The 72,089-nt window shown below is 46.0% G+C and overlaps 1 protein-coding gene, 2 long non-coding RNA genes and 1 pseudogene across 5 annotated transcripts; 1 reads left to right on the top strand and 3 right to left on the bottom strand.

Annotated features, from left to right (window-relative positions):
* Positions 1 to 664: 664 nt before the first annotated feature.
* LOC123100323 (uncharacterized) lies at positions 665 to 20,591 on the bottom strand. Its single transcript, XR_006448387.1, has 4 exons — positions 20,550 to 20,591; positions 15,283 to 15,372; positions 14,934 to 14,998; positions 665 to 708 (listed from the first exon to the last, which is right to left on the bottom strand). It is a non-coding gene; the product is annotated as an uncharacterized lncRNA (long non-coding RNA).
* Positions 20,592 to 28,552: 7,961 nt separating this feature from the next.
* LOC123098627 (dirigent protein 1-like) lies at positions 28,553 to 31,505 on the top strand. 2 transcript variants are annotated; one of them, XM_044520662.1, is made up of 2 exons: positions 28,553 to 29,198; positions 29,565 to 31,505. In XM_044520662.1, exons 1-2 carry the CDS (start codon positions 28,630 to 28,632, stop codon positions 29,599 to 29,601), a joined length of 606 nt encoding a protein of 201 aa, XP_044376597.1. In that variant the 5' UTR covers positions 28,553 to 28,629; the 3' UTR covers positions 29,602 to 31,505. The 2 variants fall into 2 exon arrangements, with proteins under 2 accessions (XP_044376597.1, XP_044376598.1); XM_044520663.1 differs by lacking the exon at positions 29,565 to 31,505 and having other exon boundaries at positions 28,554 to 29,351.
* On the bottom strand, positions 31,000 to 33,348 carry LOC123098628 (flavonoid O-methyltransferase-like protein Os11g0303600; annotated as a pseudogene).
* A 10,479-nt stretch (positions 33,349 to 43,827) lies between these two features.
* On the bottom strand, positions 43,828 to 51,250 carry LOC123098629 (uncharacterized). Of its 2 annotated transcripts, none has more exons than XR_006447924.1 (7): positions 50,787 to 51,250; positions 49,724 to 49,914; positions 48,958 to 49,033; positions 47,749 to 47,837; positions 46,776 to 47,087; positions 44,553 to 44,735; positions 43,828 to 43,995 (listed from the first exon to the last, which is right to left on the bottom strand). It is a non-coding gene; the product is annotated as an uncharacterized lncRNA (long non-coding RNA). The 2 variants fall into 2 exon arrangements; XR_006447923.1 differs by having other exon boundaries at positions 43,830 to 43,995; positions 49,724 to 49,881; positions 50,787 to 51,247.
* Between the last annotated feature and the right edge of the window lie 20,839 nt (positions 51,251 to 72,089).

Here is a 72,089-nt window from a genome sequence, read left to right on the forward strand (position 1 = left end):
GTTTTTGGCTCCGTTTGATATTCCTTTTCTACGAAACTCTGAAATAGGCAAAAACAGCAATTCTGGGCTGGGCCTCCAGTTAATAGGTTAGTCCCAAAAATAATATAAAAGTGGATAATAAAGCCCAATAATGTCCAAAACAGTAGATAATATAGCATGGAGCAATCAAAAATTATAGATACGTTGGAGACGTATTAGGGTATTGTTCACTCTCTAAGCACCCTAAACAAATGGCACAGGTATACAAAATTAAAATAAGCTAATTGACTGCTTGTGAGTTCTGATGCTACCTCCACTAACAAATGCGATACAAAATTATGCTTTCCTACATCTAATTAAAGATATGGCAAACATAAGTACATCTCTAGTCCTCCACACTCCCTTGGTTCTGGGTGAAAACCCAACCATGTATGATCTCCCAGTAGCAAGAGCAGAACTCCAGTTGTGAAAAAGATCGCTGCCCAGTCCTCCCCTAGGCAATAGTAGCTAGAGGATCAAGTTTGACACAATCGAAGAAGAAACATGGAGGAGGAGCGAGCTGTGGTGAGCTAGTTGTACCTGCTTGAGCCGGCCCCTCCTCTTGGAGAGGAGGATGATCTGGTCATTAAGCAGATCTCGACGATCAGCGGACTTCCTGCTGCTGACCAGGTGTCACTACTTATCTGCGCTAAGGAGTGACTTGATCGCCGCATCGAGGCTGCTGCCCTCCTGCATCATCACAAACCAAATCTCTCTTTTATATCAGTAAGACTAATAGACATAAGGTCCTGTTTCAAAGGGTTACAGGTTTACGACATGTTGATATTCAAGATACAGAGATTCATAGTTATGCGACACTTTTGAAGTTGACAGACCATCAAGGATCACAACACAAGTACTGGCATTTCACAGAACAGAGAAGGCCACACACTACAGTACTACACATGAATAGCCAGCCAGGCACACAGTGATAGTAATGGTATTTGGTGGAGTAATCCTTGGGAGTAATCACCAGAGCTCAGGCAAATACTTGAGATGGTAAGGTGGATCTAAAGATTACACAAATCCTAAAACAAGACGGTGCCTTGATTTTAGCTCTCGACCATCAACTACTACACCACTTGACCAGGTCGCTTGTTTTACATGGGAGAGAATGTGTGGAGCTTAGGAGTCGAAAATCCTTCATCAACCAGATACTACATCGCCAAATCCCCAACAAGTAAGGAATAATTTTACACTAAGTGTTGAGGATATAGACCTGGGAGTCACCCGCCAGGAGGGCCGGGTTACACTAAGGGTCATTGCCAGAAGCCCGGAGCTAAGTTTCAAGATAATGGGCCAGAGATGGGCTGAGACCCGGCGATGGCTTAAAGCTCATAGTACAATCTTTATTGTTATAATAGAACTTGTAGTGTAAGGCAGGTATTGTTTAGAGTCCGAGCCGGACACTCTTATGAGCCGGCCGGGACTCTAAGGGCTGCTGGGCGTCAGCCTCCCTATATAAAGGGACGACCCGGCAGCGGTTTAGGGGCGACAACGATCTCTCCGAGAGCCGGGCATAGCTGTTTAGCTCCCTGGCGATCGTAACCCTAATCAATAACACCTCGAACTGGACGTAGGCTTTTACCTTCACCGTAAGGGGCCGAACCAGTATAAACCCTCGTGTTCCTTGTCCCGCATAACCCCTTCAAGCTTCCTAGTTGCGATGGCTCCACGACTAAGTCCTAGCCCAAGGACATCTGCCGTGACAATTCCACGACAGTTGGCGCCCACCGTGGGGCTGGCGCACGGTGGATTTGAGTTCTTGAAGGGCAGCTTCGAAGGGCTCAAGGGATACGCTGTGGGCCGGATGACCAAGAGTCGTCGCGGCAAGCTCTACATCGACGATGCGGACTGGGGCCCCGACGCCGGCTCAGTAGAGTACGGGTACCGGGTCCCCTTTGGCGGAATTCATGTCTTCATTGGCAAGGTTGGTGAGCCGGGCCCCGAGCCGGATCTCTGCGCCGATCTCGTCGAAACGGCTCAGCACGCATGACCCGCCCGGGCCCGGCCTGCCTTAAAGCACGCTTTTGTGGGATGCATCCATGGAAGGCCCTCCGATCCATCTGGGTCTGGGGATGAGGCGGCCGCCGGCTCTGACGACGAGTCGGCCGCTGATGAGTCAAACTCGTTGTACCAACTTCAGGATGGCAGGCTCATGAGTTATTCCGATGGCAACAGTATTCCGGACCTTTTTGAGCCGCCAAGTCAGGTCGGAGTTTTTATGGCTGGTGCGCAGCCTGTTCAGAACCCCGCTACCGGATCAGAAAACCCGGAGCCTTCCCTGGCTCAGGTGCTGATGGATCTCACAGATAAGATGACGGCCCTATTAACTGCCACGGTTGACCCGGCAGATCAAGCCCAGCATGACGCGGAGGTGGGGCAGTTAAAATTGGATCTGATGAAAGCTAAAGAGGATCTTGCAGCAGAAGGGATCAGGCTGGCGACGGAGCGGGCGGCTCTCGACGCCCGGACTCAGTTGATTCAGGCGCAGTCCTTCCAACTCACGATGGATCAGAACGCGGTCAACGAGGTCATGAGAAGGAGGCATCAGAAGGCCCAGTCTCGACTCCCGCCGGTTTACGATCCGCGCAATCTCTTCAACACGCCGGGTGCGGGATCCAGTAACCCACCAGGGGTCATTGCGCCCGGGTCGGGACCCCTCATTCAGCCACTAGTAATGGGGCCTCCCCAGGTGCCCCCTGCCCCGCCTCAGTATGTGCCAATACCCCCGGGTCATTACGATAACCCGCTGGAGAACATGGTAGCTGCGGCAGCACGACTGGCGGCTCTTCCCGTTGACGGCAATTCTCCGGCAGCCGTCGAAACCCGCCGGGTCAGGGAACTCCTGCAGACGGCTCTAGCACAGCAAGAGGCGTACTCCTACAGCCGGGACAGGATCCACTCAACTCCTCGCCCAGGCCAGAGCCCGAGTTACAGCCGGCACATGGTCTCAGCAACCGGCTCAAGTAATGTCCGACGCCATGACCCACCGCCTGGCCATGGCCCGGCTCATGTTGGAGCCTTCTACGCAGCAGACCAAGCACGGCAAGAGGCGGAGCAGGTGCCGCAATTGACGGCTTATCAGACCCCCCCCCGGCTTATCCGACGGCGTCCGTTGATGTGGGTATTTCTACCAGGACCGGGGGGTGTCCCTTGTTTGGTGCCGGCCATCCGTAATGAACGTCTACCTAAGGATTTCAAGGGCCCTAGGAAGGTGCCTAACTATACAGCTGACTTACAGCCTGCGGCCTGGATTGAGAGTTATGAGATGGCTATGGAACTGCTAGAGGTCAGCGAGGCGGCCATGGCCAAATATTTCACCATGATGTTAGATGGAACTGCCCGCACGTGGTTAAAAGGGCTGCCACCGAACTCCATTGGGTCTTGGGCTGAGCTGAAGGCCCGGTTCATTCAAAACTTCAAGGATACCTGTAGGCAGTCTATGTCAATTGTGGATTTGACTAACTGTAAGCAGCAGGAGGGTGAATCCACGACCCATTGGGTTCGCCGGGTCAAGGAGATCATACATTCATCAGATAAGATGGACGCCGGCTCTGCAGTCTTGATGTTAGAACAGAACTGTCGTTTTGTGCCCCTAAAGATGAAACTTGGGCGGCTTAAACGCGACTGCACGGATATGGGTACACTAATGGCGGCTCTTGTCAAGTACGCCGATTCTGATGGTACCAAGGATCCCCCTTCAGACGATGAAAGGACAGGGAAGGGAAAGAAGAACGGCAATGGCAAGGGTCCTCAGTTTAACCCGGGGAATCAAGGAGGAGGCAAGCGCAAGGCCGATGGCAGCCTGGAGTTCGTAGCCAACGCCCAAGGCAACAACCAGCGACGCAAGGGGAGGCCCCCTCCCCGAGGCGGCGGGTCAGGACCTTCTCTGGAGCAGCTGTTGAATGAACCTTGTCCGAGACACGGCTCTAGAGAGAAGCCAGCGACTCACCTGTGGAAGGATTGTGCTATCATGAAGGCATTTAAAAACTACAATGGCCCGGGCGGCGGCTCAGGCGCTGGCGGCTTTCATGGCCCGGGCGGCGGGTCAAATTCCGGTCCTCAGAACGGTCAAGGGGGCTTTAATCAACAGTCTGGTCAGGGTCATCAACAGCAACAGGGGGGCTATCAGACCAACCCAAAGCAGCTTAGCGGTGGACAGTATCACGTGTTCACCACTAGTTTGTGCAAACGAGACGAAAAGCTTCACAAGAGGGCTGTTAATGCTGTCGCGCCCGCAGTTCCACGCTACTTACGGTGGTCGGAGCAGCCCATAGTGTGGAGTAGGGAGGATCACCCTCCCCGGGTGGATAACCCGGGCCACCTGGCCTTAGTGGTGGCTCCTCAAGTGGGAGGCTATAAGTTCACAAAGGTACTCATGGATGGAGGCAGCAGCATCAACATCCTCTATTATGAGACTTTCCGTCGTATGGGGCTAGTTGATAAGAACCTCAGCCAGTCAAATACTATCTTCCATGGTGTGGTACCCGGTAAATCGGCTTATCCAGTCGGCAAGATCGAACTGGAAGTGGCCTTCGGTGATGAGAACAACTACAGGGTGGAAAAGTTGACCTTTGAGGTGGTCAAAATAAGAAGTCCATACCATGCTATATTCGGACGGCCGGCTTACGCCAAGTTCATGGCACGGCCGTGTTATGTGTACTTACAACTCAAGATGCCGGGTCACAACGGGACCATTACGGTTCACGGCAGCCGGAAAGTGGCTCTGGAGTGTGAGGAAGGTGACGCGGCTTATGCAGAGTCTGTTTGTGCCACAGAAGAGTTGAAATTTTATAAAGACAATGTTGACCCAACAGATATGACCTCTCTGAAAAAGCCAACCACGGAGAATGAACCAGCAATGAAGTTTAAATCAGCTGATGAGACTAAACTTGTTGATTTTGTTCCAGGTGACTCGTCTCAGCAGTTCAGCATCAGTGCAAATCTGGACCCGAAATAGGAAGGCGCGCTCATCGAGTTCATCCGTGAGAATAGGGACATCTTTGCATGGAAACCTTCTGACATGCCAGGTGTACCTAGAGAACTCGCTGAGCACACTCTCAATGTTGATCCAAAATTTAAGCCGGTCAGACAGTTCCTTCGACGGTTTAATGAAGAGAGGCGGAAGGCTATTGGTGAAGAAGTGGCCCGGCTTTTGGCGGCCGGGTTCATTGTTGAGGTTCTTCACCCAGAGTGGTTGGCTAACCCGGTGCTTGTACTTAAAAAGAACGGCACCTGGCGGATGTGTGTGGATTACACGGATTTGAACAAGGCGTGTCCGGCTGATCCTTTTGCTCTCCCCCGTATCGATCAGATCATTGATGCTACGGCAGGTTGTGCACGCTTAAGTTTCTTGGATGCTTATTCCGGGTATCATCAGATTAAGATGGCAGTTAAGGACCAGGAGAAGACGGCGTTCATCACTCCCTTTGGAGCCTTCTGCTATGTATCTATGCCCTTTGGACTCAAGTGTGCACAGGCGACTTACCAGCGTTGTGTGCAGAATTGTCTTCATAAACAGATCGGGCGCAATGTTCACGCTTATGTGGACGACATTGTGGTTAAATCCATCAAGGAGGAAACCCTGATAGATGACTTAAGGGAAACCTTCGACAATCTCCGGGTCTATAAGATGATGCTTAACCCGGCCAAATGTGTTTTTGGTGTTCCTGCAGGCAAACTATTGGGTTTCTTGGTTTCTGACAGAGGCATTGAGGCTAACCCGGAGAAGATCAAGGCCATCACTTCCTTGGCTAGGCCGGCGTGCGTAAATGACGTTCAACGTTTGGCGGGTCGCATCGCTGCTTTAAGCCGGTTTATAAGTCGTTTGGGTGAGAAGGCTATGCCCTTATATCAGTTGATGAAGAAAACTGACAACTTCATCTGGAATGATGCAGCTAATACCGCTTTTGAGGATTTGAAAAAGCAACTGGCAGAGCCCCCTGTCCTTGCTGCTCCGGTTGATAAGGAGCCCTTGCTACTGTATGTGGCAGCAAACGCACGAGCCGTCAGCGTGGCTATTGTGGTGGAGCGCAAGGAGGCGGGTAAGGAGCATCCGGTTCAGCGGCCGGTTTATTATATCAGTGAGGTGCTCATTGAGTCCAAGCAGAGGTATCCACATTGGCAGAAGCTTGTGTATGGGGTGTTTATGGCGAGCCGGAAGCTTAAGCATTATTTTCAGGGTCATCCCATCACTGTGGTCAGTTCCGCCCCTCTTGGTGATATTATCCAAAACAGAGAGGCTACAGGGAGAATTGCTAAGTGGGCTATAGAACTTGGACCTCATGATCTTAAATATGTGCCACGCACTGCTGTCAAGTCTCAGGCCTTGGTGGATTTCATCAATGATTGGACAGAGTCACAAGTACCCGAGCAAAAGCCGGATAACACTTATTGGACTATTCACTTTGATGGGTCCAGGCAGCTGGAGGGCTCGGGGGCTGGTGTTGTCTTGGCTTCCCCTAAAGGTGACAAGTTCCATTATGTGCTACGGTTGATGTTTCCTTGCACTAACAATGCGGCTGAATACGAGGCTTTGCTCCACGGTCTTCGGGTGGCTAAGGAGATGAGCTTAAGCCGGGTGAGGTGTTTTGGTGACTCAGACTTGGTGGCTCAACAAGTATCAGGCACCTGGGATTCTAAGGATCCTCTAATGGCGGCTTATCGCCGCGAGGTTGATGCCATTGCCGGGCACTTTCAGGGATATCAAGTGGAGCACATTGACCGCAGGAAGAATGAGGCGGCTGATGCTTTAAGCCGGCTCGGCTCTCAGCGAAAGCCGGTGCCGCCTAACACTTTCCTGGATGTCCTATATAACCCTTCGGTTAAGTTGCCTACAGAGGAGGACTTGGCTATCCCTGACCCGGAGGCACGACTGGTGGCGGCTCTGCATATCATACCAGACTGGACAATGCCATATCTGGCTTATATAACCCGGGGAGAGTTGCCTGAGGATGAAATTCTGGCCAGGCAAATAACCCGGCGGGCTAAGTCAATGATTGTTATCGATGGCGAGTTGCATCATCGCAGTATTTCAGGGGCATTCCAGCGTTGTATCTCCCCTGAGGAAGGTCAAGAGATCTTGCGCGAGATCCATGAAGGGGATTGTGGCCATCATGCCGGTTCAAAATCTCTTGTGGCCAAGGCTTTCCGTCATGGTTTTTATTGGCTGACGGCTCACGCTGATGCAGAGGACTTGGTCAGTAAATGTGATGGCTGCCAAAGGTTCTCCCGACGGGCTCATGTGCCGGCTCAGGAATTGAGGATGATCCCGATCACTTGGCCCTTTGCGGTCTGGGGGCTTGATATGGTCGGGCCTTTTAAACGGTCCAAGGATAAGAAGACCCACCTCTTGGTGGCAGTGGACAAATTCACGAAGTGGGTGGAAGCTGAGCCAGTTAGCAAGTGTGATGCAGCCACGGCGGTTCAATTTATGAAAAAGGTGATCTTCCGCTTCGGCTTTCCACACAGCATCATAACAGACAATGGCACTAATCTGTCCAAAGGCGCTATGGAGGAGTTTTGTCAAAGAGAGCATATCCGGCTTGATGTCTCTTCAGTGGCACACCCCCAATCCAATGGTCAAGCTGAGAGAGCTAACCAGGAGATTCTGAAGGGCATTAAACCCCGGCTCTTGGTCCCTTTGCAACGGACGCCGGGTTGTTGGGTGGAGGAATTGCCCTCCGTTTTATGGAGCATCAACACTACTCCTAACAGGTCTACAGGCTTCACGCCTTTCTTCATGGTTTATGGAGCAGAAGCAGTTCTCCCCAGCGACATCCGTCATGATTCACCTCGTGTGGCGGCTTATGTTGAGACGGATAATGAACAGGCGCGCCAAGATGCTCTGGACTTGTTGGACGAACAGCGTGATGTGGCAGCCGCCCGTTCAGCGATTTACCAACAAGACCTGCGCCGTTATCATAGCCGCCGGGTCAAGTCACGGGTCTTTCAGGAAGGCGACCTGGTGCTCCGGCTCATCCAGGATCAAACGATGCGCACAAGTTATCCCCACCTTGGGAAGGGCCTTTTGTGGTCAGTAAGAACTTGCACAACGGGTCATATTACCTCATTGATATCCGGGAGCATAAGGACTCGCGTAAATCTGAGGAGGAGACCCGTCGGCCATGGAACATAGCTCAGCTTCGGCCTTACTACACTTGAGCTACCGGCTCTTGTGATGTACATATTTATCTCAGCCATGTATATATTATGATAAAGCAATAAAGCAGGACCTCTATCCTTTGCTCTCTCCCAAGTATGTGTGTTGTTTTTTACATGCTGACTTACAGAAGATCCGGCTTATGATCATCTTCAAATCTAGCTGTAAGCAATAAAGTCACTTGGGGGCTTCCTGTTCACACATGGGTCGTATTCGAACCAAAGAGAACATAGCTGTCGATACCCATTTGATTGGCAAAGTGCCGAGCTCATTGGGAGGTGGCCTTTGGTCATATTTGAATCATAGTGTAACCCCTCTGAGAACCGACGTGGATCGTATTCGAATCAGCGTCGTTAAACAATTTTCAGAATCACTTGGGGGCTTCCTGTTCAAACATGGGTCGTATTCGAACCCAAGAGAACATAGCTGTCGATACCCTCTTGATTGGCATCGCCGAACCCACTGGGGGCTATATGATCGTATCCGAATCTTAGCTTAACCCCTTTGGACCGAGGTTCTGGTCGTATTCGAACCGGAAGCCCTTAAATTTTTACATTTTACCACAAGTTTACTCTGATCATGTCAAAGTATGTACTGCCGGGTTTCACTTGCCGGCTTAATTTTGGTTTATCTTGTTAGTTGAGCATCATGGATGTCATCAAGACAAGTAAATTCGAGTTCAGATAATAACCGTGCTACCCGGGTTATTTAACCCGGAAGTATGCTTACAAGCTGTTGAGTGTGTTATCACGACTATGTTCAGAATATAGTGAAGGACCAGTCTTTTTGGTTTGAATTTCCGGGTTATCCATCTCAGACACCTGATTCTCAGGGCGGTAAGCCGCCTTGTGACTTGCGGTTTGCCTTCTTATGCAGATAATTAAAGGTACTTTTTTAAAAGGTTGAGAAGCACGACGGATAATTATAACCCGGAGGAGCATCAAAAAAAGAATGACTTCAAAGGATTTCAGCATTCATTGCGTGCACGATGGCACGGCAGAGATAAATTGTTGCACCTATTCTATTACAAAAATCTTTCAAAGTTCCAAGGGTGGAGCGTTGTTTGGTGAGCCGCTAGCCGGTTTATGACGCCTGCTGAGTCGAAGTCCCCGGCTCATCTTCTGCTCCGGCTGATCCCAAGGCTTCGAAGGTCGACGACTTCCAGTTGATGCCACTGAGAGCTTCGAACTGAGCTTCTTCGTCAATTAACCCGGCCGGGTTAATCTCCGAGGCGAAGGTGTGCTGGCGAGCCGGAGGAATCAGATTGATAGCTTCATAGCGAGGGGTTGGAATCCTCTGATTCTCCGCGTTGTATCCCGGCTGATACTTGGTTAAATCGGTGTCGTTCCCGATGATGGTGGCCACCGGGCGCACAGCCTTCACACAAGCCGCGAAGTCCTTCTGGTCGAACGCTGAGCCGTCTTCTTTCAGGCTGGGGTAACCCAGGGCGATGTCTGCCGGGTCTAGCTCCGGCAAGAAGGCTTTGGCCCGGCTCAGTGCGGCGATTGCTCCGGATCTCGCGGATGCTCGTCGTAGCTCCTGGATCCGCTGCGGCAGAGCTGCGAGCCGGCGCAGGACTTCGGCCAGATGAGTCGGCACTTCATTCGACAGGGCCACCACAGCTAAAGCCCGCTGTGACCCGGTGTAGAGCTGTTCCACCAGGGTGTACACGGCCTTTAACTTGGTGACCACGCTCTGGTTCAAGTTGGCGCTTCTGGAACCTGTTTAACAACATCAGATGACCCGGTGATAAGGATGAGTTAAGAGATGTAAACATTCCAACGTGAATGAAAGCCGGTGAGGCGACTTACCGAAGATGGCAGCTACCATTTGGGACACTTGGCGCTTTAGACCGGAGAGCTCAGCGGTCTTCTCAGTAAGGGCCTTCTCCGCCTGTTCTGCCCGGGTCACCAGTGCAGCTTTCTCCTCAGCCCAGGCCTTCCGCTCAGCGTCGAATTCAGTCTTCAACTTCTCCTGAGCGGCGATGCTGGAGACAAACTTGGCATTTGCCTTCCGGGTCTCCATCTCTTGTGCCTTCAGCCGGCTCTTGAGATCCGCCAGGTCCGACTCTAATTTCTTGCCAACAGCCTGCATATATTTCCGGGTTATTAACAGTCATTCTATAAAGTCCCAAGCGCTTTCCAAGCAAAGACACTTGGCACTTGGGGGCTAATGCATATTGAACGTATCTATTTATGTACGGCCGGCTCAGTTCAGTAAGCCGGAATTTAAAGTCTACGACATGTTCAAGTATAAGTCCTAGACTTGGGGGCTAGAATGACAAGGATCACTATGCAGAAATAAGAAAACAGCAGAAGGTTACCTCAGATTTCTGTTGGATCTGGCTGACCATGGCGATCTCGGCGTCTCGGCTCTTGTGAACCTGGCTGATATAGCCTGAGACAAGCTCTCCAATGCTTAAATCGGTGTAGCTGGAGAGATCCAGATTCACCCGATGGGGTTGCAGCAACTCCCCCTTCGCAGAGCATTTGGCCAGTGCGGTCGGCCTCCCCGGCTCAACATACTCCGTCCGGGTAATTACCACGTCCGGGTCGTTAGCTGGTGGGGCTGAGCCGGACGCCTCCGGGTTAGCTGATGCTTCGGTTGTTCTCTTGGTGCTCGGGGCAGGGGCTTCAGGCGCCGTGTCCATGGGAATGGTGGCTTCGGGGGCGGAGGCGGCTGGCGGCTCTTGAGCCGTCGTCTCCGGCTCAGGCAAGTCTGGCACTCCGGCTGACCTTGTCTTCTTTGCTCTTTTGGTGAGCTTTGCCTGGGCACTGAAAAGGCAGAAGTGTTAGGCATACAAAGGGTAAGTACAGACAGATAATGTAAGAAGATTGTTATTACCCGGGGGCAGTCTTGAAGGCCGGCAGACTTGACTGCATGGAGTCACCCGAAGAGGGGGAGGTCTCCTGGTAATTGGAGTCAGAAGAGTTGAGTGGCTGACGGATGACACCCGCCAACGGATGAAAAGGGTACAGGTGAGAAAAAACCTCTGTGCGGCGTTTCCTCATTGCGTCGGGTAACCCGGTGGAGAGGTCGGTGTCCTTGCGGGCCCGGGTGTGGCGCCGGCTCTCGTGAACCTGCTGCTTCAAAAGAAATTGAGGGTCTCGGTGAGCTAATGGATGGGAAAAGCTTACTTTCCGGGTTACCCTTCGGACTTTCAGCTGTGGTAAAGGCTCCGAGCCGGAGGAAAGTGATGTTACCTCTTCGACCACCGGGTTACTGGCGCCGGTGTCATCCTGTCAATAAGCAAGTGTTGATAAGGCGGACAGCATCAGACAACATTTATAGCAAGAATTTAAAAGGTTTAAGGGTTACCTCTGACTCGGAGCTATCGCTTAACTGCATTAGTTCCGAAGCAGTGGGTCTGCTGCCCTTCTTGCGAGGGGCGGCTTTCTTGGCGGCCTTTTTCGCCTTCCTGGCCTTCTTGGCCGCCTCATGGTCATACTTGACCCGCCAGAATTTATCATCAGCCTGAGAAATACAGTAATGGATTCCTAAAATGGTTCAAAGCAAGGTGACATACCAAAGAAGTTGAAAGGTTAAAGTCAGCGGCTTACCGCTGGGGCTGGATTGGTCTTGCAGAACGGGGCTAGCCCGGTTCTTCCACAGTCTGCCAGGCTCTCGTTTAACAGAGCCTTGGTCTCTTCTTCAGCAACGTCTTCTGGAAGATCATTGCGACTGTGCCTCTGTGGGTCATCCTTTCGCCCGGTGTACTCACACATTAAGCCGGGGCGGCGGCTCAACGGGATCACCCGCCATGAGATCCAGACCCGGACTAGATCAATTCCGTTCAGACCGTTGCCTAGCAGGGCCTTGATCTTGTTGATCGTTGGAAGCAGGGGCTGGCGTTCCGCGGCAGTCAGTTTGTCGGAGAGAGGATGAGTCGGCTCCAGGCGTGTTGGGCGAAAACCGGGCAGCGGATTCTCGTCAGCCGGGGATGTATCTTGACAGTAGAACCAAGTCAGGTTCCAGTCCTTAGGGTGGCTCGGCGGTTCTGCGTAAGGGAACAGACAGTCCCTACGTCGCTGGATGGAGATGCCGCCTAACTCTAGACTTGGCCCGTTGGCACACTCATTCTGGCGGTTTAAATAAAACAGCTCTCTGAAGAGCAGCAGACTCGGCTCTTCTCCAAGATATACTTCACAAAAGACTTGGAAGTTGCAGATGTTGGATATGGAATTGGGTCCTATATCCTGAGGTCGAAGGTCAAAGAAGTTGAGCACATCCCGGAAGAATTTTGAGCCGGGCGGTGCGAAGCCCCGGCTCATATGGTCCGCAAAGATCACTACTTCCCCGTCCCTCGGCTGTGGTCTTTCTTCTGACGGATCAGGGGCACGGTAGGACATCACTTCCTTCCTGGGCAGATATCCGGACTTAACAAAGTTGGCCAGGGTTTCATCAGTGACGTTGGATCTCATCCAGTTGCAAGTGATGGGAGCCTTGGGAGGCATGGTGACGGTTGGTGGTTCTATGATAAAGAGAAAGGTGTCCGGGTTAATTATAAGCCGGAGTTTATCATTCAAGCTACAATGACGGCTTATGAAGGGGACTAATAATATATATTGATACGATGGGTTATCTAAGCCGTCGGGGCTTTCAGGATAAGTTGATCATCTACGGTTTACTACAGTTAAGCCGGAAGAGTTGACAGAGCATGTTTCTCTTTAAACCGGAAAGTTTTTCGGCGCGTGTATTCTTTAAGTCGGAAGTGTAAGCCGCCAAGGTTCAAGGGCTGCAGTTTTTACTAAGTGTGGTAAAACAGATTTCACATATTGCAGTAACTTTTTTGGATCAAAATGGTCGGGTGAAATGAAAATTTTCTAGACCTAAAAACAGAGGCAGGAGAAGTTCGTGAGGTGGAGCATAGTTCTTATGCAGTAAAAAGAAGGTTCTTTGCAGAAGAAACGGATTTCAAACATCTACCGCACTGACTCTAGGTGAGGTTACAAATCAACTAAGTGTGGTGACTATAAGAAGTACGGAGGTTTGCGGCAATGGGGAAGAACGCGAAGAACACAAGATGAACCCTACAAGTAGATCTATCTGGCAGAGCGAAGAAGACTTACCGGAGTTGGAAGGAGCGGAGGTCGCCGCCGTGAGTCTGGTCTGAATCAGGGTGATGCAGCGGCCGGGTTGATGAAGACCAGGGGCGCGACGGCGGCGGCAGTGACGGAGCTCGAGCAGAGGAGCGATGGCACGAGGAGGAAGAGGGAGAGTGTGAGAAGAAAGTGCTGGGCCGGCCTATTTATAAGGCCGAGTCATAAGTGGGCGCGGGATTCAAGGAGGCCACGGCGTGGTTATCTCCCCCTCACGGCGCCTCGATTCTCGGAAGGACAGTAAAAGCAAAGATCCGTTGCGGATCTGGCGGAGTAAAAAACGGACTTAATGGAGGATGACGTCACGGCGGATTATCCGGAGTCCAGAGGATGACGTCACTCCGGGTTATGACCTTCACATGAATGGTAAGCCGGAGATTTTTTCTGTCTGCAGAGCTGAAGATTGACACGAGCCGGCTCAAGTCAATCTGGGGCCTAATGTTGAGGATATAGACCTGGGAGTCACCCGCCAGGAGGGCCGGGTTACACTAAGGGTCATTGCCAGAAGCCCGGAGCTAAATTTCAGATAATGGGCCAGAGATGGGCTGAGACCCGGCGATGGCTTAAAGCTCGTAGTACAATCTTTATTGTTATAATAGAACTTGTAGTGTAAGGCAGGTATTGTTTAGAGTCCGAGCCGGACACTCTTATGAGCCGGCCGGGACTCTAAGGGCTGCTGGGCGTCAGCCTCCCTATATAAAGGGACGACCCGGCAGCGGTTTAGGGGCGACAACGATCTCTCCGAGAGCCGGGCATAGCTGTTTAGCTCCCTGGCGATCGTAACCCTAATCAATAACACCTCGAACTGGACGTAGGCTTTTACCTTCACCGTAAGGGGCCGAACCAGTATAAACCCTCGTGTTCCTTGTCCCGCATAACCCCTTCAAGCTTCCTAGTTGCGATGGCTCCACGACTAAGTCCTAGCCCAAGGACATCTGCCGTGACAATTCCACGACACTAAGGGTACCAAGAATCTGAATAAAATGATTACCAGTTCACTTGTGTGCTGATCTAATATATGATGTTGTTCTGTTGTGAAGTTCAGAAAATAGGGATATATAGCAGAAACAGGGGGGTCAGATTAAGTTAAATCTGTTGGGTCAATGACCTTTTAATGATATTCTGCTTAGATTACATGCTTGACTGCTTGAGTAGATAACAAAGAAACTCCATAATTTAATAGTCATCGCAAGCAGGAGATATACCAGATTAGTGTCAGGTTCTAATTACATATAAAACTATTTGATTAGGCATACTAATAAAATCATTTGTTTCCACTTCACATGAAAGGACTTCTCATTATAAAAGACAGGACATATATCCACTATTGTTTATCTCGGGATCAAATTACAAATATGAAATCTCTATAACTATATCAACACCTTGTGGCTCTAAAGCCAAGATTGTTTTTTTTTCTCCTCACACATGTATTCTTGCTAGCAAATCTAAATCCACGTGTCCCTTATCGTACTGCAACGTATAGTTCATTGCAATTGTAGATGGAGAATCTCCTACAACTCAGTTATGAAAGGAGAAATCAAATGTTTTCAGAAGTTGTACTACCATCTATGAACACATTCGAGAACAAACAATTATCAAGATTGCATCAAACATAAGTAAAAAAATAGGAGGGGGGAGGCAAAATAAGCTACCTGAACACCCAAGAAATCTGCATCCACTGCCTGCTGAAAGGCGAGTCAGCAATAAACACCATGATCTGTATTTGCAAAACAAATAAGAAAGCATACAAACAAATTAGTGTCAATCGGGTGATATGCGGCAGATACATATATGCAAGTACACATCAAGTATAGCTGATGTTGAGTAGATGAGGTGCTCACAACCCAACTAAAAACTGCAATAACCAAGCCATACAGAAATTACAATTTACATGACACATGACATCTCCTTGCACTCATATAATGATTCAAATCCGGTTGGTTGGCTAATAGCGAACAAAATGGAAGGACAAAAGAAGTAGACTTCACTATAGTTAGGTACCTTGTTATCGACAATGTGAATATTGGGAATCTCAATTCCAGACTTATGCACATTCATCCTGGTTGCAGTACATTAAACTGACCTTGCAACCTGCATTAGTAACAACAGAAGGCAAGATTGAACACTGTCAATGCAATCTGGATAAGCAAAGCCAGCTAGCACAAAGAATTGTAAATTTCTCCAAAGGTAATTCTTCATAATTAATGGCTTAGTACAAGATCTGGACAGACATTGTACTTATAGGAAGGAAGGGATAGTTGTAAGATAATATCATTTACGCCAACCAGACCCAAAAATCATGGGAAATAACCACAGTATGGAGCTAATAACATTTATCTACTGTAAATTACCATATCCATTGAAAAAGATTATTTGCATATGATCTCTAATCTAGACATAAATACTGAAGGTCACATGGCATGATCTTATAAACTGAACTAACTCCAAAATCATGTCACCGAATAAATCTGGCACTAAGATCCAGAAAGCCCATTCCTTGGAGCCTAGCTAGACCTAAAGCAACAAAACACCAACACTCCACCAACAGAGGAGCTGCAATCACGCGCCCGCCAAGGATCTAGACAAATAAGAAGACGCATAAATATATGTGTCACGCCCAATATGCGATACTATCCTAAAGAGACTCGAAGGTCCCACCAAGGATAGAACCGCATATTGAAACGCTTTTGCAAGGTGGATATCATTACATCGACATTACATAATATTTGGGGATACATACAAGGCATACAAATGCCGCAAGAATACATCATACATGAGATCAACATCCGACTACGGATGAAACACAAACAGAAACTCCAACGACATCCACCCTGCTAGCCCAGGCTGCCGACCTGGAACCTATCCCCTGATCGAAGAAGAAGCAGAAGAAGAACTCCAAAACAAGTAAACATCGCTCTCGCGTCATGATCATCGTACAACCTGTACCTGCAACTGGTGGTGTAGTAATCTGTGAGTCACGAGGACTCAGCAATCCCATTACCATGGGTATCAAGACTAGCAAAGCTTAATGGGTAAGGAAGGGGGTAAAGTGGTGAGGTTGCAGCAGCGACTAAGCCAGATATGGTGGCTAACTTACGCAAATAAGAGCGAGAAGAGAAACAAAGGAACGGTCGTGAACTAGCAATGATCAAGAAGTGATCCTGAACTCCTACTTACGTCAAACATAACCCAGAAACCGTGTTCACTTCCCGGACTCCGCCGAGAAGAGACCATCACGGCTACACACGCGGTTGATGCGTTTTAATTAAGGTCAAGTGTCGAGTTCTCTACAACCGGATATTAACAAATTCCCATCTGCCACATAACCGCGGGCACGGCTCTCGAAAGTTTATACCCTGCAGGGGTGTCCCAACTTAGCCCATTATAAGCTCTCACGGTCAACGAAGGATATTCCTTCTCCCGGGAAGACCCGATTAGTCTCGGAATCCCGGTTACAAGACATTTCGACAATGGTAAAACAAAACCAGCAAAGCCGCCCGATGCGCCGACATCCCGATAGGAGCTGCACATATCTCGTTCTCAGGGCAACACCGGATGAGCAATCCGTACAACTAAAACCAGACCTCAAGTTTCCCCGAGGTGGCGCTGCAAGGGGCTCTAGTTCGGACCAACACTTAGACAAGCATTGGCCTGTGGGGGGCTAAATAAAGATGACCCTCGAGAGAGCGACTCCCAAGGGAAAAGTAGGTGGTGGTGAGGCAAAAGGTAAAACCAAGGTTGGGCCTTGCTAGAAGAGTTTTATTCAAAGCGAACTGTCAAGGGGGTCCCATAAATCACCCAACCGTGTAAGGAACGCAAAATCCGGGAACATAACACCGGTATGACGGAAACTAGGGCGGTAAGAGTGGAACAAAACACCAGGAATAAGGCCGAGCCTTCCACCCTTTACCAAGTATATAGATGCATTAATAATATAAGACATATTGTGATATCCCAACATAAACATAATCCAACATGGAGCAATCTTCATCTTCACCTGCAACTAGCAACGCTATAAGAGGGGCTGAGCAAAGCGGTAACATAGCCAAACAACGGTTTGCTAGGAAGGGTGACAAGGTTAGAGGTTCATGGCAATTTGGGAGGCTTGAGGAGCAAGTGATAGGTAGCGCAGCATAGCGATAGAACGAAGCAACTAGCATAACAATGATAGTAATGAGATCCAAGGTGACGGTCATCTTGCCTGAAATCCCGCTAGGAAGAAGAACGAGTCCATGAAGAAGATGAAGCCACGAAGACGAACGAATCCTCACGATCGCAACGACACGGGAACTATCGAGAAGAAGCACACAACATGGTAAACACACCACACATGAACAAGGCATGATGCTCGACCAAGAATGATGCATGACAAGGCTATATGAAGCTACTCATGACAAGAGATGATGCATACAAGAACAAAACATCAAAGCAAGTTTAAATGAGGCCGGAAACAACATATAACAATTCCGGTAAGCCCTCATATGCAAATTTCGAAATTGGTCCATAACTGAATAAACCTTATGTTCAAGTTGTTAAACAGCAAGTTAAAGAGCACCATGATGATCTACACGAAATTCTAGTCAAGTTACATATAAAGTTTATTAGATTCGGAGCTACGGACTAGAAGATATGAGCAAAACAAGTTAAACATGGCATTGATGCAAAATGCATTGAAACATCAAACAAACACACTCAAGGCATGGATTCAACATGATAATATGAAGCTACATGCAAAACTAAGCAAGTTTCATATAGAGCATGATCACAACGGAGCAACGGTGCAACACATACACTCCAAACAATATATAGCAACATACTGTTCATAACAGCAACTAGGCATCTTGCAAGCACCAAAACAACATGCTACAGCACCCCAACATGAAAACAAAAGGCTTGGACATGATGTACAGGTAAAGCACAACAAAACATGAACACTAAGCTATCTCCAGAAATCACTAGAACATGCTCAAAAGGACATGGCAAGATTGCAATAATAACAGGTTCACAGACTATGCAGAAATTACTGGACATGGTAGAAATAACATCAGGTTGCAAAGTTCAGAGCACGAAATCAACATGCTACAGGAACTTAACATGGCAAAACAAGGCATGGTATGAATCTACTCAAAGCATATAACAAAAGTCCCTTACTGACCATAAGTCAAAAAGGACCAGAAGATATGATGGCAACCATGTGAACATAGCAAGTTTCGTTAACAGGTTTCAGACTTAAACAGAAAACAGAGCATGGCAGATATAATAATATGAAGGCATGTTGGTGAGCCTGATGCACTCACCACAAAGCAATGCATGATAAAACAAGCATATCTACAGCAAGATGAAATGTTTATGAAGCTATCCATGACAAGAACAAAAGCATAGCATGTATGGATCAACTACAACAAGCTTGGCAAAATTGAATAACACGTAAACAATCTGCCAGGAACATTTTATAGCAACAGTAGAGCAAGATTAAGACATGCTATGGCACTCCATAATTGCAAACAAGGGCAGGAATGGATCAATTACAACAATATCTACAAAACATTCTTACTGAACATCTCCAAAATATGCATGGATCTCTCTGTAGCATCAAGTTTACATGGTAACAAAATAACAGCAGACAAAGACTTAGAGAAATTACTAAGTCTCTGAAATCAGAAACATTACGCGGCCTAGTTTGCATGCTTGTGCTAGTCACCACAGAGATCACAAAAATACATGGCATACACCACTGGAAATATGGCATGGCATACAACAAAACACATGTAGAGCTCATGCCCATATGCACAGATTAAATGATACAAAAATAACAAATCACCAAGTTCTGATAAGTAACAGCAGATAATAGCAACTAGCACTCTTGCAACGATGATTTGGGCATCAAGATGGACTCTAATGAACATGGTGCAATGGAATAAAATGAAGAGCATCACGAGACGAACATTTCAATATATTGCACGCGCAAAACGGAGCTATATGCGTGAAGTTATGATAGGTCAAACATGCTCACATAATGCAAGAAACTGGGGACTTGGGGAAAATAACGACCTCGAGGGGGGGCGAAGTCAACCCGGGGTGTTGACCCGACCGGGATCCGGCGCGGCTTGCCCTCGAGCTCGGGCCCGATGCTCGCCGGAGGGAGGAGAGCTCGGGGAGGCGCGGTGGTCGGCGGGAAGAGAGGGCGGCGCCGGAGGGAGGCAACGCCGTGGTGCGCGGCGGCAGCGGCGAGGTACGGCGGTGAGGCGGCGGCGGCCATGGCGCGGGGCGGCACCGGCGGGCGGCGGCGCGGCGGTCGACGCGGCGGCGGGGCACGGCGACCGGCGGCGGGACGAAGGGCGCAGGGCGGCGCGGAGCTCGGGCACGACAGGGGCGCTTGGGCCCGGCGCGGGGACGGGCGGGCCGACCTCGGGCCTCGCGGGCCCGCGGCGGCGCTTGCCACGCGGCGGCTGCTGATTGGCGCGGGGGCGGCGGCTAAGGGCGGCGGACATGTCCGACGGCGAGAGGGGAATTTTTAGGGTTTCATCCGCAAAATCGGGGGAGGGGGACTAATTTATAGGTAGAGGAAGCTAGGAGAGTCCAAACGGGGTGCGGTTTTCGCCCACGCGATCGTGATCGAACGACCGGGAGCATGGCGGAGACTTAGAGGGGTTTTGGGGCTGTTTGAAGGGGGGGTTTGCTGCAACACACAAACGGACTTTGTGGTTACCCGGTTAACCGTTGGAGTACCAAACGACCTCCAAATGGAACGAAACTTGACCGGTGGTCTACCGGTGGTATACCAAGGCCACTTGACAAGACTCGGTCCATTCCGAGAACGTTCAACACCCGCTCACGAAAAAGAAACAAGAAAGGAGCGCCGGAGGAGTCGGGAGTGCCGGATTGCAAAACGGACAACGGGGAAAATGCTCGGATGCATGAGACGAACACGTATGCAAATGCAATGCACATGATGACATGATATGGGATGCATGAAATGAACAAAAATGCAACACGTGAGCAGATGACAAGGCAAGGACGGGGAATAACTGGGTGACACCTGGCACATCGGACCCGGGGCGTTACAATATGCCCCACCAATAACAAGCCGTAGCACTTTTGGCTTTTACCAAAGACAAGAAAAAACAACAGAAGGCCCTCACTTCCCAGCCTGCATACCAGCGCGCACGACAAACAGAATATAGCGAGCCTAAAAAACCACATGGCCATACCGGCATACATCTAGCCCTAAAATAAGATTGAAAAGTATGTGGAGAAGAGGGGTTGACCTGCAGATGACCCAAAGGTCCGTGAACAAAGATGCAATCGGCACGGATCCCATGCCCTTCTCCTCCATCACAACACAGCATGTTCGTCTCCTGCAGTTCCATGATGATGGGTGGACCAGTGGTCAGAGAGAGAGAGAGAGAGAGAGAGAGAGAGAGAGAGAGAAGGGGGGCTGTAGTAGAACTGCAGCCGAGCCCCTCCTGACAATGGAGAGGGAGGAGCGACGGGGGAGCACCTGTAGCGAACGTAGAAGGAGGAGTGACGGGGGAGCGCCGCATCGAGTGCCTGCTGCTCGCGCTCCTCGGCCGCGCGCACCGTCTAGCCTCAGACTTGGCCGGGCCCCTTGAGCATGTCAGGGTCGCCCAGGGCGCAGCCGGTGGCGAAGGTGCGCCTCCGCCTGTTGGCCTCCTCGCGCCGATCCGCCTGGCCTCCTCCCATCGACGGCGCGGCGGCGTGCTCCTCCGGGAAGAGAAGCACCGGATTCCTCTCGCCCAGACAACGCGACGCGCGAGCTCGAGGTACCCCTGGATCTACTAGTCATCGCCTTTGAGCTGGGAAAAGCATCCAACTCCCGGCGTACCTGATAGCTATGCTCATATACGTCAATTCATGGAAGATGCTCAGGGGAACGAATCCATATAGGAAACCCCTCTAGGGGAAGGGACAACTGGTTAGTTTGTGTTAACATATCAAGGGATACCAATCATTGCCAGGTATGGTGGGAAAAAAAGCAACCTATTGTATTTTCCTTACTCCAGTGGGCTTTAACTAGACCTGTTTACTTAGCTTGATCTTTGTGCTCTCGGCATAGGTAGGATGTATCTCTGGATTATCCATGGTATGCTTCCATTGTTGCACCTTAGCCCGGTATAGTAGAAGGCGATCCATGCTATTCATGAGTTGATAAGCTCCATTCCATCGATAGGGATCAACCCAGCTGCATAGCTTTAAGATCCTAAGCTACACCACAGCTAAATCAACCAACGTCAGGGATTCTAGCTCAAGATCAGGAAAGAGCTTCATTCCCTCCCGCCTGCTGGCTAGAGTTATACCATCCACTCTTGCTGCTGACTGTGAAGTAGCGTAAAACCCTCTATCGCGTCTGTTTGTTTGCCGTTGTACGAAAGTCTATCGATTCAAGAATTTGCAAATCCCTTGGGTTCTTTGCCGAGGTTAGCCTAGCATTGGAAGCCCTGGTGGATAGCCTTGCTTTGAAGATGAGGATTATGATGTAATCACTACAAACAATATGGTAGCAACCACTTTCCATTTCACCAGAAAATTACAGTACTGCTTTAACATTCTTTAAAGAGAATTTGGAGAACCAACCCTTTCCCCAGATACGAATAAAGGAGACTGCTTTTTGTATAATTGTGCGTGCTCTTACCTACCGTAGGACCTCCGTCCCCGAAGCGAAGAAGGAGGAGCAGGAACAACAGGTTGTCCTCTCTTGGCCCAGTAGTTCCGCAACTACTACCGTGGTTATTGCCAACGGGGATCCCCCATTCCGAAAGGTAACCGGACCAGCCCTTAGGTCCAAGGGTTGTTTTTAGGTGCTGTCCTCGGCAGACCACCACAAAAGGTCCGAATCAGGCGAAACTTCTTTTGGTGCCAGCGAGAAGTAGTAACAAGAACTCCTCCTCTGTTCAATATCAGCCTGGTTTAGGTCTAGGTCATAATGAATTTTCTGATACCTTCCTTCGTCCATAGATCAGCGTTATGCGGATTCCGACAATACGAGCAAAAGCTATGAAAGCATTAGGAAAGGGACACCCGCCTCCATTTTGGATTCGGTCTGTTCCATCTTTTACCTTTGGAAAAATAAAGGGATTGGAGCCGCAAATCCTTGTTGAAGAGGATATCGAGCACAAGAGTGAAGAGTAGAGGGCGCATTGGATAGGCAAAGATTGACCTTTGTAGAAAGACTGATTCATTCGGATCGATATGAGGACCCAACTCCGTTGCATTGCCAGAATCCATGTTCCATATTTGAAGCGGGTTGACCGGGGTAGCTCAGTAATTCTGATTCTTTTCTCTTCCAGCCCCCGGGCGGGCCCCTCTTTCTTTTCTCTTCCAGCCCGGGCAGCTGGCGGCGATGGCGTGGCGGCGGACGGGAAGGATGGAGGGAGGGGAGCGGCGGCTAGGGTTCAATCGGGGTGGCGGCGTGAGGCGCGGGAGGAAGAGAGAGGGGAGTCGGGGTGAGGACTGAGGAGTGGGAAAGGAGAGAGGCGGCTAGGGTTTTCACCACGGGCGTGCTGCTTTTATATGGATGTGTGCGAAATGACGAGAATGCCCTCGGTGGCCACCCAATTTTATAGGCGGTGGCATGAACGAGCAGGACTATTCATTGTAGCAGTGTCACCGGGTCGATCCGACGGCCGATGTCATCCGAAGGCGAGATCGGACGGTCCAAAACGCATCAAACAAGAGATCTGACGGCCAAGAATCGCTAAGCTCTGAGAAGCCTCATGTTCTCCCTAGATACTTATATCAGGATTTATCTTCTTCACCAGTCACCACAAACCAAAGCTATCTGGACTAAGATGCTAGCGCTACTTACACCAGCAGATTTTTAGCCAATTAAGAAAAGATTGATGACCGGTACATCACCACCGAAACAAATCACCACAAATACCACCTTGAGCTCGTCTACCTGCAGCTAGTACTGCTATCTATACTGTGCCGCAGACGTCATGATTGACTCCCCTACCAACATGGACGGTGCAGAATTAAGCTCGAGCATTACTTGTGTTCACTAGGAAAAGCTTGAGCATTACTTGCATGTCGTCGATCGAGCAACCACTCCTCGCTAGTCCATGATAGCTCCATTGCTCCTACAGCTTTGACATCGACAAGATATTCTCAAGCCAATCCGCTATATGCTCGTATTTTCCTATCCATCCGGCCGGCTGTAGTTGTTGATCCGATGCTTTCGCGGGATGAAAGCATGGTAAAACTTTGACGATTTTTTGTGTCCAGTAGTTTATTTGCACGCCAACTATGCGGACGCCTCCCGTCGCCCCCGACGGCCCCTCTCGTCCTCCTCCTTCCTCGCCCCGCCCGAGGGCGCGGCCGGGCAAAGCCTTGCCGTCGCCGGCGGCGGCGGGGACTAGGTGCCCTCCCGCTCGTGAGGAGCTGGCGCGGGCCGGCGCCCCCAGGGCCGGAGCGTGGCGTGCGGCCGGACGTCATGATGGGGGCTGGCGGCACTCCGGCGATCCCATTCCCTATGGCAGGCGGCTTCAAGATCTGGGGCGCCACGGTCGTCAGGCGGCGGCGGCTTGACCAGATCGGCGGCGGCGCGGCCGATCTGGGCTCAGGCGTGAGCTTGGTCTCCGGGTCACGGTCGGCGCGATGGCGAGTGCGACACGTCGGCATCTGGCCCTTGACAACCCGGGCAACTCCGGGGGAAACCCTAGATCTCTATGGGATCGAGCGATGGCAGTGCTCTTGCGCCGTAGTCCCACTTCAGGGCATCGTTTTGGAGTTTGCTACGGTCGAAGGAACCAGCGAGGCGGGCGGCGTACGCCTGGTGGCGCAACTGCCGATGAAAATCGCGACGACTACGGTCATGGCGGACGATGGCGGCGTCTTTGATGTTGTTTCCTTGTCGAGGCATCGTTGTTGCAGTTGGCGTCATCAGGCTCGGGATGCTCCGGGGGAAACCCTCGATCTGGGTCTCCTGGATCAGACGATGATGGCGTTCTTAGTAGCGCCTTCCCTCATGGGTGCATCGTTTTGGAGCAAGTGTGGCTGGAGGTGACAAGAGGAGGAGCGGTGCTTCATCACATACATTGATGGTGTCGGATCTCGATGGCATGGCGCTCTGGAGATTAGGCGTCTGATGTGCGATGATGGACTCGCGCAGGAGGTCGACGCTGTCTGGCGTCGTGGTGGCGTCGGCGGCAGCTAGACCGGGCAACGTTCATGTAGCAGTACAGCTCTGAAGATGGATTGGTGACAGGTGGCTGCGGTGGGCTCATACCCGGCAGGCGTCCTGGTTGAGGAGCATGCCGGACTGGTGGGTGCCCATACCCGGCAGGCGTCCTGGTTGGGACCTCAGGTCTTAGATGTTAGGTTTGGCTGTGAGGTCTGTTTGGCTAGGCTCAGACTATCAGCATCCCTTCATCAATTGGATTGGAGTAACGACACTTTTGTTGTCTAGACGGTGATTTCAGTCTTACTGTTATATGATTTTGTAAGGTCTTGTACGAATAATTAATAAAGTGGCTGCATGCATCGTCCAGATGCAGAGGCCGAAAGTCCTCCTCCATTTCTAAAAACAAAATATGCGGACGCGTGAGGTACCAAAAGATGAAAGAAACACAGCATGGTGTCCCGTCGATAGCATCACTATTTCACCTCCTCGTGTTCCACATGAAAATTTGGCCGCTTCTTCTTTTCAACTAACGGAATCTAAATTAAGACTTCAGGACATGTGCATTGTTGGACTGGTCTAGTTAGAGCATCCCTATTGATTGTCACTGAGGTAGATAGATTTATAGAATTATATTCCTTTTATGTAAAAGAAGGATAGACATCACACATCACTCTTGCTACGATGTTCTTATAATTGGAGCCTTGTCAGCTCCGAATCCTTCTTCAGATCTGATCGTTTCTGTGGTACTGAAACCGCAGCGTCACCACTCTGATATTTTCGTTACATTGCACAAAACATTATTTTGGAAGAGAGCAGCGATTCGGTGCCCAGACTCATCTGTATCCGCGATGATGGAAAAATTCAAAACAAATACTAAAAAAATTAAAAAACTACTTTTTGCATGGTAGATAATTTGATTCGGGAGGCGCGCTTCAAATTTCAGATCATTTGGACATCTGAGTAGCTCTCGGCGAAAAAGATAAATTTGGGATCTGTAAAAAAGTTTACTGTACATGTATTATTCTGACCCAATTTGTCTTTTTTTGCTGAGAGCTACTCATATGTTCAAATGATCTGAAATTTGGAACGCACTTCATGCATCAAATTACCTGCCATTAAAAAATTGGGTTTTTTTATTTCTTTTGTATTTTCATGAATTTTTTCTTGATCGGGTGCAGATGAGGCTGAGCTCAAAAATGGATATCCGATTTTGGAAGCATATTTGTAACATAAATAAATAGCTTTATTTTGTGTGAACAAATCCAACAATTTGGGTTACGTCGACACTTAGCGTATGGCAAAAGCTTAAGAGACATCAGATCTGTAACCAAATCTTTTTGTGTAGTTTCACCGAAGCGAGCTATCTGTTTAAAGGAATAAATTAACAATGCAATGTAGATTCAATTTCAACATATCATTTATTAGCCAAATCCAAAATTGCAAACAATGGCTACATATCATGTTAGAAATGAGGTCCACGGCAAACATCAGGAACCGTTAATGTTATGTCTGCACCTCAATGCCTTCGTTGACGAAACAAAAACATGTGGTGACAGAATAACACCAATTAGGATCGAGTGGTGTTTCTCGTGCATGTAGTTGGGAACCTAACTATATTTTGTACAGATGCAAACTGTGGTTTATCACATAGACAAGTTCTAACTTATGCATACCATGGTTAGCTATTACTGTATTTTTTAAAAGAAAAGAAAAAAGTTCCGAACCATGGTATGCAAAACAACATGAGACAACATGATTTATTTGGCTTATAAATCTTCAACTTGCTATTGTAGTGTTAGTAAATGACGGAGATAATATTAAAAGATTGTGATATGTCATGGACGTTGGTCCTGCTCGGCGGAGGTGTTCAGTTGTCGGCGTGCAAGGCTCTAGAGCATGGCGTCTCATGTGCTAGTGGGGGATATCAGGTTGGGAGGTGGCGTGCCTTAGAGGGGTCTGTTCTTGGCCGGATCCGGAGGGCCGGATTGGCTCAGTGGAGGTCTACTACCTCGGCTGCACGACATGTGACTAGGGAAGGTAGCCCGTGACGTGGTGTTGCCTACCGCCAATGATCCCCATCCTTGGCGAGATTTGGTGTGGAGGCTGGATCCAGAGGTGATCTAGGTCTTGGACCAGGTATTTCTCTAATCATGGGCCGACACTGGTGATGTTTGATCCTGGCCAATGTTGTGTTGCAAAGTCGGCCTTGGATGCCCGGCGACAGCCCCGGTAGCTGAGGCTGAACGGTTAGCTCTGCGGTGAGTAGCGCTGCAATGGTGGTGTCATCTCTCCTTGGTTGTGTGGATGGCGAGGAGTGGGGTGGAGGGTGATCCAAGTGTTGTCGGCGCTTTGGCGGTGGTGGCTCCATGGTCTTGTTATGGAGTCCTTGTTCAGTGGTCCTTCCCTTGGGTTGGGTTCGTGAGCTTGGTACCTTGGTGTGACTCCAAGTGAAAGCTCCGTACGGCACCGCCGACAATGCTTGTGGGTGTCGTGTCCCTCTTGAAGGTGTCGTCATGGTTCCCCTCCTCGTGGCAGGGCTCCGGTTGAAAACCCAATCCTTCTTTGCAGCCTCCGCGGTAGCGGAACGTTGCATCGCAATCCTCTTGGGGTAACGTGGAGCTCAGGTAACTTTAGGTTGCAACGTGCCGGCATCTTCCGGGCATGGATCATGAAATGAGGTTTCTTCGATTCTGGCATGCGGCTGTCTTGTTGGTCTCCTACCTTTAAAACATATCAGTTGTTACCGTTCTCAGTCATCGCTATCCGCATGTAGGTTGGCGCTCCACGACTCGAACCGGGAGGGCGCGGCATCACTCTCGGGCGGTTTGCTTGGTGTGTGCGTGTGGCGTAACAGTTTAGTGGTTTCCCAAGGAGGAGCATTTTTCGTTCCTAGCTGATGGTCTCGCATACTTATTGTTGGGTGTGACTTCTCATGTTTTCTTGCTTGGCTTTGAGTTTGTGGCTTCTTCGCTCCTCTCTCAGATGTCGATTTTATTTTAACCTGCTTTCTAAGAGAATTTTCTCATCACCTTGTATCGGCTCGGACGTTTGGGCTTTATTTATAAAACGGGGCGAAAATTGTTCCGACAATATGTTACTTATCAAGTTTTGAAGGAAGAAAGGAAATAATTTAGGTATGTGTGAAGATGAAGTGGGAGTGAACAAAGAACGAGAGAAAGTTACTGGACTAATTTAGACCTGAAATAACAGATTGTGTACAATATGAGTAGATGATGTGCGAGCTTTAGCCACATGAATTAAGAAAGAAATTAATCCTCAACACTTACAGCTAAAGCTAGGCACACCATTAATGTGGGAAAAGGTATAAGTACCATCGCTGGTTTATAACAATAGCATCTTATCTTATGAGTGCGGCGTTTTGGTGGGCAGACTCATCTGCATCCGGTCAGGAAAGAAAAACAAATACTGAAAAATTCAAAAAAAATCAATTTTTTTGTGTGGTAGATAATTTAATGCGTGAGGTTTGCTCAAATTTTTAGATTATTTGGACATATGAGCAGCTCATAGCAAAAAAGACAAATCGGGTCAGAACAGTGCGTGAACAGTAAACATTTTTACAGATCCCAAATTTGTCCTTTTTGCCGAGAGCTACTCAAATGTCCAAATGATTTGAAAATTGGGCGAACCTCACGCATTAAATTGTCTACCACACAAAAAATATGGAATTTTTTAAATTTTTCTAGTATTTATTTTGAATTTTTTTCGTCAGAGCGGGTGCAGCTGAGCCTGGGCTCAGAAGTGGATTACTGCTTATTTTCTTTTTTTTTAAATAAGGAACAATAGCATCTTATCATTTAGCAAAACAGTAGCGACACTGCATATTATTATTTATTTATTTTGCGGGTGGACACTGCATATTATGGCATAGATTCTTTTCCTTACATATATGCTACCAAAGTGACGCCATGGTCCATCTCCATAGTGTTGTTCGATGGCTTTATTATAATTAACGATGGCCATCACCACGACACTGCCTTTTCCTGCACGTACATAATTACCATTCCTTTCCTAGAAAATGGAAATATATCGTCATCAACTAATGAGAATTGCTACCACTACCAGTTGGCACGGTAGCACCGTCTGCGTCCTATATAACTCCTCGCTGTTTTTCCCGCAACTCATCTCAGTAGATCGTTCGCCACTTGTACTAGTTAACATATACAAGTACTACGTACTCGGACGTGATGGCTAACTCGACCGCCTTGATCCTTCTGATCTCATCGGTCCTGCTAGCCGCAGCTGCCTACATCCGCCGTGAGCCAGGCCACGCGGACGGAAGCTTCGCCGACGCACACCTCCACTTCTACATGCACGACGCCTACGGCGGCCCGCGCCCCACGGCCGCGCTCATCGTCACTGGAAGGGAGCCGCTCCCACTACCGTCTGACGACGGCGCCACCGACCAGGAGACAACCTCCTCCTCCCCGCGGAGGTTCGGCGACATCGCCGTGATGAACAACGCGCTCACGGAGGGGCCCGAGCGCGGCAGCGCACGAGTCGGCACGGCGCAGGGGTTCACCGTGCGCGTCGCGGAGCACGGCGCCGTGAACGACCTAAGCCTGCACCTCGTGCTCGAGGCCGGCGGGTACGGGGGGAGCTCGCTGGCGGTGAAGGGCAGGGTGGACACGGGCGCCGCGGTGCGGGAGTCCATAATCGTCGGCGGCACCGGCCGCTTCCGCTTCGCGACGGGCTACGCGCTGAGCAGGAGCTACGACTACGACGTCGCCAGCGGAGGAGTCGTGGAGATCGATGTGTACGTGCAGCTTCGACGAGTTTAATTATACTACTCCCTCCGTTCCTAAATATAAGTCTTTTAAAGAGTTAAATACACCACCGGTGTCTTAACTTGTTTGGTGCGGTTACTTTGATGCCTAAACTTGTAAAATACATTAAACTGGTGCCGTAACTTGTTCGAGCGTGCAAATACGGTGCCTCCGTCCGTATCCGGCATATGCACTGCCCACATGGCGTGGCAACGTCGCGTTGGCCCACGTGCCAGTGTCTCTGTGAGGAGCGTGCTGGTTGTTTTACAGAAAACTCCATGTACTTTAATTAAATTTTGCAAAAGCCCCTCACATTTTATTTAAATATGCTGAACTGCATTGATCCCACCTGTCAGGTCTGGGTCCCACATGCCATCACGTTGGATGAAATAGTAAAAAGAAAGAAAAGGGCGTGTTGGCAGGATTCGAGCCCAGTGCACAACACCAAGAATAGATGTATGTGCAACATGGAGATGCACTCCTATTTATAATAAGGCTACTGGGCGGAATAATAAAGAAAACGTTGATTCGTGGGAATTCAAACTCAGGAGTTCAATTTTTTTGTTCTTTTAACGGTACCAGGAGCTCTTTTTTTTTAGGTTTTCGGTTTTCTTTTAGGGTAGAACACTGTAGCGAGTTAGCCGATAAACCAAACAAGGGGGGCGTATCTGGCGCACCGGGGTATTTGTTGCTGCCTATGCACCGGACCCCCGTTGCACATTCAAATTTTTTGAAAAAAAACAAAAATAATTTTAGCGCCATTCGGAAATAATTTAGTGCATTAACATAACCTTAATGTATGTTGTCACAAATAATCAAATAAAAACAACATTGGTCGAGATACAAACACTCCAACCAGACAAGACAGCCCGCCCAAGCTGACAACGCTCTCAGCCTCTCCGAAGTGAACAATTATGAGCTAGATGTATATATATCGTGTTGCTCTTTACCTCTTCAAGCATTTCTATTTTTTATTTTACTATATGTGGCACTTTTATGGGCCCGCACAATTGTTTTTCAATTTCATGTTTAATTTTTTGATATTATTTTCCCTGTTTAAAAAAAATATGTAAGAAAATATTACCACTGTATATGGACGGAGGTACCGTATATGCACTATGCGACAAGTTATAGCACTACTTTTATGTATTTTGCAAGTTTGGGCACTAAACTGATCGCAGCGGACAAGTTAAGGCAGCTATGGGGTATTTAACTCTCTTTTAAAAGATTTCACTATAGACTACATACGGAGCAAAATGAATGAATCAATACTCTAAAAGGCGTCTATATACATCCGAATGTAGTTTCTATAGTGGAATCTTTAAAAGACTTACATTTAGGAACGGAGGAAGTATGCTGCATGCATGTCTGGCCGGCGTATGCGTCGAGTGAGCATACTGAATTTCAACCGATGACATCTAGGGGACAAAATGAAAAAAAGAGATAATTGCGTGAGCAACCTCACAGTTTCAAGTATGTGTGTTTTAGACACATGTGTTGCAAAAATATGCACCTTTATGGCCTTTGGTTTTTTGTTTTCGAGAAGATATCCAAAGTGCTGATATGTATCCTATACCCGATATTTATCAAGGAAAACAAGAGTTCATACAAAGGAATGACAACTCATCACAAAACGACTTGTAGAAAGTAAAGTTACCTCGAAAATCACATTTGTCGTCTTCCTTTGATTGTTATCCGCCTACCAGAGCATGAAACTTACTAAACAAATAGCAAGGAAAGGGACATCTGCTACACTCCCACCATACAAGACTTTGAAGACGCTATAGTCACTCACTGCGAATAACGAGATCTGGTAACCGTTGAACGAACATCAGCTGGACAAGCACCCCAAGCAGCACATGCTTGCAATTCTTCACCATCAATCCAAAGGGTTGGAGAAACCGAATCTTGCCGCTGAACAAAACAAAAGAAGAATTCGAAGTCGCAACACTAAAATCCAGCCAACTACTTCTCCTGATGGGCACACCAACTACCAAGATCCAAATAGAGCCAATAAATCTGGCAGCATCTACCCTCACTTGCCCTTTGGCAGGGTTGAGATACTCTGCAGTACTGTACCGTGCTGTAGTGCGGATGACACATGGGACCGGGTCCACATGACAGCGACCGTACTGCACGCTGCGCTACAGCAGAGGATCCTAACCCCCTTTGGCGGGTGCGGATCAAACATCATTGATGTAGGAAGAAACCGAAGAGACTTTAGTCCAACATGCCATCGTCGCCACCATCTAGTTGATGCCACCACAGGAACAAAGTTTAAGAGAAACACGAGGACATGCAAGGACTAAAATCTACGAAAAAGCGGGTACCCACTCCCCTAGCTTTAACGAGGCTGCCAGACATGAGATAAGAGGGGGACCAAGGCGGTGGTATGGAGGGAACCCTATGGTCTCCGATGTTGATGGAGCTTGCACTCGCAATCCATAAACATGTGGTGCCATGGATGACACTAGCCCACCACATTATTCATCGTCTTTTTTTCATCGAACAACTATTCTGGTTAAATGAAGTTATACACATGCCGGAAGATAACCGAACATAACAGTTTTAGCTTGTCGGAGCATATACAACCATGGCACATACATACACCCATAAAACTCACACCAAGTGACTTCAACACTTTATTGAAACTAAAGTTACATATATATGCCCTGATGTGGCCAAGCCGGCATATCGCTTTAGCTAGTTATGTTCCCTTAGATTTTTCGTTACAAACTTAGGCATTGCCCTTATTTACTTATAGCACACCATCAATATCAAACTCACAACATTAAGCATAGCCCACACCATCGAGGCACTTGGCACACAATCTTATGGATATACCTCGATGACACCTCGAGGTCCCAGTTTCTTGATGATTTTATAGTCGCTAAATCCTGCTTTTGTAAAGATTGTGCTCCAGTCATTTTCATCGCGTTGCCGTCCTCTTGTACATACCAACATGAGCATATCCACCAACAGTTGGGTTTCTAACATTTCTTTGGATGATGAGCCGACTACTATATCTATGACAATAACCTTTCCCCCCATTTCGCGGGACGGAATGGCCTTCTTGCATTGAGCCAGGATATTGATGCAATCTTCATCGCTCCAGAAGTGCAGAACAAGCTAGCATGAAAAAATAATGGTCAAGCAATTATTAATAATTTTGGACATTAAATGTATTTGTGCATACATCTTAATAAGTAGTTATTACATAGCTGAACAAAGTTACTCTCAAAATAATGAGAAAATGAGACTAGTCCTACAGTTAGTTCCCCAAGAGTGAAAAATTGTTTTGGAAAAGTTTACAAAGACAACACTTCATACCTTAAGCATCACAGCTTGAGCAGGTGGAATGGTATGGAATAGGTCACCAGCGACATAGTTAACTATACCATCACTTGGGACTTTCTCGATCACCTTCCGAAGGTCCAACACATTGCACTTGATATGCGGGAAGGCCTTGACAATAGCCCTAGCTGTCGTTCCATCACCACCACAACAGTCTGTGAGTGACTGCACCCCCTTGAATAAGTCATGGCATTCCCGCAATATGGTGTTGATCCCCAAATGGTCATGGGCAGCCAAAGCTTCATGGAACACCTTGTCTGACTCTGGGTCTAGGAGCGCCATACTCTCCTCGAAGAGTGTGGCACCATGCACATCTTCAAATGGTGATGGCGGTGGTGCAATGTCCTTCTTGAACCAGTCAGCTAGCCCCAAGGCCGCATCTATGTAATGTCTTGAGGTCGTGGCAAGCACAATGGCCTTCTGGCTGGCCTCACCATCAATGAATACACCATCCACCAGGAGGTATGATAGCGGGATGAGGGTGTAGGTCCCCTCCTCAGGGGACGCTAAGGCGCCTGATGTGGCCAACAACCGCAAGACATGGCCAAGGTATGGCGTCTTAGATGGTGGGAGGGACAGTGCAGTGACAAGATCAGGCAACTTGTGACGCCGAGTCGGTGAATCGCAGTAGGGATACCGAGCTGGACGGCGCACCTGAGTGCTATGGCTGTGAGGTGGCACAGGCTATGGCGCCATAGGCCAGCCTGCGCCTGAATCAGCTGGGTGTCCGTAGGGACTGCCATTGTCGGGGCTTGAGCTGCCATTGTGTTGTATATCTCTGAAGGCGGTGTTGTGTGTTTGTTAACTGCTTGAGCCAGAGCACCAATATATATGAACACCATGCATTTATTATTTTTAGGTAGTACATCTCTACTAGCAACCAACTGCATTGAAAACACGTGGTGTGCCCGTTTTGACGCTATCGATTGGGTCATATGTCTTGTTGTTTTAATTAGGAGATCTATCCATAAGTCCCCATTTGGCAATCTTGCTCAAACCCTTGAAGGACCGTATCCAAGATGTCCCATCTTGCATTTACTGTGATTATTTCTAAGGGGATCCTTCAAAATAAAAATCTGAGGTACCATTCAAATTGGAATTGTTTTGTTATTTGAGTTAAATTTATTTTGAAATATAGCTTTCTTTATAAAACTGAAAAATAAAAGAAAATGTTGGTACGTATATAACCCTTAATTATGTATCATATAATATGAGTATTCTTGTTGTTTAGTTGGCTTTGTAGTTTTAAATTCTCAAATTGAAATTAAGGACCAATTTGAACTCATATAATAGAAGAATATGGAAACAGTAACCCATCCCTTATTGGTAACCCCGTTTGGCCCACTACCGCCAAAACATATGGCATAGTTTTAAATAGTGCGCTATTTCAATGCTACACCGTCGCTATAGCATTTGGACGGACCTCGCACTACACGCGTCATGTACAATTTAGCGTTAATTTAGCACGCTATAGCGTTAATTCAGCGCCAAACCTAGGTTGCTGTAGCCCATTATTTAAACCAATGACATATGGTGAGAAATTATGTTAGTCTGGTTAACCCTCTTATGCCGACAGTAAAGACTCCAGCATAGAATGTAGTTAGCATATAACCGTAATTATATAACCAACTCTATATCCTTTCTATACGCGCAGTGTCTATTCTTTTATTGTAATTTCATCTGACCATCTGAACTTGATGGTCTTCTCCATGTATGTAGATACGATACAAAGAGCTCTCGCTGTTATGCATGTGTTTGTTACTTTGAGGGAAATTAAGCACTACAGTTCTGTTGGTTGGGGCGTTGAGTGGAACACAAACGCCCTAGCTGTCATAACAGAAATCCGCAGACATCATCATAAACGTAAACAGCATAGATGACCCGAAAACATTAATGCTCGGACAGAGAGTTACTACCTACAACAAAAAAATTTGATGAAGTCCTTTTTTTTAGAAAGGGAGGATGATCCCCGGCCTCTTCATCTGGACTATGCATGGTGGGTTGTTTCATCTGGACGATTTGGTAAAGATATCGATGAGAGGCCATGTAGGAGTACATGGTGGGTTGTTTCATTGAAGCCGTCCTTAGGAACTGAGTTCTGTATTTGTGATCCATGATCAGCTACTACCACACATTGGGATCCTTAATTGACTCTCTCAGCTTCTTAACTACCATTGTCCTCTGTCCAGGAATTGCAAGTAGTTTCTGGTGTTTTTAATATGCTGGAGGCCATGCGGAGCGCTGACCCGACGGGTGGGCTGTGATGCGGTAGGCACGTGGCCGGGCATGCCGGGCGCCCGTTTGGTGTCTCGGAACCCTGTACACATCGTTCGGGGCCGTATGTGGAAACCTCGGCCGGACTCCCTGCGGATGGAACCTGAATAGGCGATAAACCTGGACTAGAGACTTGAGTGTTTAGGTAGGCCGTGGCCGACACCCTCGCTGGGCTTCCGCTTGAAGGTTGCCGAGTACATGTCGTGCAAATGGCGATAAGTGGTGAGAGCGTGTGTGAGGAAGTACACCCCTGCAGGGTTAACATCATCTATTTGAATAGCCGTGTCCGCGGTAAAGGACTTCTGGTTTGCCTTTACAGTTCATAGACAAGTGAAAGTGGATACTCTAAAACTCGCAAGATAAGCGTGAGTGCTATGGATGGCCTTCTCGTAGGGAGACGGGAGCGGATCCATAGTGGTGTATTGATATGGTGAATATGTGGACTCGTGTGCGCCACCTCAAAAGAGTTACTTGCAATCATACTTTAGGTTAGCCACTGAGTCAAAGCTGGCTTGCTAAAGTTAAACTCCACTACCCCCTTTGTTGATACCGATGCATATGTAGTTAGTTCTGATGTAAGTCTTGATGGATACATTTGTACTCACGTTTGCCTATTTTATGTTTTTGCAGAGAGACGTCAGTCTCGCTAGTAGTTCCGCGTGGACTTCGACGTTTAGCTTGTTACCTCAGCTACGATCTTGTGCCCTCGGCAGGGTCTTATAGATAGTCAGGCTTCTCAGCCTTCTTCATTTATAGTTGTCTGTACTTAGACAAGTTAAGCTTCCGCATGTGCTTGTTGCTTGTATGCTCTGTATGTTGGGGTCATGAGACCCATGTTTGTAATACTTGGCTCCTCGAAGCCTAATGAATAAATACTTGAGTCGTAGAGTTATGTTGTGATGCCATATTGTATTTACATATATCGAGCATATTGTGTGTATGATTGAAATGCTTGGTATGTGTGGGATCCGACAACCTAGTTGTTTATCCTTGGTAGCCTCTCTTATAGGGAAATGTAGTCTTGTGCTTCCATTAGCCATAGTAGTCCGCTACAGCCCGGTTCATAGGAGTCCTGCTAGCCCAGCGCTACTGCTCCGGAACACTTGACTGGCCGGCATGTGATTCACTTCGTTCCTGTGTCTGTCCCTTCGGGGAAATGTCACGCGGTGACATCCGGAGTCCTGCCTAGCCTGCTACAGCCCGGGTTCCCGGAGTCCTGTTAGCCCAGTGCTACAGCCCGGATTCGCACGCTGCTGACCAACATGCTCGATGTTGATTCATGTATGCCTGTCTCCGTAAGTTAGTGCCACTTTGGGTTCACGACTAGTCATGTCGGCACGGGTTCTCTGTCATATGGATGCTAGCGACACTATCATATACGTGAGCCAAAAGGCGCAAACGGTCCCGGGCCATGGTAAGGCGACACCCGTGGGAATACCGTGTGTGAGGCCGCAAAGTGATATGAGGTGTTACAGGCTAGATCGGTGTGACTTAGAATCGGGGTCCTGACAGCTTTGGTATCAAAGCCTGACTGCCTGTAGGATTACCAAGCCAAACTGGTCGAAGTTGAGTCTAGAAATGCTTTAGTTATATAAGGGAATTGATTGTGGAAGGGAACGTAAGGCTCTTTTTACTCCTTTACCTTATGCCCTTCTGATCTGAGTCATCCTCTTCTTTTCTACGGTGTTTAAGAACTAGGCTTCTCATCTTTCTATCAGGATCACGTGTTGCTAATCCGTAGAATCTTAGGATTGTTGGTTCCAGGCCTCAGTTCAGTTTCTACTACTTTTAGTATGTTGTCAGTTGAACCAGAACCTTGATATGATGTTGTTAAGTGACTATGCAAATCCTCGTGAATGTTTCGAATCTTTTTCTGAGCATTTACAGTCGTTATGCTGTCCGAGTCATCCCATGTTTCTAAACAATCTGATGCATTTGCAAATCCTTTCCATGTTCCTGATGTCCATTTGGGCCAGATTAATCGCACTAATCGGTGAGTTGAGGTACTCTGTTGCCTCGACATATATGTTGGAGCTATTATTATGACCCTAGGTGTTTTAGGGAGTCACCTAGTAATCTGGCCATGTTTTGTGTTCCCGGTGTGATGATTCTGGCCACCATTCTTGAAAGCATCCCATGATGCCATTTAGTAGTAGGTATTCTATTCCTGGGTTCTTGAACCCGAGATTCACCCTACTTACCTCATGTTGATAGTGTTGCTAGTTCCTTTAGGATATTAGTAACCTTTGCGATAGTCCTCGAGGTTCGTGGTACATCCTTCTTCCAATTACCATGAATCATTCTTGGCAGGAGTTCTTTTAAACCAAAAGGTCACGACCAGAGTGCTCTTGATGAGTTCTCCATTCTATATTGTGAATCTGCCAGTTCTGCCCTTTCCGCATGGGTTATCCGGAAGAAATGTTGAGCTTCGCTCGACATACTAATCTATGCATCCACAACTCAGAAAAACTTATGTTCCTTTGAGTTGTCCCTCTTTAGTTGTATCCTGATCTTCGCCTATCAATTTGTAGTCAGGAGTAATCGTGCACTCGCGTTATCGATGCCTATTACTCTTGTGGTTCGTCAAGCCATTCTATTCCAGAATGACTACGAGAAACAAACTCCAGTACCTCATCCATATCTAGAATTGGGTCAAAGCAGTTGTATTCCGCAGATCAAATGCCAATCCAGCTTTTGATTCTGTTCTACCCTGAAGTATTGCCCTCTTGATGTAGGAATGTCATGATAATTGCACCAACTCTTATGAATTCTTGATGCAGTGATACTTCTCGCCATCATCATTCTCTCCTCGGTTCCGTGTTGTTGCAACCGGAATACCGACAAGTGAACCGTGATGTGTGAAATCAATACTCCTAGCAACTAGTTGCTTGGTAGTAAATGGACAATATTCTCATTCTTAGCGTGTTGGTTATTGACTCATCATTCTAAGATAGATTGTGCTACCTAGTCCTTATTTCCAGTGCACTCTTCGACCAATGAGTTAGGATTATTCAATCCCTTGCTTATTTGTTCATATCGTCTTGCTCTGAAAAGCAAGATTGTTCTCGAGCTTAGTAACATATCGGTGGTTCGTGATGTTCCGAATATCTTCTCAGAAGTATTACCAGGTTGTCACTTGACCGCTATGTTGAGTTCGTGATCATGCTGGTTTTCCTCCAAACCACCCATTCTCCAAGAATCTGTGTTGGATACCCCTGAGCTAGTTGGTTAAGCCAAACAACAACTTGGAGAGTTGGAAGATAAAAGCTTGTCTGACTTAGTTCATGTTAAGGGATATCTTTTTGTGTGTGTGTGTGTGTGTGTGTTGAAGAAAGATGATATCTCCATCGATTGGTCCTCGTGATCAGTTGTTGGATCTATTGCCTTGTCAAAACTTTGACTTGAGTATGGGCTATCGTCAAGTCAAATCAGAACCAACGATGTCCGTAATGTTGTCTTACTCGTGGTTGTCCCTCGAGCATACACCATTACATCTTTTGGTCTGACCAATACTATCACCGTGTTCACATGATGGTGGAAGTCCAGTGATATGGAAATTCCGATGAGTTGCTGTTGAGCCCATCAGCAGCATTTTGTCTCCCCCATGATTCATGTTGAACATCAACCTAGTGTTGGGAAACTTTGTAAGCAATGCCTTCGTGTTCCGTTCATGAAGCTTATGCTTGGATGGAAGAAGTGACTTCCTCGAATTCATGTGCATTTGGTGCAAGTGGCCGCCGTGAGTTCGAGAAAGATTGTTTTTGTTTCTGGTACCATCCCAAGTCAGTTATGCATGTGCGAATGTATTCTATGGTTTGGTAGATTAATTACCTCCACTCCATATGTATCCCCTAGCACACCAAGCCACGGATTGATTTGTTCAAGGAAAAGAAGCTCCTTCTTAAGAGCAAGACTTATACAAGGACTTCGATATCCTCGATGATGGTTCCCCACCTGAACTCGGTAGTGTTTTGTTGTAAGACTTCTACGTGATCATGCTTGTCTTGGACATCATGTTCACATGTATGTAGCAGAATCAGCTCATGTTTTGGAGCTTGCTATCGTAGTTCATTTCCTGAGAATTTCGCAACATCATCCCGTCGGTTTGTGTTGCAAAATTTCTTTTCCAGACATGATGTCTGAAATATCCTGTTACCAACCAGATCTGAATCTCGGGCAGATATGATGGTTGAAAAACTCCCAACATTTGCATTTTGTTCCCAGCTTGCACCGCCTTGTGCCAATCTCCCTTGGACTGCCCTTCTCAGCAATTGTTGTTCAGGATCATCTTCAGAAGTGGTCCTACCATGGGTCCCATCCATTTCCGATGATAAGCAAATCATCCATCGCGTTGTCTTCAACAGGGTAGTCCACATCATCCATTCTAGCCCGAGTATGTCGTTCTCTCGAACTCCGTCAAACGATCGTTTGTGAATTGCCTTAGGTTGGTATAAAGAGTTTCAATGATCTCTGAATCAAAAGTAATTCTTTTGCCACTTAAGGGGATATTTCTACGAGTCACCCCTCCCAAGGTGCCCCGTTATGGAATCATGGCAAATTTTCCTCGCTACCTTGAAACCCTTGTCCAATTGTTTCTTCCGTCCCTCCTGATGCATGTTTTGCCTCTTAGCTCCAGAGGTGTTTCTATGTCTCATTCCGTGAATTGATCTTGTGACCATTAAGATGGTCCTAAGCTGCTCGAACCTTAGGAAGATCGATTCTTCTAAAATTCTCCCTTTCTACTCGTTGTCATGTTGGATGTAGTTCTCAAAGCAAGACGTCGAGATCAACATGATGCAATGAATCAACATCCTCGAGAAAGACATCTGGATCGTGAAGATGGTGTTAGCTGGTGTCCCTCTGTCGTCTTACCCTACGCCTGAATCTCGGGACGAGATTCTTGTTTAGTAGGGGTGAGTTGTCACATCCCTAGTTCTGGTATGCACTAGGCTAGCCCTTCATGTGTGCATCATGTTTACTTTTCACAAAAAGTTGAAATGGGGATGACAGAACCCCCGGCACCTCCTCTGAAACCAACTAGGGTTTACTAAAATCATTTTCAATGAACCTGAAATGCCCTTCTAAAATGTCCATCATTTTTGTCTTGGGTTAGAACCTCAAAATTGGTTCACAATTTTCTAGGTCATCTTAAGGTCACTGAATTAAATCATATGCTATTTGCATTTGGGCATTTAAATGCTATATAATAATTTAAATGTCCAAATATTCATGAACTACAATGTTTACTGTTGGAATTATTCCAAACAGTAGCCTTGAGCAGTTTCATGAATTTTGAGATTGTTCTGGTATTTTTATTAAAGCCCTAAAAGTATAGAATAATAGAAAACAGAAACAAATAAAAAGAGAGAGAGACTCACCCGGCCTTACCTGGCAGCCCACTAGCAGCCCAGTAGATAGCCGGCCTGCTAGGCCCAGCCCAGCCCCTCGCGCGTCGTCTTCCTCACGCCTACTGGCGTTGCGCGTGGCGCGCGCATAGCCGAGCCACGGCCACCTCCTGCTAGCCACGCAGCTGCTCCCCCTCGCCCTGGACATCGCCACGCGACCCCCTCGATCCCCTCTCACTTTCCCCTCTCTTCCTGGACTTCCTCCCCTTCTCTACCTCTCGTTCCCAAGCGAGACAGAGAGCCGTCGTCGCCGCCGCTCGCCGCTGTCGTGCCCTGAGCCTCCCCCTCACCTCTTCGACATGCCCAGGGGCTCCGCCACCGTCGCCTACGCCTCTCTGTTGACTCACGCGACTCCAAACGCCGCCGAACGCCGTCTTCGCCTTCGTCTTCAACCTCGGGTACTCGAGCCCGTCTCCGGTCGATTCGGCGCCGCCAGGACCTCCCCGAGCTCGCTGACCCCCTCTTCGGCATCGCTGTGAGCTCCTGCTCCCAACCCTTCTCTCCCCACCGTCGAATCCCTCCTCTAGCCCCCCCTGCCCACCGCGGCCGCAGCCCATCGCCGCCGTGCCCCGTCGCCGTCGTGGCTAGAGCCACTGTCGCTCGAAGCTGAGCACACCACCGTGCTCAGCGTGTCTTCGCGCACCCGTAGCCACCACCAGCTCCTCCTCCCGAACACCCTAGCGAGGAACTCGAGCACGGCCGAACCACGGCCACCGCAAACCTCGTCGCCGGCGTCGATTCCGACGACCATCTAGTCCAGCTGCACCACCCACAGACGTGGCTCAGCCCCAGCTCTCCATAAAACCCAACCACGCCCCAAACTGTGGCCTGTAGCGCAATCCCGACGCGGACGCCGCCGCGATCTGAGGTCGCCGGCGGTTAAACGCCGGCAGCTGACGTGACGCCATTAGCTTAGGCGCTAAACTCGTTTAGTTAGTGCCTGTGTCGATGACATGTGGGTCCCCGAGCCCAATTAGTTTAGTCTAACTTCCTGTTTAGATTAGTGCTAATCTGTGTGGACCCCACGTGTCAGCTTTGACTTTGGTCAAGTCAACGTTGACCAGTCCCACCTGTCATCCACCCAAACCAGTCTGAGACACTGACGTATGGGTCCCACAGGTCAGGTTTGACCTGGCCGACCCAGTTGACCTGCTGATGTCACACCTATGTCATGCTGACGCAGTAAAGCATTTTCTGGATTTAAGTTTATCCAGGAAATTCCAGAAAATAGTGCTAACTTCTAAAAATCATAGAAATTCAACCGTAGCTCAGAATAAAATAATTTATATATGAAAAATTATCAGAAAAATCCAATCTATCCATCTGTACTAGTTTCATGCATGTTTAAACAAGTTAACTTGTTGTTTAGTGCAAAACATGATAAAGCACTATTTAAGATCACAAATGAGTTTGAACTTTGAATCTTTGGTTCAAAATAGCTCAAACCCATCTGGTTGTAGTTGCATTAGCCCAACACACTCATTTTACCATGTCATGATCATGCATCATATTGTGCATTGCATTGATTGTGTTTCTTTCTCTGTTGTCGGTGTTTGTCCCCTCTCAGTAAATGTGGTTCCGACGATTATTCGATGACACTGATGGAGAACTATATTATCTTCAGAAGTGTCAGGCAAGCAAAACCCCCTTGTTCATTCCGATACAATCCCACTTTCTCGCTCCTGCTCTCTTTTACTGCATTAGGACAACAACGATTCAACTGTTACATGCTGCAGTAGTTGAACCCCTTTTTCCTCGGCATGACCTATCATTGCCACAGTAAATAGATGAAACCCACTAGCATGAGTAGGAGTTGTTTGAGCCCTGATGTGCCTACTCATTCATGCTTGTTTGTCATGCCTGCTACTGCTTAGAGTTGAGTCAGGTCTGATTCATCAGGGATGAATTGGAGGTGTGTGAACATGTATTACTGTTGAGAGCTAAGTGTGTGAACACGATTTGGTAAAGGTATCGACGAGAGGCCATGTAGGAGTACATGGTGGGTTGTTTCATTGAAGTCGTCCTTAGGAACTGAGTTCTGTATTTGTGATCCATGATCAGCTACTACCACACATTGGGATCCTTAATTGACTCTCTCGGCTTCTTAACCACCCTTGTCCTCTGACCAGGGGTTGCAAGTAGTTTCTGGTGTTTGTAGTATGCTGGAGGCCGTGCGCAGCGCTGACCCGAGGGGTGGGCTGTGATGCGGTAGGCACGTGGCCGGGCATGCCGGGCGCCCGTTTGGTGTCTCGGAACCCTGTACACATCGTTCGGGGCCGTATGTGGACCTTGGCCGGACTCCCTGCGGATGGAACCTGAATAGGCGATAAACCTGGACTAAAGACTTGAGTGTTTAGGTAGGCCGTGGCCGACACCCTCGCTGGGCTTCCGCTTGAAGGTTACCGAGTACATGTCGTGTAAACGGAGATAAGTGGTGAGAGCGTGTGTGAGGAAGTACACACCAGCAGGGTTAACATCATCTATTCGAATAGCCGTGTCCGCGGTAAAGGACTTCTGGTTTGCCTGTACAGTTCATAGACAAGTGAAAGTAGATACTCTAAAACTCGCAAGATAAGCGTGAGTGCTATGGATGGCCTTCTCGTAGGGAGACGGGAGCGGATCCATAGTGGTGTATTGATATGGTGAATATGTGGACTCATGTGCGCCACCTCAAAAGAGTTACTTGCAATCATAGTTTAGGTTAGCCACTGAGTCAAAGCTGGCTTGCTGCAGTTAAACTCCACTACCCCCTTTATTGATACCGATGCATATGTAGTTAGTTCTGATGTAAGTCTTACTGGGTACATTTGTACTCACGTTTGCCTATTTTATGTTTTTGCAGAGACGTCAGTCTCACTAGTAGTTCCGCGTGGACTTCGACGTTTAGCTTGTTACCTCAGCTACGATCTTGTGCCCTCGACAAGGTCTTGTAGATAGTCAGGCTTTTCAGCCTTCTTCATTTGTAATTGTCTGTCCTCAGACAAGTTAAGCTTCCGCATGTGCTTGTTGCTTGTATGCTTTGTATGTTGGGGTCATGAGACCCATGTTTGTAATACTTGGCTCCTCGAAGCCTAATGAATAAATACTTGAGTCGTAGAGTTATGTTGTGATGCCATGTTGTATTTACACATATCGAGCATATTGTGTGTATGATTGAAATACTTGGTATGTGTGGATCCAACAACCTAGTTGTTTATCCTTGGTAGCCTCTCTTATGGGGAAATGTAGTCTTGTACTTCCATGAGCCATAGTAGTCTGCTACAGCTCGGTTCACAGGAGTCCTGCTAGCCCAGCGCTACTGCTCCGGAACACTTGACTGGCCGGCATGTGATTCACTTCGTTCCTGTATCTGTCCTTTCGGAAAATGTCACGCGATGACATCCGGAGTCCTGCCTAGCCTGCTACAGCCCGGATTCGCACGCTGCTGACCGACATGCTCGATGTTGATTCATGTATGCCTTTTCCCGTAAGTTAGTGCCACTTTGGGTTCACGACTAGTCATGTCGGCACGGGTTCTCTGTCATATGGATGCTAGCGACACTATCATATACGTGAGCCAAAAGGCGCAAACAGTCCCGGGCCATGATAAGGCGACACCCGTGAGAATACCGTACGTGAGGCCGCAAAGTGATATGAGGTGTTACAGGCTAGATCGGTGTGACTTAGAATCGAGGTCCTGACATGGTACTTCTCTCCTCGGTGTCTTGCCACTCTGGGCCCAAGGTTGGCAGTAACTTGTCACCGCCGTGTGCATCTACCGGAAGCACAACACATGCATGTCAAGGAAAGTTTTAACACATCACACATCATGAAACGTAGAAAGGGAATTACTTGTAAATCTGATAAATCAAGCTCATCAGTCAAACGGTCATATTATTATCTTCACTTAGCACATCACAACACATGAGAATAGGTCAAGTTCTTATCAGGAACACTCGATAAAAGATCAAGTGAAGAATATCTCTTCTCGCCCAAACCTATTAAACAAGACCTAGGATCACCTAAGCGGGAAATATAAATAATCGTAGACCGTGACCCATTAGTTACTATACCAAGCTATCTGGACCAAGTGTTTATTCATCTTGAGGTGAGCAGCAACAGTGTCATTCACCAGTCACCACAAACCAAAGCTATCCGGACTAAGATGCTACCGCTACTTACACCAGCAGATTTTTAGCCAATTAAGAAAAGATTGATGACCGGTACATCAACACCGAAACAAATCACCACAAACACCTCCTTGAGCTCGTTGGCCAGCACAGAGGCTGTCATAACTCAAAGGCAAGGTACAGAGCACAGTAGAGGACTTACCGTCGGAGTTATAGCCGATGCCGAACATCACACGACTGCAGATGCTGATGCCAGGACGACATAGTTCATGTTCTTGCCGGTCGACACGCCTGCAGATGCGGACGTCGTTTAACCGGCTCTAATGTTCACGTTGCCTGCTCCAGGGCTTGGGGTGGACGGAGCTTGCTCTCCTGTGCTGGGACCCTGCAGGAATCTACAGAAACTCTCGTCAGTTTCACGACCCACGCAGAACACAGATGCTAGTGCATCTCAGCTTATGAAGCTACAACATAGGTATCCATTGGGCATATAATGTAATAAGGATGCTAATTTGCTGCACAGAACATCACGAGAATCTACTTCTGTTGTCAGTTTTCATGACGCACACAGAACATAGTAGTTTATTTCAACCTAGAAAGCCAAAACATATACATCCATTGGAAATTTATAATATTGTGTCAAAGGATGCTAATTTGTTGTGTGCGGCATCACGGGCAGAGAAAGAAACAAGACGCAATTTCAAACCTACAGAGAAATCGTTTAAAAAAAAGAAACCTAAGAAGAAATTGTATCTAGCACAGTATTGTAGGCCGGAAGAATAACAACAGCCTTGAACGTTGGGGCGCGAAAACATTTGCTAGTAAATATATTGGAAGTAACATCAATTGTACTACAAGTCAAAAGAAATCAGTTCAACAGTAACATCAATTGCACATATTGGAATTTGCGCTCCTTGTAAAGAATGCGCTTTGAGTAGATAAAATTACAGATAAATAAGATGTTGGCGAGGATGCCTACAATGACCTGAAGGTCACGAAGCTAGAGCATCTTGGCAACTAGTGATGTAGGCAACAGGGAAAAAGAGGAAACCAAACTATTCGTTGGAAACCTCGGCAAAGTTGCCGCATAACCACATGAACAACTTAAATAATACTTCAACTAACAAAAAGTACTCCAAAACATTTTATGCTTGCCTCAAGACTCATGGGGGAAGATGTTGGCAAGGATGCCTTCCATAAACCAAATAAGTCAATGAGCTCAAACAACCAAGCAACTAATGATATAGGCAACAGGGAAAAGGAGGAAACCAAACTATATCTTGGAAACCTCAGCAAAGTTGCCTCACTGGATCCCAATGATCAATCAGATCTAGTGATCATAACTTTTGGAACTGCAGAATACATATACTTCATTGCAGCATATAAGCAGTATAGAACTACCGAGTATGTTCACAAGTATGCATACCATATACTCCCTCCGTAAACTAATATAAGAGCGTTTAGAATACTAAAGTAGTGATCTAAACGCTCTTATATTAGTTTACAGAGGGAGTACCTAAGAAGGGCAATGAGCTTGAGCACACAATTGACAATGTTATAGGGAAAGTTGCCGCACCAGATCCCAACGGTAAATTAGATCCAGTGACCAGAGCTCACATATATCAACAGAGTTTGGAGAATACACATACTTCGCTGCAGTATATAGGCAGTGTGGAACTAGGACTACCAAGTATGTTGGCAAGTATGCATACCATACTACACCTAATAAGGTCAATGAGCTTGAGCAGACAATCAACAAATGATATAGGCAACATGGAAAAAGAGGAAATCAAACTGTATCTTGGCAGCCTTGGCAAAGTTGCCCCCAAAATCATGAGATTATGATCCAAAAACTATGATTGGGAGTATAGCAAGCGACCATAAAAAATTAAATATGAACTTATTTTACAAGTGTTGGCATGGAAGCTCATTCATTAAACCATCAGCTTGATAAATATGAAAAATTAAAAATCCAACAGCAAGCATGATTTTGGCAACAAGGAAAAGAGGGAACCAAACTAACTGTTGGTAACCTCGGCAAAGTTGCCATGCTAACTACCGGAACCGGTGTATTGATGTTCAAAAGCAAAGCATCTCCTACAAAAGCAACTAAAAGATATGACCATATGAAGGAATAATATAACTGCTGATAGCAACTTGGCTACTTAAGACACAGTATGAAAAAATATTAAAAAATGCCCAATTATGCAAATCAATGAGACGTAGCACATATGTATGAGAAGGTACATTCCAGAAATTAAAAAAAAAAAGATTCAACTCTCCATCTGATTCAGTAAGGGGGAATTCACCAAGTGTTGTCAAACCCATAAAGGCCACTGTATGGAACTGCTATCTAGCATTAAGAAACAATATGTTGCATATAGATAATGGTAAACTAGCAATACTTCATAATGGATGGGCTTACAGGTTATGGACGTATGACTTGGATAAAATGAACAAGTTTGGCCTTGAGGCCTTGAAGGTCGTCTTCAGCTTCCTGGTTGGCTGCCCGGCCTTCTGGTAGACCAGCGGGAACCTGGTGTCTGACTTGTGAAACTGCTTAGTGCTATCACGCTTGCAGATGCTGAAGTGGACAGTGGCAGTCTTGATGATCTGGGTGCAGGGGGATCTGGCAGTGACGGGAAGCCATCTCTGTACATCTCCTTGACGACGGTACTCCTTGTACATGTTGTGGTATCCAGTCCTGCTTTGGTAACATAACCAGATAGCATTCTTGCTGAAATAAACAGGGCGCCACAAGTAGATCAAATAGATTAAATGATAGGGGTAGAAAGGATGAGCATAGTACTGTGCAAGCAATATTGCCACTGAGATGAATATTTTGTTGTTGAAAGCTACAACTAAAAGCAACTAACAAGGTAATAGATCCAGCTCAATGATTATATATTTTAAGACAAGCATTATCTAAAGCAATGGGTGCTCCATCAAGCGCAGGTTTTCTATTAATGTGCTGCAGAAAGAAGGAAATGTTGATTACATCCTACCCATACAATTGTTATCGAGGACTAGTAGTTGAATTTTCACTTCTGAAGTCTAGTGCTTCATCTGTCAACTCAATAAAGGATAACAGGCCATAACACCATATACATGAACATAGTACATTCCACACGATGTGATTGCTGAGTATAAACAATTTATGGTTGAAACTTCAACTGAAAACTACTAATAAGGTAACAGATCCAGTTCAATGATTAGATATGTTAGGGTAAGCTCTATTTCAACCAATGAGGTATTGTATCAAGCACATGCTTTCTATTGATGTTCTGTAGAACAAAAGACGGTTTTCAGGAGACTAAACAAGAATTAGTTAAATCCTAGTACACTCAAGTTGCAGAAGATCCAAGGCTAGTAGCACAGAAATCTCTATCTAGGATCACCTTAAATAAGGTCCAACTCGCCGTGGAGGACCAAGACGACCAAATTCCTGCAGGAAGCAGCAGGGCCCTTTATGTAACCATGCATTTGCCTACAATCAAGAGAAGCAACTCATCAACTTTAAAATCTTAAAAAATGCCATTTTGTGATACGGTTGTGGTTTACATGCCTATATCAAAGAAAGAAATACTCCCTCCGTCCCATAACATAAGAACATTTTTCAAGCTAACGTAGTTTCAAAAACGTTCTTATATTATGAGACGGAGGGAGTAGCATTTAAAAGGGTGGTGGTGTTTTTAACTTGATGTTCAGCAGGCTATAATTGACATAATGTGCTCTGAAACAACCACGTGGTGTTTACCTAGTGCTGTGCTCAGAGAAAAATCCAGAAGTACCTCTAACCAAGTAAATGTAGAGTAGCATTTCATTTCATAGAACAAAAAACCAACTATATCTATAAGTATAATATGAATTTAAAGAAGACTGGCTAAAGTAGCAGTTTAGATGTTCACAAGCCAAGATATTCACTGTTCATGGGTCTAAATATCCACAATTTATAAATCGCCAACATATGGCCTAAATGGCTCGGGCAGACATGAATAAAACAAACATGCTTCTAAAAAGGAGCAAAACATCATTAGGATTACTCTTACAAACTAGAGATCACATACAGTGGAGATATTGATTGATTACAGTGAATAAATAACACTTCCTTTGTCCGGAAATACTTGTCGGAGGAATGGATGTACCTAGATGTATTTTAGTTCTAGATACATCAATTTTTATCCATTTCTCCAACAAGCATTTCCGGACGGAGGGAGTATTTACTGAACATCAAGATAAAACATAAGGTGCCTCAGCAGCAAAGGAAACATGGTAGTACACGCGCAAGCACACACTAATCAATAATAATCATCCCAAGGCAAAGATAATTCATAGCTCTTTTAACTAACCAGGGCTTAGCATGCCAATACAATGATATATGTCATAACTCAAGCACATTCGTGTAGGCAGAATAGGACCATGCATAGGCAGCGCAACACAGAATCTTGCAAGGCACAAAATATTGTGACATTTCATCGAAGAGAAACAAGATTGTGGTGGCCAGAAGACCACCGCCACAGATCCACACTAGATCATCGGCTTGGCCAGCATAACAGTTGGCTACAAGCCAGACCAGAGAGAGAGAGAGAGAGAGACCAAGGACTCACCTGAAACGAGGAAGAGGCGGCCACCACTGTCGATGTTGTATAAAGCTGGATGACCTCAAAGAATCAGCTCCATTTTCTGGAAAAAAAGAGAGGATGAAACAAAACAAGTAGTACAAAAAACAAAGCTCAAGAAACTCCATATGCCCTAGAATACTAGCACTGCATACCCATATAGATTTATGCCGAATAATATCAACACGTTGATCCTACAGAACAAAGGCATCATGCATACCCATATAGATGTTGGATTGAACAAATACACGAAAATAGCAACTTAAGCAACTCAACATTGGCAATTCACGATGATAACAAATCACATTTAATATAACCACTAACACTTGAGCATCTAGATGATTCCACCCTTATACACAATATATATGACAAGATTAAATAAATATCGGAACACCAAAGTCAAGTATAGTGCCTACTCTGTTCATATACAATCCTACAAACAAAAACCTTCAGATCATAGCATGTCAGCATTATATTCTATCTGATAGCTACCCTGGCATATAAATCCTCAGAAATTAGACACAGCTCATTACCAAACCCTAGTGCAAGTGCAGTGAAGGATTTGTTCCTTTCATATCAAGTTCTACACCAACAAACAGCATATACAGTAGCACAATGGCCAAAAACCATCAGCAAAGCCCAAAACCCAGGAAGTTGCCATGGTGTAATGGCCAGCATCAAATTGATCACGGCTTGATGGCCTTTGGCACACAGAGCATGAAAGGAAGCAGAGGAGAGAAACCGATTGGCTTACCTATGCCGGAGTCGAAGAAGAAGCAGCCATCGGGGACGCAGAGGAAGCAGGGAGGGGGTCGTGTGTCGATGTGAGCTGGGCCGCAAAAGGGAGCTCTCACTCCTTAACCAGCTCTTCCACAACTAGGTGACATGCCTTTGAGCACGCTTGTGCAGGACCTGCGGTGGGGTGGTGAAGATCAAGGTGTGAGCCTGCTGAGAGTATCAAAGTTTGAATTAAAAATGTATGTGGCTGACTAGACAAGGGGTCATGCGTTGCTGTTTACTTTGCTGAGTATTCAGTTGTCCATATATGGAACAACCCATTGGTAAAAGAAACAACTTTTCCTGGTAAAATGGTTCATCCAACGAGCTTCCAATATATTAAGTTATTAACCATGTAAAATTCATGATACCGTGTATGCTTTAAACAATACTGCGACACAAACTCCAGAAAGAACAGGAGCAGATTAATTGTGTGTTGCTCTGGTCAAAATGTTCCTTGGGATTCCAGACCATCAATTATGTATGTACAAACTAGTAGATAATGGATCTTGCAGAACCTAATATGCAGACTACATCCATCAAAATACCTTTTAAAGGGGGTGAATCTAGAAAGACGAACATACATGAACCATAGAATCTGGACCTGCCAGATATACAACTCGTGATTCTAATAGAGATCTTGGTGTGGCATGACAACCCTGAAAAATAGTACTGCCTCGGTTTGAAAATATAAGACGTTTTGCCAAAACGTCTTGTATTTAAAAACAGAGGTGGCACGAAGCAATCCTAGCGCCAAATGAGGCAATCCCTTCATTTCTTTTGTATACGTTTTGACTAGTTAGCCCAATTAGAAGAGGCTGGATGCTTTATTCCCTTGAGCTAGCAAGTAGCAGCAGCACACGGTGCTCACACTCCCACATCCAGTCATCCACGGCAGCCAAGCATGAGCACATTAGCAGTACGGCCAGAGTAATACAACCACGCACAACAGCGCCAACAAAATAGAAACTTGGCACTTGGGCAGCAACGACAGCAACAACAGAGAGAAAGGGAGAGGGAGCGAGCAGGGGAAGAACGACCTGAGGGATGAAAAGCTCGCGGCGGGTGGGGTTTCCTTGGCCCGGCGGCGAGGTCGGGTAAGACCGTAAGAGCACCTCCGCGTCAGACGAGGAGAAGGCGAAAAGGCTCGAGGTCGCCCACGGCGGCGCCGTCGATGTACGCGGTGGAGCACAGGAGGAAGAGGACGACCGTGGCGGAGACGCCGGCCGGCCGGCCGTGGCGCAAAACCGCACGGCGGGCGGCGCGCGACCTCCGGCGCTCCTCCACGGATCTGGAAGCGCCATGGCCTGCCCGTTCTGGTGCCCTGCCTAGGTTAGGGAGAGAAGGTGAGGGGATGGGGAGAGGGTGGGGGGCGGTGGCGGTGGGGCACCGAGGTCAACGGCGGCGGCGGCCATGTGGGTGGGAGGCAGGCAGGCAGACAAGGGAGAGGGAGAGAATTGCATCGGGGCTGGAGGTGAGGTGCGGGTTAGGTTGCCCTTCTTCTTTTTGGTCAATTTTGCGCGCGTACCGTCAATTTTGGCACTACTGAACTAGCATCTGCCTAAAAATATAGTACTACCTCCTTTCCGGTTTATAGGCCTTAATTCAAAACTCTCACCAACTAAAGTAGATGGTGAATGATAGAACAATTTTTGTAGTTTGCAAAACCACTCAATTAATACGCTTGTTTTTCTCAAAAATTGTGTTTACCAATGCATTAATTGCAATGCATGCATGCATAAAGTACATGCATTGGTCAATTTTCTCTTAATACTTGCATACAATGATTTATTCACTAGTAGAAAAAGGATCATATATCCCGGTTGGTAAGGGTCTTTTGTCCCGGTTGTTGAACCGGGACTAAAGGGTCGTTACTAATGCTCTAGCCCTTTACCGGTTCTTACACTAACCGGGACAGATGGGCCTCCACGTGGCCGCTGTGGCCAGCCCAGGCAGGAGGGCCTTTGGTCCCGGTCGGTGACACCAACCGGGACCAAAAGGCATCCACGCGTCAGCATTTCAGTGGCTGGGGTTTTTGTTTTTTTTAAAAGGGGAGGGTTTAGGGGGTAATTTAGGGTGTGTAAGCTAGCTAACAGAGACAACTGTCCTCTCTTATTTCCGTGCTTGATTTACCAATGCTACTGCTATGCCTAAACATGGTTTAGATTAAAGTGAAGGCAACATGTGGTGCATGTCGAAAGTAATATTAATCCTAACTTGATCAAGTTTGGATTAGTACTACTTTCGACATGCACCACATGCTTGTTGCCTTCACTTCATTCCAATCCATGTTCGTTTCACCCACTGACATATAATAACTCTTCATGACCGCATCATGCATCATCATAATAACAAGTCCTACTAATCATCATCATACAAATTTTACTCGTTATTAATAACAAGTCATACGATCATCATCCTCATAGTCATCGAACCAACCATACTTAATTGTTCTTAGCACATGATCATCAGTATTAGGTAGGACCTAAATACCCTCTTTCAGATAAAATAGCATAAAACAATATAGACCCCGACTCTCCATTATGGAGAATGGAGATCATCATGTCTCCAATTTTTGCGCTTCGCTTCCTTTTGCTTCCAAGAACCTCCTTGCGACTGTCCATACATTTTTTCCATTCTTTGATTTTCATGTCTCCACTTCTTTTAGAAATCCGGTATGGACAGTTGAGATTCGTAGGATGACCTGGTTGTATGTTCAAAACATCAAGGCTACCATTCTGATACATTAAATGAGGCACACAATCCTCTGGGATTATCTGTTGAAAAACATAGTAATAACTTCATAGTTAGCAATGATGTACTAGTTTTAGAAGTATGCAAAAGATGCACGGATGTCGTAATAGTAAGAAATCTTACCAGGGTATCTCCATAGTAGTTACCGTAGTTCAACACGTGCACTAGTGGCACGTATTGACCATAATGTGGAGGAGTTTTACAATAGATATTGTAATTTTCAAGATCAGTACAAAATCCGACCAGATGAGTTTTCTCCTTATAAGTTAACTCAGAGCCATCAGTGTAGTAGGTTCTGTCTACCATGTTCCGCACATTGTTTGAACAATCAAAATAAGCTGTCAATGAAAATAAGCTGTCAACTATTTTGAAATGAACAATATAAATTAGCTAATAACTATGTTTGAGAAACTCACATAGCGGTAGAATTGGAGGCGTATCAACAAGGACCCAAATGTCCATATTGTCTTGCTCGATGTCAGGATCACCAAGATCCATGGTGACAAGCATACCCTCATCAAAACCATACATCTTGCAAAATGCTTCCCAATTTTTGCAACCAAAATGGGTTACGCTCTCAGAATTATACAGATTTACTTCAAAATCTATATCATGATGGGTCCTTAGGTGAATTTTCTTTGTTTCCATACTTTCATGGTCTTCAAAACACATCCTCTCCAAGACGTAGCGTCTTGCATGGCATGGGATAAGCTAGTCGAATTGTAAAAGATGAAAAGTACACGTTGAAATAGTTGAAGTCGTGCTTAATTACGAAAAAATAACACTTGTCGTCGTTGCGTACCGTTTCAACATCGAAGGTCTCCTCCAGCTTAATACTGAAGCGCCGATCTTCGTCCAGGTGAGGCCTGTCGCACAGACCTCGGTCGTCGTGGCACTAGTCGCACTCCCCCGGGAGATTTTCGTCGTCCGAGTACGACATTTCCTATGTTCATAATTCAAATATTAAACGTCTACAATTAAATATATGTACTAAAAAACCTAAGTTAGATCATTATTATTCATCACGGGTTGACTATCGGTTTGTCGAGTTTTTTCTTGAAAACTCTCAGCTCACGTGGTGTATACATTCGACCGTTGGTGATGGTCGCTCCTCCTTTCATCCCCGAATGCATTACACCAAAATGTCTAGAACACGGGAATGAAGGAGAAGCGACCCCCACGACAACAGTCGGGATTCTTTGTCCTCTCATATATGGTGGAGACTCAATAGACTTAAAGTCAACCCGAAATATCGTTTAATTATCTTTCTAAAACCGGTTCGTGGCTGGTGTCACCTCGAGGTCGGAGGGGGTCGGTGACGGGGACGACGGCGGGGATGATGGAGGGGGCTCCTAGATTTATGCGAAAACAAAACCCTATAAGCTATCAACTAATCATATGCATACGCCTTGCATAGTGCTCTCTAATTTTAGCATTCAAAGTAGGAGTAGTTTTCCAATTTGAGCATTCAATAAGCAAAATCAAATCACAAAATAAAGTAGTATTCAAATTAGGATGCATTCAATTATAAGCAAAACTACATCATCTCCATGCGTCCGTACATCGTCGAATATTATCACTAATACACCTCGAATACTATCATACATATCGCCAGTACAGCTAGAACCGTAGCGCCCGACGGGTATCGGCGCGGGCGGTGGACACCCAAAGGGAAGGAACCATCACAGGATCATAGCTCCAGTGAGATCCCTGAAGAACCTGCCAGGTATTGTTGAACCTGCCCTCCAACGCAACCATGTAGCGACGGACATGTTGGTCCTCCTCGCTGACACGGTGACGTACCACCTCCGCGGTGTCCGGAAGCCTCGGCACCATCACTGGCCCACGCGACCGCCACCAAAAAAGGATCGGGTCAACGACGGGCTGGCTCCTCACCAACCTACGCCCCCGGAAGGTAGCACCTCCCAAAACCAGTCCGGCGGATCCCAGTCCCGGACATGGCCCTCTGATCAAGCCGGCCTCCTCCGCCGAGTCGACGACGAGGATGCGGGATTGGCATCGTCGACGTCGATGCGGGAATAATTGCTTTAACTAAAAAAATAAACTAGTTCTATTAAATTTCTTGCTAAAAATAAACTACTTCTATATATAGTAAAATAAAGTAGTTTTATTAAATTAACTGGTTCAACTAGCTACTAAGCACTTACTATAAATAAAATAAAGTAGTACTTACTAAAAACAAACTACTTCAACATATAGTAAAATAAAGTAGTTTTATTAAATAAACTAGTTCAACTACTAAGCACTTACTATAAATAAAATAAAGTAGTACTTACTAAAAATAAACTACTTCTATATATAGTAAAATAAAGTAGTTTTATTAAATCAACTAGTTTAACTACTAAGCGCTAACCTAAAATCAAGTAGTACTTAGTAATTTTACTTTTTCCTCTACAGTAACCTAAAATGCACTAACCTAAAATCGATATCTACTAACAACCTAAATAAAAAATTAATACATATATGAAAAAAACATATATAAACAAAAAAATGCTATGAACATTATATTCATACATACATAGCCACATCCATTCATCATATAGCTACCACATACATATATACATTATATATATATATATGAAAAAAATGCAATGAACAAAACAAATACACATTATATGAAAAAAAGCACTGAACAGAGTCGGGGGCGGCCGGCGAGGGCGTCGGCGACGGCCACGATGGGGGGCGCGGGCCGGGGCAGGGGCGTGGCCGGCGACGACGGCGACGATGGGGGCGGGTCGTGGCGCAGGGGCGCGGCTGGGCGTGCTCGGGGGCGGCAGAGGGCGACGGCGTGGGTGGCGGACGACGTCGGCGTGGGCTCGGGGGCGGTGGGCGGCTTCGGCGTGGGCTCGGGGGCACGGGCGTCGGCGACGGCGGCGGGGCAGCCTTGCGGCGTCAAGGAGGTCGGCGTCGTCGGGGGCAACTGGCGATGAAATTCTGAATTTTCGCCAAGTGTTTCTTATATAGGAAAGGCTTTGGTCCCGGTTCGTCGCACCAACCGGGACCAACGCCACCTTTAGTCCCGGTTGGTGCCACCAACCGGGACAAACGGCCTCTTTTCAGTAGCCCAAAGGGCGGGAAGCGGCGGCCTTTGGTCCCGGTTGGTGGCACCAACCGGGACTAAAGGGGTGGCATTGGTACCGGTTGGCGCCACGAACCGGTACCAATGCACCCCTTTAGTCTCGGTTGGTGCCACCAACCGGGACCAAAGGCCTTGTGCTGCTGCGCCCGCGTCGAAAGTTTAGTCCCACCTCGCTAGTTGAGAGGGGCGCGCAGTGGTTTATAAGCCCCACTGCTGCACCCCTCTCGAGCTCCTCTCCATTGCAGGCTTACGGGCCTAATTGTCACTGCTATGCCTGATGGGCTTACTAGGCCTTCTGCGGGCCTGAATCCTCGCCCATCGATGGGTTTCTAGTCGTATTCAGGCTATGGTGGCCCAGTAGGTGGCATATTTTTTATTTTTTGCCTGTTTTTTTGTTTTATTTTTTGCTTTATTTATTTTGTTTTGTTTCTACTTACAACAAAAAACTTATTTGTTTTATTTTATTTTGTTTCTAATTACTTATTTATTTTACTTTATAATAATTCTTTTTGCTATTAAAGTTTCTATAAAAAAGTTCTTTATGAAAATTATTTTTGCTTTTAATGATTTTGAACAGAAAATACTTCGATAATTTCAGTTGCATCAATTTTATATGATTTTAGTTTCAATAATACTAGAGGTTTCTTATAATGTTTTGAACAGAAAATACTTTGTTAATTTTAGTTTAATAAATTTTATTAAAGTTTATTTTATTTTGTTTCTACTTATATATTTTTAATAAAGTTTATATTATTTTGTTTCTAATTACTTATTTATTTTATTTGTTATTTTTCATGCATTTACTAATTATTTTGAGCTATAAGACCCTAAAATTGAAAAGCATTTCAAATGAACTCTGAAAAGGTTGAAAGTTGGCATGATATCATCATTTCATCCACATAGCATGTGCAAGAAAGTTGAGAGGGTTACGGCAAAAACTGGATGCACTTCGTGTACAAAACGGACAATCCCTTTCAAAGTATCACGATTTCATACGGAAACTCGTCTGTTACAAAGAGATTTCATTTTTTAAAACTTATTTGAACTCCTGACTTTTTGTGTGTTCAAAATGCACCATTCAAAGCCACATCATCATTTTTCAATCCTTCCTGACTTCATTTGTTATTTTTCATGCATTTACTAATTATTTTGAGCTATAAGACCCTAAAATTGAAAAGCATTTCAAATGAACTCTAAAAAGGTTGAAAGTTGGCATGGTATCATCATTTCATCCTGTAGCGACCCGACCTCAGACGGTCAAGTCTCTGTGTATCTGTGCCATCCCTGGATCAGTATGCTGGCACACACAGTACATCAATGTAAATATCAAAGTGCAATCACATGTATAAATAACGTAAAACTGATATATACCTCATAAGTCTCAGCGGAAACAAACAATCGGGTGTGGAGTCCCATCAACGCCATCGGCAGGTTGAGTGTAGACCGTAACCCAATCAATGAAACTCACTCGTCGTAGAAATAATCCTGCAACATGATACATTGCAGCCGTGTAGGTCAGTACATTGAATGTACCGGCAAGATCACTGTAATAAAAACAGATGATAAACTATACTATATGCAATATGGCTTTGTGGCTCTGTATCTGAGTTTTGTTTGCGTAAAAGCTGGTTTTATTTTCCTATAACAAAGGAACATCAGGAGTCTGTACTACGGAGTTTTCTATCATGACATGGTTCCGCCAACCGATGTCTCATTGCCCGAATCATCATAACTTGCCCACAATTATGTTATCAGTCCGGTGTTGAGAGTTCCGAGATAGATCCAAGTCCAGAGGCTCAAATTGTCCATTACCGGGGACACGGCTAATCGATTAGGTTTTAACCCTCTGCAGAGGTTTGTACACTTTACCCACAAGATTCGATCCCTCTTTTTACGTTCTCGCACTTCAGGGTGTTTGAGAACAAGATGACCGAAACATGGTCTTCCAAAGAGTTCCCCTGACCACTGTCCGGTGCTCATCCAATCCTACCGTCGTTCTACATCTGCTAGCACCGTCCCAGCCAGAGTCACAACTAAGGTCAACCAAGCCAGAGCCCATAGTGACTTGCGGTTGCACAGGTAAGCTTCCAGGCATGAAGTATTCTTCCGTCTCTTTGAGTCTGGGTGAAGCTTTCCGCAAGATGTCATGGAGCTTCTCCATGCATCCCGGCCATCCACTGGTTTCTCCAGGGTGCCCGTCAACCGTCCTTCACCCAGTAGTGTGTATTGAATTCTTGTCTCGAGTCTCAAAATCTTGAGGTCTTGGAGTCCTGAAGATGCAGTCCTTGCCAATACCATCATGAAGTTGTCGCCATTGACGTAGAGTCCTCCTTCTTCACACCACTCTCATGCACTCATACCAAACCCCGTCTACTATAGCGTAGCATTAAAACTATATAACGTCCCGGGCTTGGTAATCAGGGAGATGGGTTCCTACCTCATGCATTCTACTCAACTACAAGATTCAATAACACTACTGGAGGGATTGTTGAAAGGGTGCTACTACATGCAAATAAAACATAGGTATGAAAAACATGGTCAAAGTGAACTTGACTGGTAAGTTGATGAAGATAATAACGCTCTCGAAAATAGCTTGGTAGAACTATTCGTCACTCCGTTGAAAATCTATATAGTCCAACATAGCATTCATATAAGCAAACATACTAGCAAGCAATTCTAACACTCATCAACAAATAAAATGCAAACCAACAAGGGATACCAAATAAAAACCAAGGAAAACTACACGACGAAGACATAACACAAAATAGTTTTGTCCTAAGTAAAAACTTAACAACAATTAAAACACTAAACTAACTATCAGAAAAGAAATATAGTGTTTATTAAAATAACAAAAGGTATTTTTCATAAACTTTTACCAGCAAAAGGAAACACATAAAAAGCTAAATTAAAACTCTAACTATGCTTAAAACAAAACTAGTAAGAAAAATAAATAAAACATTTTATTTTTCTGTAAATAAAAGCTCACCCTCTATAACTACAGAAACAAAACTAAATTTGTCAAAAGTGACAAAAAATAATAATTTAAAACTAATAAAAACAATAAAGAAAAGACTAAAACAAAACTATAACTATAACAGTACTTTTTTGCTAAAAACTTAATTTAAAATAAACTAAAAATAAATCACTATATGCTACTGGATAGACAAAACTATAACAAAATCGTAGCAAAAAGAATCAATCAAAAATATTTTATAAAACTCAACATACGGCCAAATTAGTGATTTGAACAAATTTCATCAAATTCAATTTTAAACTACTCAAATTTGAAATCCAATTGCAGAAACAGAAACTTTAACAAATTTGTGACACAATGCAAAAAGAACCACTGAATTTCACACAATCAGTCACACAACAATCAAACAAACAATCATAAATATTTATTAATATAACATTCCAAAATTTAGAATTTTGGGATGTTACACATCCACATAGCATGTGCAAGAAAGTTGAGAGGGTTACGGCAAAAACTGGATGCACTTCGTGTACAAAACGAACAATCTCTTTCAAAGTATCAGGATTTCATACGGAAACTTGTCTGTTACAAAGGGATTTCATTTTTTAAAACTTATTTGAACTCCTGACTTTTTGTGTGTTCAAAATGCACCATTCAAAGCCACATCATCATTTTTCAATCCTTTCTGACTTCATTTGTTATTTTTCATGCATTTACTAATTATTTTGAGCTATAAGACCCTAAAATTGAAAAGCATTTCAAATGAACTCTGAAAAGGTTAAAAGTTGGCATGGTATCATTATTTCATCGACATAGCATGTGCAAGAACGTTGAGAGGGTTACGGCAAAAACTGGATGCACTTCGTGTACAAAACGGACAATCTCTTTCAAAGTATCAGGATTTCATACGAAAACTCGTCTGTTACAAAGGAATTTCATTTTTTAAAACTTATTTGAACTCCTGACTTTTTGTGTGTTCAAAATGCACCATTCAAAGCCACATCATCATTTTTCAATCCTTTCTGACTTCATTTGTTATTTTTCATGCATTTACTAATTATTTTGAGCTATAAGACCCTAAAATTGAAAAGCATTTCAAATGAACTCTGAAAAGGTTGAAAGTTGGCATGGTATCATCATTTCATCGACATAGCATGTGCAAGAAAGTTGAGAGGGTTACAACAAAAACTGGATGCACTTCGTGTACAAAACGGACAATCTCTTTCAAAGTATCAGGATTTCATACGGAAACTCATCTGTTACAAAGGGATTTCATTTTCTTGAACTTATTCGAACTCCATACTTTTTGTGTGTTCAAAATGAACCATTCAAAGCAGAGACTGATTTTGAATGGTGCATATTCAACACACAAAAAGTCTGTAAAGATCGCCAACCCCAACATAAAAAACTGAGCATAGATGCGCCTATAGAGAGAATTCAACCTAAATTCATAATAAATTTCTATGAATTTCAGAGAAATTCACTCTGAATTTAGGTCAAATTCCCTGTATAAGGGCATCTATTTTCATTTTGAGAGGAGCTCAACAAGGCAGAGAGGGACGGGCTTATAAACCGGTGTGAGCGCCCTTCGGTTGGCGAGGTGGGATTAAACTCTGACCGCAACGAGGACCAACCCTTTAGTCCCGGTTTGTGGCACAAACCGGGACTAATGGTCATGGGCCAGGGGCGAGGCGCATTGGTCCCGGTTCGTGCGTGGAACCGGGACCAAAAGGTCCAGACGAACCGGGGCCAGTGGCCCACGTGGCCCGGCCGCCCCCTGGGCTCATGAACCGGGACAGTTGCCTCCTTTGGTCCCGGTTCGTGAGCGGACCGGGATTAATGGTATTACGAGGGCCGAACCAATGCCCTGTTTTCTACTAGTGATTGCACCTTGAAATCTAAACATGTGATAGGAAACAACCAAATTGAGACTTATAAAATGGAAAAACTAAAATTTTGAGATAAGCCCTATAAACCGGAAAGGATGGAGTACTCAAATGACAAGTGTCACGCGTATGGCACGAAACAACATGGTCCAAATATCCTCATTATCATCTATTTTGTCACATCAAACAGATGTCCTCAAGGTAATATTTTTGGTTTTTCGGACTTAAAAATGTTTTATCTTTTAAATAAGAGAGCCGATTAAAAATCTGTTTTCATCTTTAAATCCATCTCGACGAGATCTTCAAAACTACTCCCTTCGTCCGGAAATACTTGTCGGAGAAACGGATGTATTTAGACGTATTTTAGTTATAGATACATCCAATTTCATCCATCTCTCCGGCAAGTATTTCGGGACGGAGGGAGTATATCCCATATTAATATGTTTCGACGATTTTTTTGGTGGGCAAAAGTTGTCATGATGTTACACTGAATTTGTCATAGTGTTTACACTAAAGTTGTCATTATATCTTTCATCTATTTTTTTCTTCTAGATTTAAAACTATTATTGTATTTCAACTACTTTTCATGGCAAATTTTATTAATTGACCATGGCAATTATTAGTAATTAACCATGGTAAATTTAATTCATGTATCATGGCAATTTTTAGTATTCATGATGGCAATTTTAGTTTATAGATGATGGCATTTTTTGTATTTTGACCAAGGCAATTCTAGTATTTTGACCACGGAAATTATTTTTTGTATGTACTATGGCAAATTTTTGTGCATGTAGCATGGCAAATTTAAGTAATTCACCATGGCAATTCTAGTTTCTGGTTCGTTGCAAATTTGAGTCATTGACCATGCATTTTTAAAGTAATTGACGGCAGACTTTCTTTTTAATTATGAACCATGTCAAAATTATTTCATGGAACATGGCAAATTTTAGTAATTCATCATGGCAAGTTTAGTTTCTTAATATCTTTTTTTATAACATGTCAAAATTTACTTTAAACGTAGAAGAAAAAGTAGTTGGAACTATCATGGCAACTTCCATGTAAACAGAATGGCAATTTATGTGTAATAGACATGGCAACTTTTGACCGCCAAAAAATATCATCGAAACGTATCGATATGGGATTTAATTTTGAAGTTCTCTTTGTGGCGGATTTAGTGATGAAAACGGATTTTTAATCGGACTTTTCATTTAAAAGATAAAACATTTTAAAATTTGAAAAACTCAAAAGATTCCTGCTGATATCATTAATTTTATTTCCTGTTTGCATGCATGAAACAAAAAAGCTGACGTGTCACAATAGGTGGCTAGAAGGCGTGTGGCCCGACCTCCTTTTTTGCATGGTAATACATATCTCATTCGTATCATAAAGAACAAAGTACAAGTTACGTAAAGATCGACATGACAAAACTGAAAAGATAGCAGAACATCTCTGAGCTTGACACCAACGCTCGTCACCTGCCTCCGGCACCACCATAGCAGCCACCGAAGAAAAGAATGACCAATCACCACCTCACCCGGCTCCATCGCTGATAGTGCCACACGTGTGGCCCGACCTCCTTCAGCCCACACGTGTGGCACTATTAGGGTCAAAAATATATAGTACTACTACTTTTTTAACACAATATAGTACTACTACTTAACTAGTATGATTCTCTATTTTTATATCCACCACATGGAAGCTGCTCTAACTATATTCAAAATAAAAAATATTTTGTATATCTATTTTCACCTATTTCACTAAAGGAAATGTTTACAGCCGGTAGACCGGCAAGTTTTCAGCCGGGCGAGCGCGCTGTGTTGGATCGCGGGTGATCTTGCGACCGTGCGTACACCGCGAAGGCGCCCCGCGCTTCTCCATGCAAGTATGGGGCTGACACCAACGCTTTCCTCTCTTTTCTTCTCTTCTCTGATGCAACCCAGCAAAATCCCCACTCCGTGCTCCGTCGACTCGGGCACCATGGCCATCAATCCGGCGAGCCACGCCGCTGCACCCCCAACTCCCGACGAGATCCACCCCACATGCCCTCCCCACCTCTCTTCGTTTCTTCAGCACACCTCCTTCTCCTCATGGAGCACCGCACACGCCTTTCCCACCTCTCTTCGTTTCTTCAGCACACCTCCTTCTCCTCCTCATGGAGCACCTCGCCGCTACTCACATGCAGCGCTACGACGCCCTCGAGGTGCTGGAACAGCTAGGGGGATGCGCTGCAACTAGTGATGATGGGTAGGAGGAGACAACCGCACGACCGGAGAGGGAGTTGGAACCGTGGGGTGGCGCGACAGCGATGCAAAACCAATGGTTGTTTTTTCTTCTTTTTTTGGAACCGACCGGGTGAGAGCTGGAACCAGCGGCCTTTTTTGCTGCAACCGACCGTCACTGGAGCTAGAACCATCACTGTTTTGCTGGAACCAACAGTTATTTTTGCTGCATCCGGCAACAACAATTTTTTTCCGGCAAGGAGTTGCAACCCACGACGGCAGTTATGATGATGTTACAACCACAGATAGTGAAGGTTACAAACGGCGACTAGATGCTACAACCATGGGGACCGCAAGCTGCAGCCTACAGCTGGCGAGGCTGCATCCAACAGGCGACGGTGACTGCGGCAAGCTGCGATGGTGCTTGCGATTTTGCTGGAACCCTCACCATAGCGAGCTGGGATAGTGCCCGCGGGGTGCTACAACCACAAGCGACCGATCTGCAACCCGGTGGGTGATGGTGGAGCTGCAACTAGCCACCGTGGATGCTCGGCGGGGCAACCCGACATGGAATTGCTGGAACCAACACTTTTTTTGCTGGAACCAGTGATGGAAAAAGCTAGCGAGGGCGGCACCAAAAAATGCGAGACGGCGCAAAGCTGCAACCATCGTGGGCCGGAGCTGCAACCTGTTGGGAAACGTAGCATGCAATTTCAAAAAAATTCCTATGCTCACGCAAGATCTATCTAGGAGATGCATAGCAATGAGAGGGGGAGAGTGTGTCTACGTACCCTCGTAGACCGAAAGCGGAAGCGTTTGACAACACGGTTGATGTAGTCGAACTTCTTCTTGTTCCGACCGATCAAGCACCGAACGTACGACACGTCCTCTGCACACGTTCAACTCGATGATGTCCCTCGAACTCTTGATCTAGCAAAGTGTCAAGGGAGAGTTCCGTCAGCACGATGGCGTGGTGACGGTGATGGTGAAGTGATCCGTGCAGGGCTTCGCCTAAGCACTACGAGAATATGACCGGAGGCGTAAACTGTGGAGGGGGGCACCCCACATGGCTAACAATTGTTGGTGTGTGTTCTAGGCGCCCCCTCCCCATGTATATATCGGTGGGAGGGGGAGGGGAGCTGCCTTGGGCGCCGCAAGTAGGAGGAATCCTACTTGGGGGCCCTATTCCAATTCCCCCCTTCCTTTTACCGGAGGAGGAAAAAGGGAAGAGAGGGAGGAGGAAGGAAAGGGGGGGCCGAACCCCCTCCTCCTTCTCCTACTCGGCCTCCTTCCTTAGGGGGGGCGCGCCACCCCTTGTGGGCTGGTGTGCTCCCCTCCTATGGCCCATAAGGCCCATTATTCCCCCGGGGGGTTCCGGTAACCCCTCGGTACTCCGATATGTACCCGATACACCCCGAAACACTTCCGGTGTCCAAATACTATCGTCCTATTATTAATCATTACCTCTCAACCATTTTGAGACTCCTCGTCATGTCCGTGATCTCATCCGGGACTCCGAACAACATTCGATCACCAAATCACATAACTCGTATAATACAAAATCGTCATCGAACGTTAAGCGTGCGGACTCTACGGGTTCGAGAACTATGTAGACATGACCGAGACACCTCTCCGGTCAATTACCAACAGCGGAACCTGGATGCTCATATTGGTTCCTACATATTCTACGAAGATCTTTATCGGTCGTACCGTAATGACAACATACATTATTCCCTTTGTTATCGATATGTTACTTGCACGAGATTCGATCGTCGGTATCTTCATACCTAGTTCAATCTCGTTACCGGCAAGTCTCTTTACTCGTTCCGTAATGCATCATCCCGCAACTAACTCATTAGTCACATTGCTTGCAAGGCTTCTTATGATGTGCATTACCGAGAGGGCCCAGAGATACCTCTCCGATATTCGGAGTGACAAATCCTAATCTTGATCTATGCCAACCCAACAAACACCTACAGAGATACCTGTAGAGCATCTTTATAATCACCCAGTTACGTTCTGACGTTTGATAGCACACAAGGCATTCCTCCGGTATCCGGGAGTTGCATAATCTCATAGTCGAAGGAATATGTACTTGACATGAAGAAAGCAATAGCAATAAAACTGAATGATCAATATGCTAAGCTAACGAATGGGTCTTGTCCATCACATCATTCTCCTAATGATCTGATCCCGTTCATCAAATGACAACACATGTCATAGGAAACTTAACCATCTTTGATTAACGAGCTAGTCTAGTAGAGGCTTAGTAGGGACACGGTGTTTTGTCTATGTATCCACACATGTATCAAGTTTCCGGTTAATACAATTCTAGCATGAATAATAAACATTTATCATGATATAAGGAAATATAAAATAACAACTTTATTATTGCCTCTCAGGCATATTACCTTCAGTCTCCCACTTGCACTAGAGTCAATAATCTAGATTACATAGTAATGATTCTAACACCCATGGAGTCTTGGTGTTGATCATGTTTTGCTCGTGGAAGAGGCTTAGTCAATGGGTCTGCAACATTCAGATCCGTATTTGCAAATCTCTATGTCTCCCTCCTTGACTTGACCACGGATGGAGTTGAAGAGTCTCTTGATGTGTTTGGTTCTTTTGTGAAATCTGGATTCCTTCGCCAAGGCAATTGTTCCAGTATTGTCACAAAAGATTTTCATTGGACCCGATGCACTAGGTATTACACCGAGATCAGATATGAACTCCTTCATCCAGACTCCTTCATTTGCTGCTTCCGAAGCAGCTATGTACTCCGCTTCACACATAGATCCCGCCACGACGCTCTGCTTGGAACTGCACCAACTGACAGCTCCACCATTCAATATAAATATGTAGCGACCCGACCCGAATGGATCAAGTCTCTGTGCTTAAGTGTCATCCCTGGATCGGTATGCTGACACACACAGTACTCGAGGATTTATAACAGAGGTAAATCACATGTATAAAGTAACGTAAATACCATTACCTCAATCCAAATAGCGGAAGTAACAAGGTTGTGGATTCCCATCAACACCAACGGCAAAGTTGAGTGTAGAAATCGTAACCCTAACGAATCACTTACTCGTCGTAAGATATCCTGCAACATGAAACGTTGCAGCCCGAAAACGGGTCAGCACATGGAATATGCTGGCAAATTCACACCATAGAGAAATGATGAACAAAGGCTATCACTACATGCATATATGGCTGGTGGAAAAGCTCTATGGTTATAATGTTTTTGCGAAAGCCAATTTTTCCCTACTTCAAAGGAATAAATTTTATTTAACTATCATGGTGGTTGTGAAACATTGAGATGGTTGACAGCATCTCAATCCCAATTAAGTATCATCATTAACCCAACAATATTGATTAAAGTAACATGATGAGATCAACGGGATAATCCAAGAACTAGATACTCAAGATGTCCATAACCGGGGACACGGCTAACCATGATTAGTTTGTACACTCTGCAGAGATTTGTGCACTTTTCCCCACAAGACTCGATCGCCTCCGCTTGATTCTCGCACTACATGATGTTTGAGAAACGGATGACCGAGACACAGTCTTTCAGAAACAATCACTCTTTACTCTGGATGGATCGGTACACCTACTTTCCCCTACATCTGCTAGCCCACCTCTTCAAGAGATCTTGTAACCTACTCAACTATGCTAGAGCCCATAATAGCTTGTGGCTGCACACGGAAGTTTCTAGCATGAATAATCTTATGATCCCTTTGAGCCTGGGTGGCGGACCTTATACAAACAGGCAACACTGGGTTCTCCAGGTGCCTCAATCCACCCAGATGTGAGTTTTAGTTGCCACCTTAAGTAAACCATTATTAACAATCTCACATCTGTCATGAAATTCTCTCAAACCCAATCCACGTCTACGAGCATAGCATGGCAATAATAAAAGCAACGTAGAAGTAACTCCCAAGGGTTTTATAAGAGAACAGGTAATAGGTACTACCTCAACTACTTCCCAATACCCACATGTTATCAATCCTACTCATGCAATGTTTGAGGGTTGAATCTAATGCATAAAAACTGGGTATGAAAGGGGGTATGATCAAAGTGTGAACTTGCCTGCAATGATGATGAAGATGATTCGCACTCAAAACTCTTGATAGATCTACTCGTCACTCTCCGGTCAATCTATCGCAAGCAAGCAATAGTAACCACACATAAGCAATCACTCAGAAGATCGAGAAGAACGAAGAAGACACTTCGTAAAAACATCAAAACCAAGCGAATCTTGCAACATAAAACAATTTCCAACAGTACCAAAATTATGTGAGTTTGGCCTTATCAGAAAGTTTAGGTCAAGAGCTTCGATTTGCAAAAAGAATCAACTCAAACGGGGCTACGAAACTCAAGTTATGATCAAAAGAAGTTTGAATACAAATCAGTTTGAATTCAAATTTTAAAACTTTCAAAAACATGTTTAAGTTGTTTTACTGGATAGAGGAGATCATAACGAGGAAGTGGGCGTTGGTTTCGTTGGATTTGGACAAACGGGTGAAAAGTTATGAGTGTTGGAAAACCAGGGGCTATTATGTAAGAAAAACAAATTGCTACTAGGTCCTTGGCCGAAAATAACAGAAAAAGAAAAAAAACTAAATAGTGAACGTGCGTTAACTAGTTCTAAACAGTGGACGTTCGTTGTTTAGAAAAACCTAAAAAAAAACAGATCTAGTCCAGGGTTTTTTTTAACAAAACCGAAACGAATAAAAAAAATAAACCGGGGCGGTCCACGGTTTATACCGGTTCGCGGCGGTCCGGCGGCGGCGGCGGTTCCGGCGAGATGGCGCAGGGCTCCGGCGAGGGCGGCGAGGTGGCTCCGGTCGTCGAGGAGGGCAACGGAGAGGTCGGGGAGGGGCGGCGCGTCGCGGCGAGGAGGAAGGCGGCGTCGTCGGCGGTCCTCGGCAACGGGACGAAGCGCGGCGGCGGCGACGGATCTCGTCGGGGCGGGCTCCGGCGAGAGCGGCGGTTGCAGCGGGGAGGAGGAGAGAGAGAGGGGTCGGGGCGGAGCTATTTAAGAGGGGGGCGAGGAGGAGGCGTGGGGAAGGGGGCAGAGGAGTCCGAGGCGGGGACGGCGGCCATGGCGGCGCGGCGGCGTGCGGGAGGCGGAGTCCCGCCCGGGAGGTCGGGGACGCGCGGGCGTTGGGCTGGGCCGTGGCCTGGCTGGGTGCTGGGCCGGCCCAGTTCGGCGGAGGTTTTTTTAAAAAAAAAACAGAGAAAGAAATAATAAAAACAAAAGAAAAAGAAAATATTATATAGGCATATAATATATCAAAATTTTTAGAAAAAGATTTCCTACAACGTGAACATTTTTGTGAAGTCAAATAAAATCCTCACAAATTTTAATAAATCCAATAGTGCTACTGCCTTAATAAAATCCAATAAAAATCATTTTAAAAATACCGAAATGATTTCAAAATTATTTTTCTCCAATTTTCTGTTGTAGGGAATCATGTTACCCTAATTTCTTTATATTTTATTTTTGGAGAAAAATAATTTGAATAAAACCCAAATAACTCCAAATTAAAATAATTTCCAAAAGGACTTGAATTTGATCCTTTGAAACTCCCAACTCATATTTCATATGTTTTGAAGAAGTCATTTTATCTTCGCTCGTGAAAATCATATAGTTGCATAAAGTTTCAGGATTGGAAATATTCTCAGATGAAATTCAATTATTTTCAACACCCCTTGTCATTTAAATAAATGGAAGAAGTCATGTCATCTTCTCTCCAGGGTTTTGTGGTGAAAAGAATTTGAATTCATGGAGATCATGAATACAAAAATGAAAGTTTGGGAAAGTCCTTTTATTCCCTCTCATTTAACTTTCAAAAAGCTACGAATTCCACTCAATTTCACTCAATCAATCAAACAATCAATCCAATCTATCTGTTTATTATAACATTCCAAAATTTAGAATTTTGGGATGTTACAAAATACGTATCATGTTTGTGACTTAGAGTCATCTGGATCAGTGTCAAAGCTAGCATCGACGTAACCATTTACGACGAGCTCTTTGTCACCTCCATAAACGAGAAACATATCCTTAGTTCTTTTCAGATACTTTAGGATGTTCTTGACCGCTGTCCAGTGATCCACTCCTGGATTACTTTTGTTGGGGAACGCAGTAATTAAAAAAAAATCTTGCGCACACGCAAGATCCATCTAGGTGATGCATAGCAACGAGCGGGGAGAGTGTGTCCACGTACCCTCGTAGACCGAAAGCGGAAGCGTTTTAGTAACGCGGTTGATGTAGTCGAACGTCTTCACGATCCAACCAATCCTAGTATCGAACGCACGGCACCTCCACGATCTGCACACGTTCAGCTCGGTGGCGTCCCTCGTACTCTTGATCCAGCTGAGGTCGAGGGAGAGTTCCGTCAGCATGACGGCGTGGTGATGGTGTTGATGAAATTACCGACGCAGGGCTTCGCCTAAGCACTACAACGATATGACCGAGGTGGAAATCTGTGGAGGGGGGCACCGCACACGCCTAAGACAACTGTCAACTTGTGTGTTCTAGGGTGCCCCCTGCCCCCGTATATAAAGGAGCAAGGGGGAGGCCAGCCGGCCCCTAGGGCGCGCCCCTAAGAGGGGAATCCTACTAGGACTCCAAGTCCTAGTAGGAATCCACTAAGAGGGAGAGATGGGTAAGGAAGGAAGAGGGGGAAGGGGAGGAAAGGGGGGCGCCGCCCCCTTCCCCTAGTCCAATTAGGAACCAAGGGGGGGGGGCAGCCCCTCCTGGCCCTTCCTCTTTTCCCACTAAGGCCCATAGAGGCCCATTAGTTCCCCTGGGGGTTCCAATAACCCCCCGGCACTCCGATATTTATCCGGTGACCCCCGGAACTCATCCGGTGTCCGTATAACATCGTCCAATATATCAATCTTTATGTCTCGACCATTTCGAGACTCCTCGTCATGTCCGTGATCACATACGGGACTCCGAACAACCTTCGGTACATCAAAACACATAAACTCATAATACCGATCGTCATCGAACGTTAAGCGTGCGGACCCTACGGGTTCGAGAACTATGTAGACATGATCGAGACTCATCTCCGGTCAATAACCAATAGTGGAACCTCGATGCTCATATTGGTTCCTACATATTCTACGAAGATCTTTATCGGTCAAACCGCATAACAACATACGTTGTTCCTTTGTCATCGGTATGTTACTTGCCCGAGATTTGATCGTCGGTATCATCATACCTGGTTCAATCTCGTTACCGACAAGTCTCTTTACTCGTTCCATAATGCATCATCTCATAACTAATTCATTAGTCACATTGCTTGCAAGGCTTATAGTGATGTGCATTACCGAGAAGGCCCAGAGATACCTCTCCGACAATCGGAGTGACAAATCCTAATCTCGATCTATGCCAACTCAACAAACACCATCGGAGACACCTGTAGAGCATCTTTATAGTCACCCAGTTACGTTGTGACATTTGATAGCACACTAAGTGTCGTGGAATTGTCACGGCAGATGTCCTAGTGTGAGGACTTAGTCATGGAGCCATCGCAACAGGGTTAGCTTAAAGGGGTTAAACGAGACAAAGGACACAAGGAGTTTATACTGGTTCGGCCCCTTGCGGTGAAGGTAAAGGCCTAATCCAGTTTGAGGTGGTATTGCTTATCTCTTGATTACCAGGGAGCGAATATGCTTAACCTATCTTTCGATCTGTTGTCTCTTCCCTAAGTCGTCGCCGGGTCGTCCCTTTATATACACAGGTTGACGCCCGGTGGCTCACGGAGTCCCGGCCGGCTCATAACAACGTGTCCGGCTCGGTGACTAACTATACATGCCTTATAATACAAGTCATACATATACAACGGTTTACACTTGTTTGGGCCGTAAGTCGCCTTTGGGCTTCAGGCCCTCGATGAGTCTGCATAATGAACCACCGTCTTAAGCATCTTCGTGGGCTTTGTCTTGATGAACCGCCAGAGGCTTAACCTGGCCCCTCCTGGGCGGGTTAACCCAATAGTTATATCCCCAACATTAGGCCCCAGGTTGGTTTGAACTTGTTCATATCAATCTTCAATACTTAGAAAAAAATTCCTTCCTCATTACTCTGGCGACACCTTGTAACTCGCCGTGACGTCATCTTATAGGATCATGGTAACCCACCGTGACATCACTTGTCATTAATATTGCACAAAGCTTAGTCTTAATAAATCTTCTTTTTAATGAACCTCCAAAAATCGAGGCGTTTGCGCCGTCACATATCCATTTTTGGTCTCCTCGATTCCCGCACATGACACTTATCCTTTCAGCCTTATAAATAGGGCCAGGGGTTCCTTTCACTTTCCCCCTCGCCTCTTCATCTCCGTCTTCTACCTCGCGACGCCCTAGCGCTCGAGCTCTACCGCCGCCGTCGACCTTCGCCTCTGCTCCAACAACGGCCGCTCCATCAACCTATTTGGACCAGATTCCATCCGCGCACCTCCGCTGTCCAACAGCCCTGGTACACTTTTCCTTCTCTCCTTTCTCATAGATCCCATTAGGGTTTCCCGAAGTTCATCAAAGTTCGTCCTCGTTCTTGGCTGTAGCACTCATTTTTGATTCAAACTTGGTATCTTTCCTGCGCGGTAATATTCATAGCACTTAGTTTCACTATCAGGGAATCCACTTTTGAACAGAAAGCTCGATCTGGATCTTATGAACTGTCCAAGCACCGTAATTTAGGTCTAGATATTTTTCATTATCTGACGCGCCGTAGATCCAAAATTATGATATCAATCTGTGAAACCTGTTTTCCATCACTTAGCAATTTTTCCTTTGTTCTGTTCTTTCAATATCTGTATAGGCGGCTTAACTCAGAAATAGTAATCTACCAGCTATCATTAGTCCCCTCTTAAGCCGCCAATGGTTCCTTGTAACCTTGTAATGCCAATCTCCGGCTCAATACCTATGCATGCTTCTTATTGTTTTCCTTTTAACCATAAGCCGACTTAACCATGTAATCTTGAACCGGCATAACCTTTCTTTCAGATCGTTGAGGAAAATGGCTAAGACATACACGTCTTGCAATTGGGTCAAATCCCGGGTTACTGAAGAAGAATTGAACAACTTTGTCGCCATTGGCGCCTTAGCCAAGAAAGAGATCATCCATTGGAGAGCTCCTGGTGAAGAAATTCCTCCTCAACCAAAAGATGGAGAAGTAATTGTTTTTGCTGACTGAGGGAATCCTGGATAAGGGGGGTCCTCGGACAGCCGGACTATATCCTTTAGCCGGACTGTTGGACTATGAAGATACAAGTTTGAAGACTTCGTCCCGTGTCCGGGTGGGACTCTCCTTTGCGTGGAAGGCAAGCTTGGCAATTCGGATATGTAGATCTCCTCCCTTGTAACCGACTCTGTGTAACCCTAGCCCCCTC

This window comes from Triticum aestivum, chromosome 4D, assembly GCF_018294505.1.
Source record: "Triticum aestivum cultivar Chinese Spring chromosome 4D, IWGSC CS RefSeq v2.1, whole genome shotgun sequence".
Lineage (NCBI taxonomy): Eukaryota > Viridiplantae > Streptophyta > Magnoliopsida > Poales > Poaceae > Triticum > Triticum aestivum.

Excerpts from the sequence above, each read along its gene's own strand:
- LOC123098627 (XM_044520662.1), top strand. The coding sequence starts at position 28,630 with ATGGCTAACTCGACCGCCTTGATCCTTCTGATCTCATCGGTCCTGCTA. Across the intron at positions 29,199-29,564 it reads GGAGTCGTGGAGATCGATGT|GTCTGGGTCCCACATGCCAT; the intron begins GTACGTGCAGCT and ends CCCACCTGTCAG.